Source organism: Triplophysa dalaica, chromosome 4 (genome assembly GCF_015846415.1).
Source record: "Triplophysa dalaica isolate WHDGS20190420 chromosome 4, ASM1584641v1, whole genome shotgun sequence".
NCBI lineage: Eukaryota > Metazoa > Chordata > Actinopteri > Cypriniformes > Nemacheilidae > Triplophysa > Triplophysa dalaica.
This window is the reverse complement of record NC_079545.1, coordinates 3,470,220-3,525,332: the sequence shown is the minus strand read 5'-3', so window position 1 is coordinate 3,525,332 and position 55,113 is coordinate 3,470,220. Positions and strand designations below refer to the sequence as shown.

The following is a 55,113-nucleotide window of genomic DNA, read 5'->3' as shown; positions in this document are numbered from 1 at the left end:
CCCCTGGCCGAACGGCGTTCTCACACGTCCAACTTTTAGTCCCACCATTGACAGAAGGGCCAAAAGACAGCCAGCGAGAGAGACAGGTGGCCAGGCCAATCCTTGCGTGCCCTCTGCTCCTTTTAACTTTCTTTCACTATTTCACTCCATTTTGTGCACTGCGGCTCGCACTGACAAGCCGCCCCATTCACTCGCCCATTCTTCTCCCCTCTTCCCTTTTGTTCATCCAGCTCAACTCTGTGCGCCTCTATTCATTCTCCAGACGGCCCACCATTGACGGGTGCCCCTGCCTAAGTCATGCTGCCCGACCCGGACCCCCTCCCTTCGCACGCACACACGCACACAGCTTTGCAGCTGCTATGGTAATGAGAGAGGGCGCAGGCGAGAGAGAAAGGGAGATCCTTCTCATGCAACTCAATAACCAGTGGCCTTGGGTTTTCTTTTTTTACAAATGGAAAATCCACACACCTCCTTTTCTTCTACCCTCCTGTCGGCTTCCCACCCTGTTCCCTTGGTTCCTTCCCTTCGCCTCCGCACCTCCTCTCATGACCTCCGCTTTCTCATTTAAATCCATTTCACACCATGTCCTGAAAAGGGGTGTTCAAAGGTGTGTAAAATAACCCAGATCCAACCCTTCAGGCCTGAGAAAGCTGGGTGTTTATGTGAGGTTACGTGCGTGTTGTGTTATTTCGATTGAACGCGGCAATATTTTTCATGCTGGATGTTTTGGCATTGTATTGAGGAAGGATCGGGGGATCTATGGAGAAAGCTCAAAAAGTCTTCAGATCCAAGAAAGTGGCATTTATAAAATTAAACGTCCATGGACCAGCTGTAATATCACGAAGTTTCCCCTCAAGGTACAAAAAAGTCACCAGGTGTCGATTTGTGTGAACTCTCCATTGGAGTTTCAGACTAGATCTCAACAATGAGCTCAGATTTGACAATTCTGCAAAAAGTAAATATTATTGAATGTCTCAATATGAACATTTCTCATCAAAATGACCCAAATGTTTTACCAATACAATACACATTCATTATAGTCCTCTATACTCTTCATGCAATTGTCTCATTTGTTACAGTTTCTTTCTCCTTAACAATTTTAGGAGAAATGTCTGAGACTAAGTTGATACTAAACTGAAAGACAACCAAGAATACTATAAAATATCCTGAGCTATAAAAGAACATGAGCAATAACGTTTTTCTCGAACCTGTTGTTGTTTATTTCCAAACCTGTCAAATGTAATTTCATCAAATATTTTCTTTGAAACGCATTATTGTAATATCTTTCATCAACATAAATCTACAATTCTTGAGTGTTTTTACAAATTTTCTGTGTGTTTTAAACCCCAAGCATGCATTTTTGGGGCGCTGTTTGTATCAATGCAACTGTATGGCACCAACATCTTGTTTACCTTCTATAGACGGTTTCATCTGTTGAAAAAAGTGCCTGGTTGACTTCCAGTCTGTGTTCAGATTGGCAAGTGTCTAATATTATAAAAATTAAATTAATATTAATTTATACTAATATTGATTTGTATATTACTCGTATTTAAGGACCAGTGTATGAAATTTAGCGGCTTTTTACGAATTGCAACCAACGGCTCACTCCCTCCCTTTCAAAGCGCTACGGTGGCTGTCATGGGACAAATATATCGTCAAGTTTTCGCTTCTTTGCCGCAGGATGTAACGTATTTATGAAACACTCTCTGAGAGCATTTTGTCCGTTTGGGGCAATGTAAGGGGACCCAAATAGCTCATTTTAAGGTAACAAAAACATAACGCTTCAAAGGTCTTCAAACACATCTATAGACATAGTTATGTTATATTGCATTTCAGTCAACACACATTGGACCTTTAAACTAAATTAAGACTGTTATAGATTCTATTGGAAGTAAAGTATGGGGCTCATAAGGTTTTATGAAACCATCAATAGTTGCGACATAAACTAATGCACAGACAATTCAAAATAAAAATCAAACAAGACAACATCAAAAAGCAAGATACCTAAGAATTAGATATAACGTTGCAACATCGTGTTAATACGGGTAAATGTAGAAAACATTTTTGGGAAAAACATGACAAAACTAGCACGCAATGTGTGTGTGTGTGGTGGAGAATATGGGGTGAAGTGGGGGACTTTGCTGGCAGACGGCTGAGGGGCCCCATGTGGTCTGTACTGCACAGCTATTCGTCTTATGTCTGTGCATGGTGACCTGTTAGACCATGTGACATCTGCCTGGCTGCCAGCACAGACAAGAGATGCAGGAGTGCCCATATGGAGCCTCCTTTCTCCAAATACTGACACACAGCTCGGCCCGTGTATATGTGTGTGTGTCTGAGGGTTTCCTTTTGATTAATAAGCGCAGACGCTTTTGGACGGGGTTACACATCTGTGAGATAACAGGCTGGGAGGCCACGAGCCAAGTCGTATTTCGTGAACGACGGCGTGCAGCCAGAAATGTTTCATCCGAGTTTCAGTGTAAAACACACAGGGGTGGACAACCAGGAGATTGTTTGAGAGTGTAAACAAAAGCAAGCATGCAAGATATAAGATTCTTATTCATCAGATACACAGAAATGAGAGGAAGCAAGAAGTGAACTCTCTGTTGACTGTGCAAGAAATAAACTTGATATTGTAATAATGATAATAACAATACTTATTCCTCTCATTATTTTATTTTTTGGGGAGCTTGCACAGTCCTAAAAGCAGGGAAAAGGAATAATAATAATATTTGTTTCATTTTATTTTATTACACACATAACTGAGGTGACTGGTAAGAAAAAAACTTTACAAAATAATGATAATAATAGTAATTATAATACAAATAAGAATGATAATAATTATTTTATCTTTTTTTGGGGGAGCTTGCACAGTCCTAAAAGCAGGGAAAGGAATAATAATAATATTTTTTATTTTATTTATATCATAAGCGAGGTGACTGGAACAGCTCATTGTTGTGGATCCTCTAACAGGTTTTACTGCATGTGCATTTGATTTTGCACACTTTTAGTAACTAGAAAAGTGGAAAAACAGATATTACAATAAACGAACATACATCACACACTTACCGATAGGTTGTGGATGTGTGTATTTGTGTTGTGCAGTGGTAAGTGTGCCGTATGCATGCATGTATACACCAGCGCGTAATTACGGGGGATAAAGACCCAGTTGTACTAAGTGAAACTTCTGGGTTTGGGAGAGCCGAGCTGCTTTTCTGTTTGGCTGGCTCTGCTGAATGGGGCCATTCACAAGCTTCTAACCGCATGCTTTCATTATCTTCATTGTTATCCCCTTCTTCCCTTCACCCACTGCAGCATAATGGCACTCCGTAAAAGGGATGGGGTGGGGGAGCAGTCTGGTGGGGGGGTAATTGGGTGAAAGTGGAGAATGGGGGAGGGGCTTGTAAAAGGGAGGAAAAGTAGAAAAGGATGGAAGACCCCAAAGAGGGTGTATATGGTGACAGACCAAAGGCCTAAAATAAGCGACCCATTTGTTGTTGATGACAAGCAATGATAGTGTAGGAATGCTTTTCAGGCTTTGGTTAATTGATTGATTGATTGACTGATTAATTGATTGAATGATGATGTCACAATAATAGGACCACAGCTGACCAACATTGATATTTTAATTAGAGTATATGAATAAATGCACAGTAAAAATGAATCATGAAACTGAGAAATTTATATTCACAGTATTTATTCATTGTACAGGAATAATCTCTAATAAAAAATGGCAAAAACACAAACTAAGCAAAGTCATGTGCCAGAAAAAATACTTTATAAAAAAAAGGATAAAAATGATGAATAACTGATAAACTGTGGTCAATATTTATTTTTCCTTATTCAATGTTAACTTTTGTCCTGTTTTATTTTGTATATTAAAATAAAAACTATATTCTCTGACATGGTGTAGTTTGCCTTCTTGCCAAATAATTTTGGCCAATAAATATATTAATCAACTTTAGTGTTTTCTCCATTTTGCACCATGAAACATTTTGTCAAGTACCAACAAAGATATATAAACAGATCATAAATACATCAATAAAGAATGATTATGAGCTTCACATGGATTCGTCATTACTTCTTTATTTCTGTATAAACAAAGCATGTGTGCATAAAACCATGTCATTTTATATACAGTAATAATATAACAATAATATAAATGAACCTATTCAACTACGAAATGTGCAGTTATAACCTGTTTTTATATCCATTCAGTTTCATAACGTTACGCATAAAACTCGCAAGTGTTAGACAAATAATAACCTGTGTAGACTTTGTGTATTTTTAGAGCAAACTTTTTAAAGCAACTGATGTTATAATGGTAAAAACAGTAGAGTTTATTGAGCATATGCAATTATAGTGAATATTTACAATAATCACTTGATATAAATGATCTGATGAAGATTGAACAGTATCATATCTCCATTATTAAGTGTCTGTCAAAAAAGTTTCTTCTGGTTGATGGTGTTCCGTTACAATAGCGCCACCTAGTGGTTAATGAATGGTTTGCTGATGTTATATAGTTGCATTTCTTCAATGACGGTTTTCGTTAAAACAAACATTGTTGCCCAAATGTGTAACAAAACTGAGTATATGTAACCAAAGGTCCACAGCTGGCTGAAAGATGGCGAAAGTATAAAGTTAGTTATAAAGTTAACTATTAAAAAACATCAGACAGATCACACATTGGAAACAGTGCCAAAGATTGATTGATTAGTTGTTTGTGCAGATTTCTCCTCTCTGAATTCTGCTGTATTCCTGCAGGTGAGTGAACAGTGGTGTAGATTTTAGATTACATAAAAACTATTTACTATTTGTTCTTATATAAACCCACATTTTCAGCTTTAGGAGAGACCGGGGCTAGTTGTCACACAGAACATTTACATCTAGGAATCTAACTCTGGCTTCAAAATGAGCCAAAAAAGGTTAATTAGACAATTGTAATACTTGTTTAACTTTTCAAAACGTTATAGAAATTAATGTTACTTCCCTATTGAGATATTTCACCTCATATTGCACCTCATTTGCTGTTGGGGGTAAGTTGTCACAAAGGTCAAAGTGTCAAAATAATTCGATCTTTTTATGTGGGCGATAGCAGTGGAAATCTATGTAACCGTTTTTTTTAATTGTTTTTGTAACCAAGACAAGGTATGTGCCTATACAGACAACCAGCTCTTGTCTCCCTTGAACTGTATATGAGGAAGTATAAATCCTTACCTTGTTTCAAGGTTAGGACAGTGATCTGAAAAACATAAATACATTTGTTTACTTTTATAAAATAGTCTTTGTATAATTAGATGCCAAAACCATAAAATTAAGTGACATAGAAGTATGCTTTTTATCTCTCTCTCTCTCTCTCTCTCTCTCTCTCTCTCTCTCTCTCTCTCGTGTGTGCATGCTCCTTTGTTTATTCAGCAAACTTTAGAGGCCTTTTTAAGGTCACCACGTTGCACAGATCATGTAAACATTTGTCTCAAGAGGAGAATATTTCCTTTGATCTTATTTTATTTCTTCCTTTATATCTACAGTTCGTGTTTGTGATATATATATTATGAAAACCTACCAATGTCCGCTGGAACCATTATGGCCTCTTCCGAAAATCCCACTGTCAATGCAAAGGATCTGAATTTCTGAATCACTTCTAGTGTTGGTGTAGCTGATCGTGCTAAAAGTAAAATGAATGATTAATGAGTGTTTTTCTTTAAGTATTCAAAGACAGCGCTGGTGATATATGGCATTACTGACTTACCGTACAGAGCTATCTGAGTGTACTCTTTGTCCATGCTTTTGTATTTAAGGACCAAACTGTAATCGGTGTAATTGGTCTCCACCATGGTGATGTCTTTTATTATTTTGTGTCCTTCATATGACAAAAAAATTAAAATAAATATTAATAATACAAATAATACAAATATGAATCCAAATAAAAACATTAATATAATATTATTTTTATGATTTATTTTATTACAAAGAATTTTATTATTTATTTTAAATCTAATACTATTGTAAAAATGATTACATGTAAAAATCTCTGTACAATAAATATGAAGACAAAATCAATTGACTTTTACATAGAGTATAATTTTTCTAGTACAATTTTAATGTGTATATAACCGATTGTAGGTTCTCTGGTAGAGCGAAGGAATGTGTCCGGAACATTCAAATGAATGTGAATAAATGTCACATATCTGAGTGTATGAGCTAAGCTGCATAATGAAGAGACTGAAAGAACAACTAGAGCTTACTTTTGCTGAAATATGTAAATGCTCCTGGAACGTCTGTCTTCTCATACGAATAAACACTGATAGAACATCCATATGGTCTGGTAGTTCAAAAATACACACAGAGTTAACTTGAGGTTCTGACAGATATCATGTTTTCTCTTAACACTTATGATATCGTTGGAGTAAAGATGTCTACCTCATTGTCCACATGGTGAGATTCACATTTCCACTGGCATCTGCTACCAGCAAACCTTTAGAAACCTTCAAATGGTGTTTTAACATGGCAAATGTGTTTGATTCATCTGCAACTCCAAGTCGGTACCATTCACCTGTGAACTGAGAATAAACAGAGGAAGTTTACAAAAAATCTATCATCGGTTATTTTCCCTCGTGTCATGGAACATGCATGACGCATTCTTCTCAGGAAAATAAAAACACACAAAAGAAGATATTTTGAGGCATGTCTCTGTGGTTTGATTTCCATACAACAGAAGTCAATGGGGTCCAATGCTGTTTGATTACCGACATTCTTCAAAATATCATTTTTTGTGTTCTGCAGAATAAAGTCATACAGGTTTTGAATGCCATGAGGTTGAGTGAATATAGACAGAATTTTTTCCATTTCTTAATGAACTATTTTACTGCAAAGAACAGGAAATCTTTCTCTGTAAACAACATACGCAGAGACTTGAAATCATACTCACTTTCTCCAGATCAAAGTCTGCCTGTGGTTCAATAGAATGTTGTGTGTTGAAACCCTGTGTCCCCAACAACACAGAAAGAAAATATCCTAATGCAAAAATCATGCTGAAAGATCACACAGTCCTTAGAAATGATAAAAGCAACACTAAAGTCATATCAGTGAAGCTTTGAAGAAGCTCCAGGACTTTATATCAGTCAACAGAAGAGAATGTTTGTGAAGCTGTAGAAGCCAGCCCCCAACACACAACATGGCGCTCGAACGGTCCTATAGCGCTTAATAGAAAGTGTTTAGTCAATGCAGCAATGGATATCAATGTAACAGTGTTTGAAGGTTTAATTTTAAGTTATGACAGAATCTGACAACAGAACTAAGCAACAACACGCACTTTACATGTATAATAATGCAGAAATGCATAAAGCCCAACATGTAGATTTTACGTTCAATCTATGCTTTAGGCTTTAGACTTGGCTGTCAGATGGCCCTGGACTTTGACCTTCACCGCCCACCGCACGAAGCCCACTCAATTACCAACACAAAGGTTATAACACCTACAGAGGATTTACAGACCACATACATTTCCTTAAGCCTTCGATTAAACACAGACGTATAATGAATGACATTGAATACAGAAGGTCTGCTTTTCAGACAGGACAAGCTGGCTTTATTTACACAGATCGCACATGTGCTTCCAATGAGACGACACGAGCAAAGATCGGTCGAAATTAAATATCCCAATACACTTGACGAAAATAGATATTGTACTGCTAGAAACATTTGTTCTGAAGAGGAACTTTGTAAAATTATACCCTTAGAAACAAATTCAATAAGAATTACATAAATTCATAGTAATAATGAAAAGAAATTTATAACACATGGAGGTAAGAGTTGTTGAGAACAAAAAAAACCTAGATGAAACCTTTTTTTGCAAAAGCAATTCATTAGGAAAGAACATTGTGTGTCATATTTGTAAATAACTGTTCCTATGGACGTCACGTGACTCATTTTGTTTACACCGCGGGCGGGAACAAATGTGAAAGGAGTTTCAAGGCAACAGAGTTCACTGCGCACTTCAATTCAAAAGACCTGTGCATAGCAAAACTTAAAGGGGTCATATGGCGCGAACACGTGTTTTTCTGTCTTTGGACCTCACATGACTCTGTCAGTTGGCTTGTTGTAAAAGCAAGGGAAGTTTGGTCCGTAGTAACGTAGGATACTGCAGAGATCCTCCGACTGCTCATTTCCTGCATAGCCCCACTACCACCGACCTCGCGCATTAAAATAATTTTATTTTATTTTGCTCTTATGCAATAGATTAACAAAAGTATATTTGTATTTGGATAATATATATTAAGAGGCTATATTGCAGGAATCCCACCATTCTCCCGCAGCTAGCCCCCACACACACGAGTGTACTGCCCAGACCCATCAAATTCCATGCAAAACATTCATTCCCTCGCTCTTATTTTATTTATTAATCACGTAATCATGCGACTTTTATCACATAATATTCGACTGTAAAAAATCTATAGGATTTAAGGTTCAAAAACGCTAGATTTCCTCTTTGCTCCTCCTCTCTGAAACGCACAGATTTTTTACAAAGCTCATCGCTCTAAAAAGCGAGGTGTGCTAAGATTGGCCAGTTAACCAGTGCGTAATGATTGGTCGAATACGGCAAACGTGTGACGGGAATGTAACGCACTTTTACCATATTTGGAACATCAAGTTCCAAAGTATTTGTACTCACAGGTACACCCTTCATACTTGCGTATTCATTTAGGCGGTGTAAGTCATCTCATACCACGAACTGACGTAGATTTGTGGGGGTGTGGTTGCATGAGGCGTTTCAAGCATTCGCTTTTAGATAGAATGCATCTTTTGTTCAGTCACTTGAATTTTTGCAATTTTACGTGTCTAATACATGCATGGTAAACTTATAACACACTAAAGACACAGAAAAACACGTATTCGCGGCATATGACCCCTTTAATATGAGAAACTGACTGTGATACGCGATCTTTAACAAGTAATTAATTATTGGAGAAGCTAGACTATTTTAATAGTAGAGCTACCGCCAAGATACTGAAAAATTTAGTTAAGTTAGTAATGTGTTTTAGCGTCACTACTTATAGTTAGCTACTCCCCAACACTGGTTACATGTACCCAAAGATATTAATATTAAAGGGGTCATATAGTGTGAAAACATGCTTTTCTGTGTCTTTGGTGTGTTATTAGTTGCCCATACATGTATTAGACACGTAAAATATTAAACATTTAAGTGTCGGAACAAAAGATGCATTCTATCTAAAAGCGAACGCTCACCCAGAGCTGCCTGAATCACTTCGTGTAACCACACCCCCACAAATCTACATCAATTCTTGGCAGGATTTGACTAAGACCTCCCAAATGTATACGCAAGTAATGTAGGCGTACCTGTCAGCACAACTGCTTTGGAGCCTGATGTTCGGGGCAAAGAGGAGATACAAACATGCACGGTATGTTAAAAATACAGCGTTTTTAGACCTTAAGTCATGTGAACACAATATTTGTTTTAGCGGTGTCATATGACCCCTTTAATACTGCAGATTAAACATAACAAATCCCTTTCCTGACCTGCAGGATCCTGATATCTACAGCTACCTAATCAACTTTCCCTCGTCCTAGTCCGGAGACTCTTTAAAGGCCCAATAAAGCCTGGAGGGTTACATGTGCTCTCATGTGTCAGCAGTCTTGTTCAGGAATTGGCAGCATAGCTACAGAGAGGAAGAGATAGCGATGACGTGTTGTTTAGCACATTTACTGCAGTGAACCATTTTAGTCGTCTACCGGGATCTTTAGTAATGCGATAAAATGATTAGCCCTTAGCTCAACCCCGGTTTTAAATTATTGTTCGACCACTGTAAATGCCAAAGGTACAGCCGCTCTAGCGCTCTCCTGACAGCCTGCCAAAATGGCGAGTTCAGATTGCGTGACGTCAACCTCTGGAGCTCTATACGCAGAATAAAAAAACTGTGTGTGCCTTTACTTTTGACAGTGCAGTTTTTATTTAGTTTACTCCCCAAATAGTGAAAAAAGTGTTAAGACGCCATAAGTAAATCACTTTTTTTTAATAAACAAATATTCACAGTACACTTTGCATTATGGATGTAGCACACATAAAACTGAGAACTTAACACAGCTCATTTATACATTTATAAAAGTGTACCCACGGCTTGTAAAGATGTTGATTAAACTCCAAACATCTGAAGTTGTGCATCATTCCATGAATGTCATCGTTCTAATTAAAAAAGTTTACTTAACATTGAGAAAGAAAAGCGATTGAGAAAAAAAGCTTATATTACCTCTGGACTTTATCTCACAGTAAACATGTAGCAAATTGTTGGTTATCTGGGCATATATAATTGGCATATAACAACCAGACAAAAATTAAACCTAAAATCAAGTATCAACAGAATGTAACAGTGTGTGAATATTAAAAGTCCAGATCAGACACTTATTTATGTCAATGCAATGTTAAGTTAGTAGCTTTACACCAGAACTGTATTTGATCAAACGTACACGTATTGGATCAGTAAACTTCAACAGGATTGAATGGATTCACTTAATTTGCTAGAATGTTTAGTGTTGGCACTAAAGAAACAATGAGTTTATCATCTTTAAGTTCCCTTGAAATGGGCTTGAATCTCCTCTAAAGTTTTGCCTTTGGTTTCAGGGACAAACACAGCAGTGAAGATGACATTAAGTGCACACAGTGCCGAGAACATCCAGAAGGTTCCTGCGCTGGTTATCAGATCCTGAAAGAGGAATTATTCATCAGAGAATTTAAATCACAATATTAATATTCCCCAGAGTAAAAAATAACCATCAGAGGTTTTTGTATATCGTGATATAGCATTTATTTCTGTTCATTTACATTTTTAGTTTAATTATAAGCAACTGTCATGTTGTTTTGTTCTTTTATTAATTTTTAGCTTTTGCGATACAAGGTTAAGTTATTTATATTCAGCTTCAGTTTTACATTTAAATTAACTTCAGTAAATAATTTTAGTGCCTTTATTTCACTTTATTGCTAATGCAACATTTCAAATAGCGATAAAGTTTTAAGATAAAAATAATTAAAATGTTACCATATCTTAGGACTGGTATAATTATGGCTCTTAAACGGTTATTTGCGATTAATCGCATCCAGAATAAAAGTTTGTGTTTACATAATAATATCTGTCTGTGCATATTTATTTTGTATTTATAAACACATACATGTATATATATTTGGGACATATTTTCATGTATATATTTATATTTGTATATAATTTAAATTATACGTAAACAATTTTTTCTTCAATATTGTTTAAAAAAGCACTTTTATGTTTTTAAAAGCACAAAATTAATTTGCACAGACATAGACTTTAATCTGCATGCAACTAATCGCAAATAATCATTAAACAGCCCTATCTATAATAACCCTGCTCACCATGAGGTCCTGGAAGGTCTTGGTGATGATGAAAGCACAGGTCCAGTTGGTAAGCACACATAAAGCGCTGCCCAATCCCCTTGCTCGTGTGGGGAAGATCTCGGACATTATGAGCCAAGGAGTAGGACCCCAACCGAGAGCGAATCCTGGTCAACAAATCGAATGAAAGTCATTCTCTAAACAAACACTGCTGTGACAGCAACTAAACAGCACAACCACAGATGGCTTACAAGTCATAAATCATTTTCTGTTCATACTGTATATGCAAACAAAAACTCCAATGAGATGTATTCTGAACCTGAAGATGGTACCTAAAAGTGGACCAGACCTTATACTAAAAGTTCTTCTTTGGATAATTTATGGCTAAAATACAGATATTAGTTTATTCAGATCCTCAAGATTATCAATCATCTAGGTAAGAATAAATTTTCTTTAACCTGTAATAAAGAGGCCCATGCTTCCCACGGCAAGCCAGGCCAGATCTGTTTGAGGCGTTTGTGGGGCGTCTGTTACTGCACTCAGTAGTGTGGAGTTATCGTGCTTCATCACAGTCAACTTGAAGTACACACCAAACACCGCCTCACTGATGCACATCGTGACACCTTGCAGGACACATAAAAATAGAGATCAATAATACTTTTCTCTGAATTAAAAAAACAATGGTGGTGTAAATATATTATTCCTAAACAAATGAAGCTTACCAGACAAGATCAGGAGAGCTTTCCGGCCAGCCCTGTCCATGACGAAGGCAGCGACTGCTGTGAAGACCACCTGAGTGGCGGCTACAATCACCGTGGCAACATCGCTGCTCTTAGGAAAGAACAATACACAGGCATTTAGCATCGTTAATATAGAAACTATATGAGGAATTCAAACAGACATACTTTGAAATGAGCTTGCTCAAAGATGGTCTCGGCATAAAACATGATGGCGTTAATGCCGGTGAACTGCTGGAAGACCATCATCATTATGCCCACCCCTAAAGGCTTATAAACACCAGGGTCCTTCAGATCAGACAGACTGAGGCTTTGCTCCTGTAAGCAAACACACATGACTTAGCAACTACAGCGGTTTTATGCACATATTGTTAAAACAAGAAATATTCAAAAATAAAAAACAATTAAATAATAAATCATGTAAATAAATAAAACAAAAATAAGACAACAAATACAGTAATTAATATGAACATATTTGTATATATATATATATATATATATATATATATATATATATATATATTCATAAAATATAAATAAAATACATTTTCACCTTCAACTGTAGTTCCACATGCATGATCAAGAGCAAACAATATTCAATAAATGTACGAAATGCTATATTTATGCCACGAACCTCATTTTTGCATGCTTCTTCTATTCTGGCACACTCCCATTCTGTTGGGGCATCGGGACCCCTGAGGAAGCGCAGTGCCTCCACTGCCTCTCTCCTCTTCCCCTGGGACAACAGGAACCGTGGGGTCTCAGGCATAAAGCACATAAACACCAGCATCAGGGTGGGAGGGATGGAGGACACCACTGCTAACCACCGCCAGTCCAGGAACAAACCTGAAAAGTAAGGCTCGCTAATAAAACATTTCAAATCGATATGTAATTCATCGATTTACCCATTATTTGCTCATGTGGCAGTTAGCCGTGTCATAACTGGGATAATACATCCAGTCTGTTGTTATGCCAAAATAAACCCCGTCCGGGTGATTCAAGACCCATCCTTTTTCCCAATGGTGTTCTGAACACTCTGTCGGGGTATATTGTCTGGATTTACATATCTCTTACTTAATAAATGCTGTTTAAAATATACTTAATGTTAGAGAATTTATGTTGTAAAGGCACTTTGTCTGTCATGATCAGTGCATTAAATACAAGTGTAAAGGGTTATACTTCACCTGTGATATAGGCTCCCATAATGCCCGTCACAACCATCAGCTGTACACAGGACCCGATAGTGCCCCGAACACGCTCATGGGCCATTTCAGAGATGTAAAGCTGATGAGGTATTAAAGAAAACGAGTCAAATGATTCATTGTTGCTCTAAACTCAAAAAACGAGGGATTTCAAAATAAGAGCACAAATCTTTTATTCTGCTCATACAAAATACGACTTTATTGAAGATTAAAAAAAGTAGGGGAATGTCACTTCTCCTGTGAGGAAGTGTGTTTGAATCTGTATCCTTTAAACTGACAGAACTGTAAATTCAGATCTGTAAATATTTATTGCCGTTTAATACATGAATGACCATCACATGAATGATAACTGTTAATGCTTACAGGTACAACAAGGGAAGTGACTCCACTGGCCAGACCAGTGAGAACTCTGCCCACGTATAACATCCAGTGATTCTGAGCAGCGATGATGGAAGTAAAACCAAAGATAAAGGGTATTGCACAGAACATAAGGCTCAGTTTACGTCCAATCTTTCCCACAATCCATCCTCCCAGCAGACCCCCGAGTGCAGCACCAATCGTCACCACAGACTGCAAGACATAAAATACAGGATTTACTTCAACCCAGAGCCATTGAGAGAGTCACGTCAACCCCGTTGAAAAAAAACACAGCAATGGCGGATCATGGAGGCTCTCAATAGTTTGCGGAAGTTACTAGTAATGGAGCATGGAGCTGTGGCTAAACAGATTAACTGTGGTAAACTTTTCACCCATTTAAAGACGCAAGCCTTAATGAACAAAAATATGAAAGAATTAATGCATTTAAAGAGAAAACATAACTTCCTGGAACTACTGAAGGCTCCATGAATCACGTGACACTTTGAACTTACGTTGGCGCAACTCTCTCTATCTAAATGGCTCCTGTTCAACCCTAGAAGTCACACGCTTGATTAACTTAATTCGAGTTCAGTTCGTTGTACTAAGCAACCAAAATAAATGTAATAATCTTAGATTGAGTAAGAAATAACTAACGACGGGCCGTTCAATTATTCGAAAGTCAATGCACACCCCGAGATGGTAATGCCGCCACGACGCGACCGTTACAAATCGGACGTGCATTAACTTTCGAATAATTGAAAGCACCGGAGTCCATTATTCTGCTTATACCACGGTCACCACACCACAGTACATTGTTCAAATGTCTAATATCAATATTTGTCAAGGAACCGTCTTTAATATGGTGTTCATTGTAGGACTACTTTCTTGCGCATCTCATTTCAATTGTAGTGAACGGACTCGGAAGCTTGAGCCACGCCCACGTGGTGGGTGGGGAGCGGCGATATCGCGCACACCTGCGTGTTTACAGTAATATGACTTATTAATATGAATTCCTCGTATAGTATCTATCTTCAGTAGTGAAAAAAAACACGCAAACTTTTGAAAGAGTATGTCTATCAAATTATATGTGTTATCAATAGGCCATTAGTGTTTATTAATGCATTCGGTATTCATTTGAGTTATTTTACTTATTCGATTTCAGTACATGCATTTCTTGTTTTTTGCGTATTGAAACGAAACTGCATACGTTTCCATTAACAATAAAGCTTGACATTATAAACGTCAGATCAAGAGCAGGGTGCTGTCTGCGGTGATGGCCTCTAGGTTACACTATAACCTTTCTGTTGTTTAAACTTGGCGAAGTGATATGGAACTGTAATGCGGTCAGCATTTTACTGAAAGTTAATGCATGCATACCCATATAACTTTGTCAACCAATCAGATTGAAGCATTCAACAGCCCCGTGGTATAACTGTAGATATTAATTATAAATAGAAAACAGAGCTAAGTGGTCACGTACCCCGAACCATGACGCCTCGTCTGTGCTGAGCTGTAGTTTGGGGTCCTGGATCCTGGTGAGTTCTGGGATGGCGGGAGAACTGTAGCCTAACACGAACCCGAAACTCAGGGGTCCCAGAACTGCAGCAAATGTGGCCATGTATAACTTTCCATTTTTAACTTTACTGGTGAAGAAAAGATTAAGAATACTCATTAGTTATTACAAGTTCAGATCACAACAATATACAGTATTGAGTGATTTCTAAGCAACTAATTACTGTAATCAATTATCTGATTACCCTTTTTTATTTATTGCTACTTACAGTTCGATATTTGCGTTAAATATTGTATACACTTTTAACAATTCCGTGTTAAACAATTTTGGATTGATATTGTAAATAAAATTAAGGGGAGGTTAAATAAATGAGAAAGTATTTTGGTGTAGGAATACACCCCAAAAGTGAAGACACTTACTTGAGATAAGAGTCCTGCTCTAATCTGTCTTCTGATATTTCTTCATCGTTAACCAAAAGTGGTCTCGTCTCCTCGTCATATTCCATCCTGTCTTCACTTGCAAAATTTCGTTAGATAATAACTAAAATGTCACGCCATTATTCATTATAATTGGCAAAAACATAAGGTTCTTTAAAAAAAACTTGCAACGATACGTACAAACTGAATTCGGTGAAATACTTTAAGTGCGATCAGCTGATGGGCATGCTGACAATAATAAACACACTTCCTCGATTGAGTTTAAAATAAGAGCACAGAGCTTTTATTTTGCTGACACATTCAAACACACGTCCTTCGTTGATTTCAAAATAAGAGTACAGATAGTTGTCTCGCTCAAAATAAGTTCCATAATGCAACATAAATCGGATTTAGTTATGCTTATAAACACCTATCACAAATCTTCTTTAATTCATCGCATTTTTTTATTGTAATTATCACTTTTAAACAAAAAATAGAGGGAGTTTTCTACGTGACTCAATTGTTCCCATAGTTACTAAATGTTGTCAGAAGTTTTCCATTGTAGGGAACTATTGCGCGACTTGTTTTTGTTGAGGTGTGTTTAGTTTGACAAAAAAATCTTAAATATTTACTGTTGCCACTTTTGACAGTTTGAGTAAATCCTGAGGTTTGCAAGAAATTAAATCAGATTTTTGTGCAATGGTTTATGCTTTCAGTTCATATCTGAAGCGCCCTTTCAGTGAGAGGAGACATGAGTGGGGAACTCCTCATCAAAAAGAAAGCAGATCATCAGTAAGCAGAGAGTAATTCAACTGAATATCTAACATCTGCTCTATAATGAAGTCTTACTGCAAAATTTGTTTATATTTATAGTGACCAGGCAGGTGTCAATGCTATGTCACAGTTTCAGTTTGAGAAGGCTGTGTCCTGTTTCTCAAAGGCCATACTGCTCCAGCCTCAACAGGTATGCAGGAATATATGAATATTTATTATTTGATACTGCCTTATTATTTGAAGCTCTAAATATATCTAATATGTTTTTCATGTTGAACCCATCTGCAGACACAGTTCTATGTACAGCGAGCAGAAGCTTACCTTCAACTGTGTGATTTTCAGTCTGCAGCACTGGATTACAAACTCACCTGTATGCTGGAACCACAAAATGAGGTCTATTCACAGAAACTGGCCTTCATTTACTACCTGCAGGTACAGACATTCATTTACAGCTGGATATTCAGTAACAACAATGTAGTCTAAATATCAGTATTTCATAATATTCAGCATGGTTATGGTTTGTGTGTGTGTTAATTGTTCTTGCAGGGTCAGTGTCTCTATGATTTGGGGATGTCTGTGGAGGCTTTGGAGTCTTTCACAAAAGCATCGGAAATCAATCCCGCTTTCCGGCCTTATCACATGAGGAGGTCAGTGCAAGTTTTAGCAGATATTTAAGAGCTCTTAAAGTAACAGTTCACCCAAAAAGGAAAAGTCTGTCTTCGTTTACGCACATTGCTCCTAATCTGTATCAATTTCTTTGTTCTGATGAACACAGAGAAAGATATTTGGTAGAATGCTTGTAACCAAACAGTTCTTGGCCAAACGTTCTTGGAAAAATTGCCTTTGTTCTGTTGAACACAAAAGAAGATATTTTGAAGAATGTAGGAAGGCAACAGTTCTGGGGCACATTGTAATTTTTCCAATTATGGTAGTCAATGGTGGCCATGAACTGTTTGGTTACAAGGATTCTTCCAAATATCTTTCTCTGTTTTCATCATAACAAAGACATTTATACAGATTTGGAACAACTAAAGGGTGAGTAAATGATGAATTTTTATTTTTGGCTGAACTATCCCTTCACGTGCCAGAAGTGACACTTCAGGTTTAAATGAGTGCAGGGAATCTGACTCCCATCAGTGGTCGAATTGTTAAAAAAACATTTTAAGGGGAATGGTGTGGTGAAGTATTTTGTCCTCCCACAAAAAATGTGTCTAACTTAAAACATTTATATGACCAAACCATAAGATTTATTCAACAAAAGCTACCAAAGCACAATAGATGCAATTGTAAAAGAAGCTCACTAAGCGTGCATTTGTTTAATACAAAATAATTGTTTTCTATTTTAATAATGGATAATATTATATACATAATATTTTAAGAATATATTCCTGCTGTGGAAGAGCTGAATTTTCAGGCATTAAAATTGCCAACAGGTGGCGCTCCATCCTAACTTCATTCAACCTTTATGATCATTGACCAAAAATCACCTTGACATATGATTTACAAGACATTGTAAGCTGGCTTAGAGCAGTTAATAAAATGAGTAATAAGGAAAGGTCTAAGCAGATTTTTGCAGATGATAATTTAACAGGTGGGTTTATTAGTTCGATGGTTTGATAACTAATGCAATGCCAGTTTAAATGCACACATACCAAATATCAGAACCCTTTTTTAATATATACATTCATAGCTTGGCCTGTCTGACTGCTCTGGGCCGATTCTCGGACTGTCTTCGTCTGGTCAGTAACTGGTTGGAGACAGGTGACCCTTCAGCTGACCTCTTTACTTTAAGAGCCCGCCTACACCAGCAGCTCAATCAGGTCAGTTCATCAATCTCAGCCTTGAGAAGATGATTTTCATTTAAGAGTCTATCATGTGTATCATAAGTATGAGGTCAATATGTGTCCCCAGATGACTTTGTGCTATCATGACGTGAGATCCGCGCTTAGACTGAAACCAGGTTGTCAGGAGGCGAATGCTCTGTTGAAGAAACTGCAGGAAACGGCGGAACGTTCTCATCATGCAGCCGTTGAAAAAGCGCTGATGGGAGAGCTTTCAGATGCACTGGGGAAAATAAACACAGCTCTGGAGTATAACCCCAGTAAAGCACGCTACTATCTCTTTAGGTAATGCTGGGTGAGCTGGGGATTTTAAGCAGTTTCAAATGATCTGTTCAGATCTGTTTTTTGTGGGTTGAATAAAAATGATATTATGGCATGTAGCCATTAATTCATTACTTGTTATAAAATGTCTTTCCATTTAAGAACAGTACTCAAATATAGGGTTCATTTGATTAATTAAACTTAAATTAAGATTAAATATATTTTTAAGTGTACTTTATAAAGTAAGTTGTACGTTAATAGAAAGCGGCAAGTATAGCAATATTAATTTGCTAGCAGTATGCTTTAGTGTACTATTTCAATTCTACTTGGTCCAAAAAAGTGCAAGTATTTTTTTAAACGGTAGTAACTCTGAGTATGTGACTAGCTTACAACTGCCTTTTTTGTTTATACTGAGACTATAGTACAAGTGAACATATAGATGTAATGATAGTGTAAAAGATTAAAACTAATAATGTAATACATAAGTGGTTAGTATAAACATATACACTTCTGAGAAGTATACAAAAAGTAGGTTGAAAGTATACTTTCTTACTTTTAATCCAAAAGAAATATACTTATTGCAAACTTTAATACATTTTTAAGCGTTTACACCCTAGTTTCACTGTTTTTTATACCTATGCTATTTTTTAAGAGTAATAGGAAAGTCATCAAAGCCTTAAAATAACACAAAGATGCAGATTATGTAGTGACCATGAAGTTAAAATGACCTTTAGTTCACAGAAGAAACTAGATCACTGCTCTGCACAACTCATTTTTGAACAAACTAATATATTTTTTGCAAAAGCTGCAACAAGTAAACACCACGTGTCCATTATATTGAACAGAGAAGTTGAACTGTGTTCTCAGAACAAGGATTTTTTGTTATATGTGCCATTGGGGCAAGTTATCACATGTGCTTTATATGTCATAGATGTATAACTTTTTTAATTACAATAGTTATTGACCATAAACAAACATTTTCTTCTGATTAATTATTGAGATTAATTGTTGTTTAGCTGTTTATATTTTATTGAATGGCAGCCTGCGTCCATCGTAACCATTTACACCATACAGTGTGACATCTATTAAGCTATGTTGTCATAAAAGTTACAAATACATTCATTGATCTATATTTTATTTAATCTCATAGTTTTGTATGTGTCTGTTCAGTAAAATATTTACTGGAATTGATGTGTGACAATTAGCCCCGGTCTCTCGAACAATGCAACAGCAACAAAGTGCACATATCTGCGTTCTTCCAGGGGGATTCTGTATCGTCGTCTTAAAGACTTCACTGCTGCCATCGATGACTTTGTTCTTGCGGTTGAGTTATGTGGGATTGGAGAAGAACCACCTGAGGGTGAGGAGCAGGAGATCTCAGGGGCTTTAGAAGAGGATACTCAAACCCAACTGGTGCTCACGTACAATGATTTTGCAGTTCAGTGCTTCTCCAAGGGTTTGTATAGGGAAGCTGTCGTGCTGCTAAACAAGGCCATCGAGAAAAAGAGAGACGAGAGTGCGCTGTTCATCAACAGAGGAGGTGCGTTGGGTTGAGACTTTTGAACGGCATTGAGACTGAGATACAGTATTTCTCCCAATATTAACCCGAGAGGAGTTTATTAAATTAAAACAAGAATTCTTGAAATGTCTAGTTCGGTTCTTTTGAGCATAGCTTCAAGTAACGGGCCAAAATGTGTATCATCCAGAGCAAATCTCTCTGTGTGTCCCCCGTCTCTTTTTCCCTCAGATTGTTTTTATAAGCAGTGCGAGTGGATGTTTGCATTGGCGGATTATCAGCTAGGAGAGGAGATGGATCCCGACAACACGGCTATCCGTCTACGACTCGCTGTCATTCACAACACGCTGGGCCTGCACAGATTCAACAAGAAGTAACTTAACTTAATACATCTGAAAACATATTTTTAAATCTGCATGCAACTACGTTTTATTCATTTTTATAAAATGGGTCTATTATAGGAAGTACCAAGAGGCTGCGGACATGTTTTCAGTAGCTATAAAGCACAACCCTGCCGTGGTTCAGTACTACGAAAATCGAGCCAAAGCTTATAGCAAAGCAGGCAAACTGGAAGAAGCAAAGCAGGATGCCATCAGAGTTCTTATCTTAAATCCCACAAATGAGCAGGCAAGAATCACATCACATGACCACAATGTTTGTACATGTTACTACATTGATGAATAAAAAGCAATTCTATGATGATTATATTATATTATATTTATGATAATATAAAAAATATGAACGGCAATTAAAAAATCATGTTAATTTTTAATGGCCTGTATGAACAGCTTCTAGATGAAAGTCTTTGGTCTTCAGATTTACCTGATGTTTGTATATTGGGTTAGATGGTGGCTTTGCTGTTGCGTCTGCTCCCAGGATGCTCTCTGTCTGACATCATGTCGTGTGCTACTGCGCAGTCTGTCAAGAGGCAGATGATGGCAAAGATTGAAGCATTTAAACAAGCTGCCTCCAAAGTGTCAAGGTTTGTTCAAACATCATAATAATGTATTAATTATATATCAAATGTTAAACTCATGTGGTTGTCAGTTTGATAGTGTTGCATCAGTGTCATTAGTTTCAATGGTGTAAGGTCTTCTCATATTCTCCAAAAATGTGCAAAGATGCATTTTCATGTTATAAATCAAGAATGTAACTGTAAAATATTCAAAGAAATGAAAATAAACCATTTTTTTATTTAGAATTGGTAAGATGGGCCTTGTTGAAGATGACAGCCAAACTCACGCTTCACTGACTGATGATGATCCAAAGCAGAAGGTGCAGACAGCACAGGTGGACAGAAAACTAGTCCAGAGCAAACAACAGGTATGGCTGCTGAGACATTTGATTGTATTTGATGGTTGGAATCACTGACAATTTTATGTTCACCCAAAAATAAAAATTCTGTCGTCATTTACTCACCTTAGAGTTGTTCCAAATCTGTATAAATTTATTTGTTTTGTTGAACACAAAGAAAGATATTTGGAAGAATGCTTCTTGTAAGGAAACAGTTCTTGGCCACCATTGACTACCATAGTAGGAACATTAAGTTTATCATTTTTTGTTGTGTTGAACACAAAAGAAGATATTTTGAAGTATGTAGGGAAGCAAACAGTTCTGGGGCACTTTTGACTACCATTGTAATTTTTCCTACTATGGTAGTCAATGGTGGCCAATAACTGTTTGGTTACAAGCATTCTTCCAAATATCTTTGTCTGTGTTCATCCGAACATTTATACACACTTGGAAAAACTCGAAGGTGAGTAAATCATGACAGAAATTTATTTTTTTCGTGAACTATCCCTTTAAAGAAATTCATACATTATTATTATAATCGACAACAATTGTATATCATGAAGTGTGAAGAGAGAAAAAGTCTGTTGTTCTTGTGAGGCATGATACCCACTATTCCATCTGTGACTGAACTGAACTGCAGTAACCAATCAATTTCTTTAAACAACTATAAAAAACGTCCACATTTTGGAATGGTAGTTTGGAATACATTTTGAAGCTAATTTAGTATTTGAGACAAATTTTACAAAATACGATTGTGAAAGCTGCAATAAATAATAGATTACTCTAGCTGCTCCGGTCATAGATCTTTCTAGTTTCTTATGATAGTACAGGTTAATGTGTGTACATTCCTAGTGAGGTTAAGTCTGACTTGAAGTTGAATCTCTTCTGTTCATGCTGTCAGTTGAATCAAGCAGTGAAGAAAGCTTTACACCAGAGGCGTCCCCTGCGCTGTGACAGGCCACGTCTGGCCCCTACGCCCCGTGAACGTGAAGAGACTGAAACTCAGGAACGACCGTATGTGTGGAGGAAATTTAGGGGTCTTGGGCTCAACTGTTGAAAGTCTGATGGAACATGGAATCCCATTGACTTCCATTGTATTGATACAAAACCATTTCTCAAAATATCTTCTTTAGTGTTTAAAAAGGAAAGAGTCATATAGATGTTTGAACAACTTTGGAATTAAAAAGTGACAGATTTTCTTTGGGTGAACTATCCCTTTAAAGTGTATGAAATTTAGCGGCATCTAGTGGTGAGGTTGCGAATAGCAACCAGTGGCTCACTCCATTCTGCTCTACAGAAGCACTACGGTGGCTGACACAGAACTAAGATGCTGTCACGTTTTCGCTTCTTTGCCGAAGGAGATACCGTATTTACAAAATGCGCTGTGCAGGGCAGTTTGTCCGTTTAAAGCTACTGTAGAAACAACATTTTGAATTCCATGTCAGGGGACCCACGGTGTGTGTCGATAGAAATACACATTATAGGTAATAAAAACATAACGCTTCATTATGTAAGATCTTCAAAAACCTCTGAAGACATAGTTATGTTATATTGCATTTCTCTCCATTGATCCTTTCAAAAAAACTAACACTAGACCTTTAAGCAAAATAATAACATGTAAAAAATACTATTTGTAAGAAGTTATGCATGACATTAGCTTCATGATGAGGGAGATTATTTTGGGATTAACATTTGATTGGGTCAATTCCTTGTTGTTTTGCTCATAGCAGCTGTCGGCGCTCAGAGGTCCCTGGCAGCTGAGGAAACAGCTGAGAGCGAGAAGAAAGCAGAGAGACTGAGAACAACAGCACTGGCAGCTGATGCCAGACTTTTATCAGAACCTTACACTCCCTTGCTTATAGTGAAACACATGTTTCGACCACAGAGGAGGCGAACAATCAGACATCATTCGACTTATATTTCCCTGTCCAAATCAAAAAGATACACAATACTTTAATTTCTGTAAGTGACCATCAAGGACATTTTACTAAAAGAAAAAGAAGACAGGTCTCGGTTACCAGCATTCTTTCAAATTTCTTCCCATGTTTTCACCCAAACAAAGAAATGATACAGATTTGGAGAAATTTATTCACCTTCGAGTTGTTCCAAATCTGTATAAATTTCTTTGATCTGATAACCTCAAAGATATTTGGAAGAATGCTTATAACCAAACAGATTTTGCCCCCCATTGACTCCCATAGTTAGAATAAAAATGTATCAGTTTTGTTATTGGTTGAAGACAAAAGAAGCTATTTAGAAAAATGTAGGACAGCAAACAGTTCTGGGGCACTTTTGACTGCCATTGTATTTTTTCTTTTTCTGTGGTAGTGTAACGGGGCGAGAGACACGACACAGACAGGAGGGGTGATAACAACAACCCCACTGGGGCATTTATTGCACAAATCCACAATAAACAAAATAAAAGGTTTCACCCAGGGTGCTCGTAACATAAAGTCCGCGCTCGTGCAGTTAGGTCGTTCACGCTCGTGTCTCCCTCGCTGTCCTCTCACTCTCTCGCGCTGGGGGTCAAACGAGGACAGCGGTGGGTGCGACTAACCAAGGACCCTTAGTGGTGTGAGCACGCTTCTTTTATGCCCGGCAGCTAATCAGCGTCAGCTGGACGCAATTAGCGTTAGCTGCCGGGCCGTTTCCAGGGCGACGCTGATCCTCGGTCGGCGCCTCGCCACATTTCCCCCCCCAAGCGTCGACCTGGTAACCGGGCAGCTCCTACAGGAACCTCGGGACGATAGTAGGGGTGGGAGGGAAAATATCGCCTTATAGTCCGACCCATACCGACTGGAAGACGGACTGGAAAGGCCGGCTGGAGGACGGAACTGGATCGCCGGCTGGCACACTCCTGGTACACTTTGCCGGCTGGCATCCGAACGGGACTCCCACCTGTGCAGCGCTCCATGACGGCTGGGCCGCATCTCCTGTCGGCTGAGTAGCTCGGTCGGGCGGCTGAGTAGCGGTCTCTGGCGGCTGGGTAGCTCTGTCGGGCAGCTGGGCGGCACTATCTGGTACCTGGACCGCGCTCTCGGTCGGCTCCACAGCATCTTCTGCTGGCTGGGATTGTCCCTCCGCTTGGCGCCATCGATACCTTTGTCACTCTCTCTTCGTCGTCCTCGGTTTCCTCCGGGTTGGACGCTGATGAGGAGAGCGTGTCCGTCCCTCGATGGACCCAGGAAACACGTACCACACGAACGCCTGCCGAGTCGGTCTCTCTTTGCCTGCATTCTCCACCAGTGTAACGGGGTGAGAGACACGACACAGACAGGAGGGGTGATAACAACAACCCCACTGGGGCATTTATTGCACAAATCCACAATAAACAAAATAAAAGGTTTCACCCAGGGTGCTCGTAACATAAAGTCCGCGCTCGTGCAGTTAGGTCGTTCACGCTCGTGTCTCCCTCGCTGTCCTCTCACTCTCTCGCGCTGGGGGTCAAACGAGGACAGCGGTGGGTGCGACTAACCAAGGACCCTTAGTGGTGTGAGCACGCTTCTTTTATGCCCGGCAGCTAATCAGCGTCAGCTGGACGCAATTAGCGTTAGCTGCCGGGCCGTTTCCAGGGCGACGCTGATCCTCGGTCGGCGCCTCGCCACAGGTAGTCAATGGGGGGCGAGATATGTTTGGTTATAAGCATTCTTCCAAACATCTCCCTCTTAAAGATATTTAGACAGATTTGGAACAAGTGAGTAAACGATAACAGAACTTTCATTTTTGGGTGAAGTCCTCTGTATATATATATTTTATTTATCCTGAAAAAGTTTGAAGAGTTTTGATCAAATTCTCAGATGTTTCATTTAGGTACCACATGAACTTTGAGATGTTGCTCCTAAAATTGCTCATAAGAAATAAAAACAGAAATAAATGTTAAAGTACATGAAGAGTATGGATTATCTGGATTTGATGAGGAATGTTTGAGTTCATATTGAAATCTTCATTAATATTGACTTTTGATTGCAGACAGCTAAGTTTGTAATGTTTGAAAGGCATTTGTCAGATTTCTGCCTCTTTTCTAGGATAAATATCTGAGATGCAAAAGACTGGAGTCTCGTTTCCCTCCATTTAATCTTGTCGATGTCGAGGATAAATATTTGAGATATTTAATGGGGTCCCATCTTTCATTTTTCTTTTATATGGATGCACCAGATAGAGAGAATCAACTGTCCATCTTTGTTTAAATCCAAACAAGCGAGACTGAAAAGTAGAAGAGAGGTATGAGGAGACTGCGGTGCAAAATTCAGTCATGATGCCAACCAGCATTGCAGATATGTTTGCTTTCTTACAACCATTGCGGTGGTTTGGTGGAGTTTCCTCAGACGGTGTGTGTGTGTGGGGGGGGCCGAGACCACAAACAAAGTGGTTTTAAACAGACAGTGGTCATAAAGAAGCCCAAAGTGCTTCACACCGGTGTAATAAAAGTGTAAAGTTTCTCTCTTTGGCAGATTAGTACAGACGGCCAAGAGGCGAAAGTTGCCAACTTCCCACCCAGACAAAAACACCTTTCTCTGGGCACAGGAGCTGGTGGCCTGGCCTCGTGTCAAAGCAGTCTCAGCGAGCCAACGTTTCATTCACGTTTGATGGGAGACTGTTTTGTCTAAAACATGCCGCATGCTTTGTCGTTTTTGGACAGTTTGCGTGGCTGATGGACCAAGTGAAATGTCAAATTTAAGAATGAGAATTTGAGAAAGCCATGATTAATGTTCCTTTAACTTTATCTAAACCACTTAATAATCCTTAAAGGAATAGTTCACTCAAAAGAAGACAAAAATCTGTCATCATTTATTCACCCTCATGTTGTTTAAAACCTGCATGACTTCAGTTTTTCTGTGAAACACAAGAGAAAATATTCTAATAAAATGTCTCTGTGGTTTTGTGTGCAATGGAAGTCAATAGAGTCCAATGTTGTTTGGTTACTAACGTTCTTCAAAATATCTTCTATTGTGTTCTACAGAAAAAAGAAAGTCATACAGGTTTGGAATGACGTGTGGATGAATAAATAATTTTTCATTTTTGTATGAATAGTCCATTAAAGTGTACTCACTCAGAGCTTACAGAAGGGAAACAAAGAGACGAATCAATTTCAGGTTTTTATGTCATTAAATAAAAAACACACACATACACCGAAACAAAAGAACTAAATCATGGGCTCTGCAATAAATAGATATATTTACAAGAAAGAAACAAGATGACAATAATGAATCATTTTTACTTCTCTCAATGTACTACACGGTATATCAAAACCGTTTGATAGGTTTAGCTACGAGTTTAGTTGTACCCAGATGATGTCTGACCTGTCTGGCACAAATGCTTGAATATAAGAATTAAATAGCCTTTTTTACAATCATTTTAACGTGCATAGACAAGTGGTCCCTTCTGAGGAACCTTTGATAGACAGTTTATTCATTTTGGACTGATAATACGTCTGCTGTTTTTACTGACTCATAAACTTTCCAGCTGGAGCGTTACGGTATGGTGGAGCTTCGCAGCAGTCCTTTCTTCTCTGGTCCCGAATACCATCTTCACAACCTTCCCGACTGTTTTTCAGGACGTACACCTTCTCGGTCATTTTTTGACATGCAGGGCATCATTCTATCCTTACGAATAAGTTGTCCAAAGCATTCTTGGCCTGCTGGGAGGTCGTATAACTGTCCTCGCTTTCAGGGTGCCTTCAGCAGATGCCGTTTCTTGCGTTACGTGGTGCGTGGCTGGGATTTGTGAAATGGCAAGCCAGGACCACCGGTCCGCGTCCAGGGTTTTTGGGGAGTGGTCCAGATGGTCCGTGCTTTCTCCTTTATCGGTGGTTTTGATTTCTGCCATTAAACAAATAGGGGTGTAATTAATATGGCGGAAAATGTTTGGCAAATTGAAGGAATGCTTCAGCGAAAAATGAAAATAATTTACACGCCTTCATGGCGTTCCAAACCCATGACTTTCTTCTGTGGAAAATGGTGAAGAATGTACTGGTCACTTTTTTATACACAGGATAAATATATGAAAAAAAAAGGATTAAATGGAAAGTATTTCAAGTAAAGCTTCAAGAAGGACACAAAAGTATGTTAGAAATAATGTAAAAGTAGTCCATTAAAGTTGTGTGCTACATTACAGGTCTTCATAAAGTCTTCATCGCAATCTCTGTTTGACAACATAAAATTGCATGTTACTTTACGTAGCCTTTATTGAAGTGAAATGACATCAAACTGTCATTTTCTGTGAAAAAATGATTATTATTATAATTACAGGAAATTTTAAGAGTGATTTTGTAAATCAGGATTTGTTTAGCACAGTTTCTTCTATTTTTAACCAAAAAATAGTTACAGATTGCCGTTTTACGTCATGCAATGTTAGTGCACAACTCTTTTATGATACTTTTCGGTGTATTTGGAGAGTTTGGCTCCAAAATGAGATAACAGTTTTTTTTATTGTGCATACCAATTAATATCAATCAGAATGCAGTTGGTTTGTTTTGATTTAAGCCATAATACCTAAAAAAATACAGCTTACTAACACAATAAAACATGATTCTTGAAAAAGTTTTAAAGTCTAATTCCTCAAACTCTTCATTTGTTTCTTTCCTGAAACATGAAAGCTCCAATTGTCATTCATTTAATCCACCAGTACATTCTTTCAAACATTGCTGTTCCATAGAAGAAAGAAAACGATACATGTTCGAAATGGAGTAAATATGACAGCTTTTTCATTTTTGTGGTGAACTGTCACTTTAAAAGCTCACAGTTTGTCAATTTAAAGATCACCTCTACAGCTCGGCTGAGATAAAAAGATGCATCATACACAGCAGCAGAGGGTGTAACAGTTGAGTTTGGCTGCGTTGCGTCCCGTCCCAGCGTAACGGTTCTTCTTGGGCAGTAGCAGGATAAAAGACACCGCCAGCGACACGTGATAGAAACTGTGGACGTAAGCGTATTCCCACTCCTGCAGGAGGAAATGAAGGAGTCATTACCACAGCTTTACACAAACACGCTTGTGTAACTATTGTGTCATGCATTCTTCCAGTTGCAGTAACTGTTGGAGCCGCACACAAAATACCTCAAAATAGAACCGAAGCATTAAAGCAAGAGCGCCGAAACAGCATCCCGGTCCAACTTGTTGAGTGTAAACGCTTTTGTCTGGATAAAGTCCCTTCTTTTCCTTCATTTTTTGTAACTTGGATGAAAGAAAAACAACAATTTAGTGAGGCCTCGTGGTTGCATTTGCGTCACCTACTGTAGTAAAATCTTGTTTTTGTCAGAAGAAATAAGCAAACAAGCAAAATACAATCCCACATTGAGCTTGTTAACTAGCTAACAGGGAATGTTATCAGAACGTTGGGTGACGTTCTCTGAAAGTTTTCAAAACATGTTCCCACCAGAACATTTAATCAGCATTATGTCATTTCTAAACGTTGTGAAAACGCTTTAGAAATGTTATTTTTCCATTATTAGTGGAATGCTTAAAACACTTAATTTATTGTATAGCAAATGTACTGAAGACATGTTTTGGTTAGCTGGGTTTATCTTTCCGCATCATCGAACACATGTCACACGGCTTGACCATATGATCCAATCAGCTGCTGTTTTTCTCCGACTCACCCATTTGACTGTTATCATGAAGACAGCTGTTCCGATGGGTCCGGAGTAGATGCCGTAGCCCCATCGGTCTTGGTAGATCCTCACAGCCGAAGTCAGCACCCCAAACATAGTGAGTGATGAGCGTTTGGGTTCATCGAAATCTCCCAGCGCTGGATTAGTGTTAGAAAACATGAGTACACATTCTTGACACGGTAGAACGTATGATATAAACACCCGTCGTACGGTTAACACCACTCTCAGAAAATTATGATTTTAATCACTTTGCTGACTGTCTGACCCATGTGGGAGTACAGCATGGAGTATTGAATTATTATAGTGATTACCATTGAAAACGTGATTAACTAAAAGGCACAGTTCATGCAAAAATTGTAATTCTGTACGTCCTTCCAAACATGTGTGAGTTTCTTCTGCAGAACATAAAAGATGATATTTTGAAGAACATTGGTGACCAAACAACATTGACTTTTGTTGACTTCCATTGTATGGACACAAAACTACAGAGACATTTCTCAAAATATTGTCTTTTGTGTTCCACACGAATGACATGTTTGAATGCTGTCAGAATTATAACTTTGGCCGAACTATCCATTTAAGAATAAAAAACATTAAAGATTTTCTCACCTAGCAATGTGACCCACATGGAGATGGCTGTTCCATACACGCTGAAGTACTCCAGAATCTCATACTTCATGAAACAGAGTATAGACAGCCCCGGTCCATCACATGCGTGATAAATCTGAACATATGTGGAGAGAACGTTTGGATTTATGTTTATGTTTCACATCATTACCAGGCCTTCTAGATATATGATGATAACTTTTCCTTTTGAAAAAAGACATTTACATAGATACTGCCTAAGATTTAGCACAATTTTTATTACAAACAAAAAGAAACTAGAAAAAAGTTTACATTAACAATACAAATGGAATAATATATGAAGATATATCTTCACGCATTTCTACAGTCATTTAGATAGATGCACTTTAAAAACGATTTGTTGAAAAATCAAAAAAGGAAGTTACCCGGCATTTAGTTAATTCAACTTAAAATCTTTAGTTAATTCAATGTAACAAAAAATATTGCATGAAAATGATGCACAATTTTTTAAGGAAGCCAGGTAACCTTTTTTTTTAAGTTGAAACAAGAAAAAAAAGTTTTACAGTAAACAAAGTCGTTCTCTTACCGCTATGAAGAACATGGTGAAGAAATAGACCATGGCCTCCATGTGAAAGCCTCTCTTGGCGGCCACGCTGGCTGCGGGCAAGAACACCAGACTGCTGATTGTGGGCAACAACATCTTGGCGATAAACGCTCCCATTCTGACCCAAATAATAGACCTCTGGATTATTGGAAATTGCACTTTGTTAATGACCGGCGTGTTGCGTTCAGCCAAATCGTTGAAAATGAAAGTGAACAGTGACCCTCACACACTCTCAGTCTCTTTAACACTCGCACACAGCTGGTTCTCTGATGGACCTTTAAAGTTTAAAGGGCTCGGAGGGGTCCGTATGTGCACAGTCATCAGGGAGCAGCTGTCTGCGTGGAGCTTGGGGAGAGGTCCTGCCCTCACATGGCAATGTCACACATTTTTGCCATTCTAAAACAACAACAGTTAGACAAAGAGCGAAGCCATTTATGGTGAACTTTACGTTCTGGTGTCACGTTCAAGGCAGCAGGATCACACCTCGCATCTGAATTCCCTGATATACAAGTATGCAAAAAAGTGACAGTATGTCAAATGTTTAGGGTGTCTGAAAATTTGTGATGTGGTCGGTGGACAATATTTGGCTACAAGGAATTCAGTACATATATTCCTACTTAATGTACCGCACATTTGGCCGTACAGAGAATTCTTTGAATGTATTCTTTATAAAGTGGTCAGTCTGGATGACAGGGAATCGATCCGTAAAAGTGGCTATAGAAAGTTCTAAAGTCTCTTTTGGGTTATTGACATTGGCCTGGTAAAAGCACCTGGATGCGTCACTGTGAATCTGCGTTTGACGTGAATGTGGTTCTGAGGGTTTAAAAGCAATGAATGCATGCAGTAGGGTGCAGGGTTGAGATGTAGTTTTAGAGACCTGCGAGTCTTGAGAAGTGCAGATGTACTGATATACTAGGAGTCTATTAACTGTGTGCGCCAAGAATACATTTGTACTGCTCATATTTTTATGTGAAATTGTTTATTCGTTTTTTTGCGTGATTTATGCAGCTGAAACATTTTAATATTAATCCAGTCTGTGTAAACTGTGTTGTCAATTAACGCAGCCCATTAAGTGCCAGACATGTGGATATTTGACATGTTCGCTTTTAATAGGTCTGAAAAAATGATATTTTAAATACTATTAAATAATATAATTATATTAAAATATATAATATTATTGATGTTATATTAATAAGATATTATTATATAAATATTATATATTCATTTATTTTAAATTATTAACATAACATGGTATTTGTTTAGAATAATAATAACAAAGTGCACACTTTAGAATTGGCTGGTGAACGACATCACAGTATTGTGATACAATAACATAATTAAACAGTTCACTCAACAACAACAATTTGTTTGTTGTCAAACAACATATTTGATTTTAGCACTGTATTGGGTTTGTTTTGGTTTCAATGTCACTAAATAAACTCAAACATAACATTTTCTACATGCACCTACTGTATAATAATTTGCATTAGAGTTGTTTATATATTTATTTATTTTATATATAAAAAATGCATTTAGTTTAAGAAAGGAAGTCATATCCGTGATGGCATGAGGGCCAGTAAATTATAAAATTTAATTAGATTTTTTTCGGTAAAATATTCCACAGTTACATTTGATGATATATTCAATGTGTCTTCAAAAAGTAAATATCTGTTAAATATCAGAAAATAATCCTTAAAAATATATATTAAAAGTTTCAATTATAATCCAAATCTAAATAAATTCCAAATTAATTTTGTTCATATTTCTTTATGTGCATAATTTATTCTGCAAAAACCTCTCTGAAACAACAAGTAATCTACATTTAATTCTGAGTATATTCTTAAATATAAACCCAGATGTCAGCGACAAATTAAGCAACATCAAAATGAAACACATGGGACTCACTTTGCTCTAATTGACACAAGTCTTTCTGAAACGTAGCACAGTAAAAGACTGCAAGAAGGCCTGTTTCTCTGTAAGTCAAATGATGATTTCAACCTACACAACACAACGACATGTCCGTCTCATTTCTGTATTCTGCGGCTTATTTGATGTGGCTTCAACAACTCCCTAAATAACACTTCACACAGTCCACAACAGTTAGGAAAGCGCTTGTTTAGTTATTTTGAGCGAGAGGGAGAGTCTTGCTATGGACTTTGTGGCTTTCGACTCGCAGCTGCGCTCAGCTGTTGCACCTGTGCAGGGAACACAAAGGCTGCAGTGTGCTGTGCGAGCAAGAGAACGAGAGAGAGAGAGAGAGAGAGAGAGAGAGTTCCTCACGCCACACATTCTCTGAGTGACTGTAACGTGAGTCTTGAGGAAACCATCCTCATCGCATACAGAGATGAGTGTCTTGAGCTGTCAGTGAGGATTGGAATGAAGAGTTGCTTTGAGTTCAGATACTGAAAGTAAAAAATTATACTTTCACTGGGATGTTTTGCTGTGGTCACATTCTTTGTCATCAAATAGGGTTCTGTCAAAATAAGTTCAGCATTTGTTTGATGGAAAATAATTTTTCCAGCTCACAGTTTTACTGTATTTAATTGATTAACTATATTAATATGGTTTGCTCCTCAGCTCCCATGGCCTTATGGGATAAAAATTTAGCATTTGATGAATAATGAAATATTCTGGCAGAGGCAGTGTGTACTTGTGGTTACGGACACGGACAATTCATAAGCTTCACACTGATTTTTAAATACTATGCAGTATAGAAGTGGGCAATTTCACATGCAGGGTTGGTCCTAAGAAGTACTTGAAAAAATCGAAGACACAATTTCAAAAAGGATGTGCCAAATAAACCTAGACACAGAGATATGTTAAGAAATAACACAGATTGTGTTGTTTTTAACACAACAGTGCAGAGTGCAGCTGTGTTTTAATTAGATGTGGAGCAACAATTTATTAATAAAAATTAAATATATCATTTGAAGAGTTTGTTTCCAAAATGAGATTACGTTTTTAATTTCTTTTAAAAATCAGGTTTTTATTGTGCATTCCAATTCATATCAATCAAACTACAGTTGGTTTGTTTTGATATAAGCCACAATAACTTTTTACAGCTACCCAACACAATAAAACACAATTGAAACATGATCACATAATAAAATTTAAGATGTATTTTGGAACAAAATTCTTCTTAAATGTATAAATTAAACATATATTTATAAATAAGAATATATATATATATATATATATATAAAACATTTTAGATTTTTTTCTTATTTGATATCATGTATTGTTTTCCATTATATTACATTTATAAAATTCAAGGCATAGGAGACCAAGCTAAAGTTTTCTTTGGAGGGAAGGCCTGTATGGTTTTTTAAAAGAAATCCTCCTACTTAATGTAAAGAACATTCTGTGGAAATATATGCTTGATGTCTTCAGAGTAAGGCATGTCAAAGATAGAATATTTGGATTTATTCTTTTTTGTGCGAAATAAAACGTGTCAATAGTATCATTTCAGTATTTAGGATATTATAAATGATAAGATATCATAATTTTTACGCTTTACAGTTTTTATGACTTCTTTGATGCTCTTATGCGACTTTAGTCTACATTTCATGGGATTAAAATACAAGGTTTTGGTAGCGGTCACTGTGCCAGTAACAACATGTTTTAGAAGGTTTCAACTGCTGGAAAACAGTCATAGATCAGTCAGCATTTCAGAGTTTATTCATTGTTCCAGATCAGATGCTGTAGAATGAGACACGCCTCTCGTGTGAGAACAACAGTTGTTTGGATTGTGAATATAGTGAAATGTGTGTTACATTACACAGGATAAGAATGGCCAGTCAGAGCCACTACATTATTTTGTCCCTCCACCAGTTTTTCCTACAATACACATTTTTATGGGACTTCACCGACACACAAAGAGTGTTTCAGCAGTTTAGACTGAAAGGAAAAAAACGTTTTCCTATTTTCTCTATTTATAACAACCAATACGCATTTTTCCAACACAGCAATTCACCTTAAGTACTAAAGGCTCTGCGTCTCACACACACACAAACAGTCTTTTATGCTTTCAAAACGCGAGCGTTCCTCCAGACTTCCAGACTGTGCAAATCTCCTGAAGTATGTCTATCGGTGATCTGGGGTGAGAGGAGTGTCTGATTGAGCTTTAAGTGTAGCGAAGCGTCTCTAATGTACAGAGCAGACAGACGGGCAGCCCAGAGAACATGTGGTCTATAAATGCGCACGTCACACGCAGGCATGGTGGTCTCGACCCAAAACATTTCTCTCCATCCATCTTCACTTCCTCTCTCACCCGTGAGCATTCGAAGAAATCTATTCTAATCAAAAATATCTACACTGAAGTGACATGTCTTAAGATATCAAAACTCTATTTTGATTCCAATTTATTTGTCCTACAATGTTTGTCTATTGGTTATACCACTTTGCATCTCGCAGTAAATATAATCCGGTTTTCAATAGGTTTACTGTATATGTTTAGATATAAAAGCAGCCAAAAATAAATATTCTGTCATCGTTTATTCATCCTCATGTCATTCAAAACCTGTATATGACTTTCTTACATAAAAGAAAAAGGAGATATTTTGAGAAATGTCTCTGTGGTTTTGTGTCCGTACAATGCAGTCTATGAGGTCCGATATTGTTTGGTAACCAACATTCTTGAAAATATTTTCTTTTGCGTTCCACAGAAGAAAGAAAGTCATTGAGGTTTGCAATGACATGAGGGTGAGTAAACGATGAAAGAATTCAGATTTTTGGGTGAACAGTCCCTTTAAGAAATCAAACTTTTTTACATTCTCGCCCAGTTGAGTTTCTAATCTCTATCTTCTAATTACATCTTATTTTCTGGAGTGCTGTGTTTCTGGAAAAGTGTGCAATGTATAACAGTCTTACTGTACAGCGGGAAGCGTAAAAGATGATGATCTAGGACAGACAGACAGCGTGTGTGCGTGGGTTTCTTATGGAGAGGGGGGTTCAGACCGAACGGGCTGTTGTGATGAGGAGGGGTATGGGGAGGGGGGGGGTGCTGCTCTGTGGGAAACAGTAACTTCCTCCCTGTCTGTCTCTGAGCGGAGACCAGCAGACAGCAGCTTGGCTGAGTTTGTGCCACTGTGGCTCGATTCCACACAGCAGCAGCAGAAGCCCGTGAGCTTGGCACCAGCTGGCAAAGCGTTTCTCACGTGGGCGTTCCCGAGCACTGCTACTCTCTTCCTGAAGCAAGGGGGAGGGAGAGGAGGGATGCGGGAGCACACCTTACCCTCTTTACAAGCACATCCTCAGAGCGCACCGTTTCAAACCACCATCACCACCCACACTGTCCAGCCGGCACTCAAAACTGCGCCTGGACTGCAGGTAAGAGAACAAACATTTACTCTCTCTCTCTGTCTGTGTGTGTGTGTGTGACCAGCTGTTAACAGTGCAGAATGTTTTGAAAGAGACCGGACAAGCCAAGCAGACTAGACACTTGTTCCACAGTAAAGAAAACCCAAACAGACCTGACTGCTGATGTCAAGAGCTGCATGAAACTCAAATGCCTTAAAGTCATGGTCATTTAGTAAAGATCCTGTAGGACTGTGGTTAAGTTGAAGTTTCCTGCTATAATCTAAATTCAGCCAAAATGTTCATTTTGAAAGTGTAGATAAGTAAAGTAACATATTGCAGTCTCATTCCATCTGAAAACTTTAAAGGCTCCATTTGAAAGAAGAATATTAATGTGTGGCTTTGATAATGTGTAAATCAAGAGGAAAATTAATTTGCTATTAGGCTCAGAAACAGCTACTGAAATGAATCCCGCTCGATGATGAATGGAGGAGAGAAACCACAAGAAGTCAGAAAGCAGCTCATGCTCATGCATAACGTCCAATGCAATCAAAAGAGAAAAATGTGTTTGATATACAGCTATTAAGCTTGAAAACAATTCACAAGTTTTCCTACTTGTTCCTACTTGCAAGGACTTAAATCAAATATAAAAAACAAAATCAGTATCATAGTTCCTCTCACCGGTCCACAAGGGTAAACTTGTAATAATGATTTATAATTTGAGCTGCCAAGTTTAATTTCGCAGCAAATCCGCCCGCGGTAAGAAAGTAACCTGCAATTCAACGTTTCAAATGGAGATGGCGACAGTGAGTTCAGATTTCAGCCTTAACTATTTACTAAAACTAAGTTGGCTATCTAAACTATTCAGAAGTTTCAAACTTGTTGACCACTAACCTTTCCAGATAACAGGGCTAGCTAAGTTTCATACCCATAGAACATGAACTTTAGAATTGCCTACTAATGTCCAGACCATTACAAAGTTTCGGCCTCTTGAAGACTATGCACATGTAAATCATGCAAGACACTTTTTGCTATGCTTTTCTAGCCAAATCATATGAAATCCTATGATGCGAAAATTACAAAAAGTAGGGTTATTAGAAAATAATAAATACTGAAGCCCCTTCCGTAGCCCCACCCCTAAACCTTATGTCAAAGGCGCTGAAGCGAATCATACCAAAAGATACAAATATGATCGTACGAATTCAAACAAATGAATCACCTCGTAAAATAGTTAATTATCGTTTCATTGTGTTGGAGACACACTGACAGAATCTCACATGAATTCGTAACTATTTTACAAGGTGGCTCAATAATATGAATTAGTACGTTGTGAATCGTACAAAAACGTACGATTAGTAGAATATAAGTAGCCCCATCCCGAACACCGCCCCTAAACCTGACATCAATGGCGAGAAAGCATTTAGTACCAAAACGAACAAATATGATCGCACAAATTCATACAAATTAATCTCCTCGTAAAATAGTTAATTAATAATTATTGTTACATTGTGTTGGAGACACATTGACATGATCTAACGGGAATTCGTAACTATTTTACTAGGTGGCTAATTCATACGAATTTGTACGTTGTGAATCATACAAAAACGTACGATTAGTAGAATATTAGTAGCCCCACCCCTAACCCCGCACCTAAACCTAACATCAATGGCGAGAAAGCATTTAAGATCAAAACGTACAAATAAGATCGTATGAATTTATATGAATAAAATTAAGCACCTCGTAAAATAGGTATGAATTACCATGACATTGTGCTGAAGACACCTGAGCACACCGACCTGATCTCACGGGAATTCCTAACTATTTTATGTGGTGGCTAATTCGTATAAATTTGTACGTTATAAATCGTACAAAAACGTACAATTACTTGAAACCAAATGAACCCCCTGAACAAAATTTCACTGCTGCGAGGCAAATTGTACCAAATTGTTGAAAAAGATTGATTATGAAATTCATACAAATTTGCCAAAATTTGCCACCTCGTAAAATAGTTCAGATTTTCCCTGAGATTGTGTTGGAGGCTCACACTTGTTCTGAAGTGAAGAACCCTTTTGGTCCCTCAGTTTCAGGGCCGGTTTCATCAGCCATGTTCAAGTTACACGTAGCCTCTACTGTAGGTAAGTTACAACCTAAGCAGTAGTAAAAAAAATTACTACTTTAGACATTGTTTAAACATATCTTAAGCATAAATTTTTATATATTTTAAATTCAAGATTCATTATTGTCACTATACAAAGCACAGCGAAATTAGAACAGTCCTATCCATCACATATAACTTTGTGCAAGCTAAAAATACAATTTTAAGAATTGAAATAAATATATGAAATCAATATTTAATGCACATATTTGATACAGCTCCTCAATTCTCAAGAATGACATATTTGAAGTTGAATTAAGATTTGAATGAATGATTTTATGTATGTGTAACTCAAACCTTGTGTATTAAAGTATAATATATTTACCCATATAATATATTTCTATAAAATTCCAAAAACAAATAGCACCTTCTTCATAAATGCGATTGTGAATAAAAAACATTAACCATACGGTTGATGTTGCTTGTAACAGGGATAAACTAAATGCAGTATACAAAGCGTAAAAATGATTGGTACAACCCGCCCCAGAATCCCTTTTGGACAACGATGAATGTGCTTCCAGCTCAGACAGAGCTTGGAACTGCTGTCTGACTCCTGCCAGGGAAAGAAAAACACCTCCTTTCCCTGGCAGCAGATTTTCCCTTGAGCGGAGGCCCCAGGGGAGGGGGGGAGTGGGGGTTAGACTGTGTTTACTCTCTCTCGTGGCCCGGGAAGCTCAGGAGAGGAAGGTCTGTCTCGGCCTGGCCGCGTTGTCTGTGGGAGACGGGTGTTTGGCGAGCTGGCAGCGCTCCAGATGTGTCTGGGACGGATAATGAACTCCAGGTGTTCCTGCGGGTAGTTTAAGACACCTGTCACCAATATTTAGTGCCAGAAAAAGCCAGACTGCAAACAGAATGAGACGATCTGTTTGCTTACTTTAAGGAGTCTACCTAATTGGACGTGCAGGTCTGATGAGGAGACGTGAGGCCTGGAAAAGCGCCTGAATGTGATTAATGCCGTTCCTGCGCGGTTTTATTGTACTGCTGTCTCCCTAACACATGCCTGAATGCAGAGATGTGCAAAGACGTTTTGTCACGTCATGGAACACTTAAGCTGTGTCAAGACCTCCTTTACTGTGTGTGTCTATATATTTTACAGTAAGATCTTAAAAATGGAGAAACTGCAATATTACCAAATATATTATTGACTTTTTAAAATATGCAGATATAAGCATTAACCCAGGGATGACAATTAACCCGTGGACCCTGTGTGAAGAAGTGTGAAAAGGCCACTACTATTATTCATGCAAACGTGTCCTTGAAATGTTTATTAAATGTCTGGAGCGACTCCTTCGTGGTAACTGTGTACTGTACGTTTTATGGAACCTAAATTCTCTTTTGAGAAAATATTACCTTCCTCTAAATATTCTATCCTTTCAGGATGAGGACCTGGTTCAGGGCCCAGTACGGGGAGAGCAGTCTGGTGCTGCTTGGTCTGGTAACACTGGCTCTGTCTCTGGGCAATCTCTCGAGCAGAGGACAGGTTTGTAATGTTCTTGCAACGAGTAGTTCACTTTCAAAATACATTTTCATGATAATTTACTCACCCCCATGTCATCCAAGATGTTTATGAATTTGTTTCTTTATTCGAAAAGAAATTAAGGTTTTTGATGAAAACATTCCAGGAAAATTACAGTTTCATTGCCGATCCAAAGTGATTTAAACGATACCGTGGGGATGAATCATGGTCTTATCTGGTGAAACGATCGGTCATTTAAAAAAAAAGTATATGCTTTCTAAACAGAAATGCTTGCATTGATCTGGTTTGCGAAGCGCATTCATGACTTCACAAAATACGTTATTACGTTGAAAAGGTCACGGTGGACGTAGGCAGAAGTACCTAGTCAGTGTTTACAAGTTGAATGTGTAGGTTTTCAATGTACTACGTATTTCGTGCGTCGCAGAACAGAGCAAGGCAAGCATTTGTGTTCATAAAGCATTTTTTTAAGAACATGACCGATTGTTTTGCCAAATAAGACCTTTATTCATTGTCTGGTATCGTTTAAAGCCCTTTTAAGCTGCACTGAAACTGTCATTTTGACCTTCAACCATTTAACGTAAACATCTGGGGATGAGTAAATTATCATAAAAATGTATTTTGAAAGTGATCTACTCCTTTAAAACATTTCTTAAAGTTGCAACCCGTAGCCTAAAAATAAACAAAGATCAGTTATTGTGCAAAGGTCAGTGTTCAAGAGTGTTTCCTTACCTTAAGCCACCGTAAGCTTAAATAATGTTAAATAAACTGAGCTGTCAGCTACGATTTCAGGGGAAATGTCAATTCGACGTCATTTGACTTTGATCCACATAAAGATATGTACGTAAAATAATCTGTAATTTTTTAAATATGGAGGCAAACAGACTGTAGAGACAATTCGTACACCGTTGTTGGATATTTTGCCAAAATGATGATTAAATGCTGAAATCAGAGCACTGCATTGTATCAGTATATCATCATAACATTAAAAATAAAAATACTGTAACACAGATCTCAGTCTACTCTGTTTATATCTATGTGAACACATGCTAACAGTTAACCGATGATCGATTAATCGACCGTTCTATAATCAGACATACTGTATGCCTTCAGATCAAAATATATTTTTATCATTGAAAGGATTCAATGGTTTATGAATTAAAATGGTCATTTATATCATTGACAATCTTAGACATTTATTTTATGTGGACTTGGCACCATGGAGCTCTCCATATTTTGTCCAACTTACTTTTAAATAAATAACCTTGCTTAAATTATTTCAACATAACTTTTGGAAAATTTGGTCAAACCATGACAAAATGAAGGTTTTTCCTGATTATTGTAAAAAAAATGGATAAAATCAAAAAATATATTTGAATGCCTTCATTGAATAACCTAATCGATTAAAATTGGGTGTTATTATATTGGTTTAGTGTAAAATATTCATTTTTGCATAGTTGAACTTCATCAAGTTAATCATTTAAAACAAAAATTCAAAAAAGATTCAACTAAACATCTTTGCATTCAATTTATGTAAGTATATCTTAAGTTTACAGAAATCGATAATGTTACTTAAATTCAACGTAATCAAGTCATGTGAAACCTGTTGGCATAAAAAGTGAATTAAGTTGAACATATCATTTTTTTGAGTGTGGTCAATAATTGTAATGATAATCAATTAATAAAAATTGACATCCCTACATAGGAGGATGGTGTAGCATCCAACAGTCTGGAGGAAAGGCTGGAAGTGATCACGTACTGGTGGGGAGAATGGACCAAATGGACGGCATGCACGCGTACCTGCGGAGGAGGAGTCATGTCTCAAGAGAGACACTGTCTTAAGCAAAGGTCAATGGTTTTTCTTAAACAGAATTTCACTCCGTCAAAGCAAGCCAGAAGAAAATAATTTCTTCTTGTGATGTCTTCAATCACGATTGGGAACCAGAAAAAGAGATAGAAACAGATGGCATTAGGTTAAACTGTTGCTAAACTAAAACAATGCAAATATTTCTTCCCAAGAAAGAAAACAGCGACCGCTAAGGACAACATGACGTGCACGGGCAGCGCAAAAAAGTATCATCTCTGCAATGCGAAGGTCAGCTCACAGTATCTCACGCTCAAACGCACAATACACAATGCTGAGTCCAATAGAAATCCATCCCAGATGCCAGACTCCACAGCAAGCCTCAAGTTCCACTTCCACTTGGGTCTTACTGTAAATGCATAATTACCGCTCGTTTTACTCAGTTGAGGCAAAACGCAAAGCGGTTAAGTTCTGTTTTACAATAGACAAAGGAAACCAAAGAGACTCAACAGATTGTTGTCTACGAATTACAGGAATGTCCTGCTACAGGAAGAAGCTTTAGAGAAGAGCAATGCTGGTCGTTCAACTCTCAGGTGTACAATGGAAAGAACTACCACTGGAAACCGTTATATCCCGGTATATTATCCAACTAATGAAATTATGTTTTAAGAACGTTGCCATTATGTTATGGAAGCACTATGCTATGCGTTAACAATTGAGCTTTACATCTATTGACATAAAACCAATACTCTCTGTTCATTTTCCTGTAGATGACTATGTTCACATCTCCAGTAATCCGTGTGACCTGCACTGCACCACCTCTGATGGGCAGAGACAGCTGATGGTGCCTGCACGTGACGGGACGTCCTGCAAGTATAGCAACTACAGGGGAGTTTGTGTGGATGGGAGATGTGAGGTGAGGTTACTGTAGGTTCAAAGCCCTGCTTGAAAGATGGTCAACCAGGTCCATTTTAGGTTTTGGAGTGTGAACACCATGTCTTAGCTTGTGAAGCTAGTTCAGTGCCAAACCAGCAAATATGTAAACATTAAACTTTATACACCAGGATGAATGCATTATAAAATAAAATAACGTCATATTATTTGTCAGCCCATCGGATGTGACGGCGTCCTCTTCTCACCCAACACTCTGGATAAGTGTGGTGTATGTCAGGGGGACGGCAGCAGCTGCAGTCGTGTTACCGGGAACTTCCGTCGAGCGGCTACTCTGGGTAATGTCAGGTATTTCATAGAAAGTGGCACTATTATTTATAGATACAGATTATATATGCAGATTAAAAATCCAAATTAAATGACCTCTTTTTTTGAAGGGTATTCTTTCATAGCTCAGATCCCAGAAGGATCTTGGGACATCCAGATCATTGAGAGGAAGAAGTCTGCAGATATACTGGGTAAGCCACTGAAACTAGAAAGAAATAGATTTTTATCATTTTTATTATTTTTTAACAGACTTATTATAGTTTGGTTTTATTAATATTTTATACTAGCTTTTATTTTTAGACGTTTTCGTTTTCATGTTCATTTTATTTTAAATGTAAAGTTTTAGCAATTTTTGTTATATACTTTCGTCATTATATATTTTTTTATTTAAGACTTCTACATTAAATTAAATTATTTTATTTTAGTTTTTTTTATTATTATAATTTTAACTTAAACTTATTTCGGTTAATTGTTTCTGCACCATTTAAATTTTTCATTAAGTACATTTTATTTGATTGCAATAAACAGTTTTAGTAAACTAAAATAAGCTTTCTGCACAGATATCTAAAGATTCTTAAATCAAGATACATTTACATGTGGCATATAACTATTTGTTTCTAAAAGAAAATAAAGTTTATACTTAAAACAAGAAATAGAATCTACCAGTGGGGTATGAAAAAAAAGATTACATTTCTCTTAACCCGTTTGTGTTTTCTAAGCATAAACAAAATTTTGCTAATTAAAAGTTAATTTTCTTACCCAATTAAACATATTTGTTTTATTTTATAAGCATAACCTCAACTAAATTCGCTAATTTCTTAGTATCATTATTTTTCTTTAATAAACTGAACTGATATTTTACAAATTTGTAATAAAAAATGACAAAAATACTATCAATTACATCAATATAATATAACAGGCAACATTTCTAAATAAACAGCTGTGACTGACCAAGCGGGGAACTTCTTCTTCAACGGTGCCTATAAAGTGGACACCCCGCAGAACTTCCACGCAGCAGGGACAGTTTTCAAATACCGACGGCCCACAGACGTGTACGAGACGGGGATCGAGTACATCGTGTCGAAAGGGCCCATCGATCAGCCCATCAATGTTCTGGTACTGTAGCTGTGGTCCTCCCTTCGCCGCCAAGGGCTCATGGGTAATCTCACTGGCTGGCTAACCATGGCTTTGACATAGTGCAGCCCAAATGGTAATATTGTGATGCATCGCCCAATGGGGAATGACTTTCATACTTTCCTTTAAATCTGGTACAGATGACCGTGGGACAACCGATTATTTCAGGAAAAAAGGAAATGTTTTGGATATTTCAGCAACAGCGCACCTTTATTGTCAGAGCTTCATGAACGAATGTAAACAGACATGTTGGGAAATGTTTACATGTTGTTATCTGTTAATTTACTTTCTATCAAAACATATTTCTCTTAAATATTCTGTTTTTGTGTCCTTTAAGGTCTGGAACCAAAATGGGCAAAATCCCTACATCACCTACGAATACACAATGATGCGTGACTCTCTCACTTCGGTCCCCCAGCCCCCCGTTTACAAGGGCCCTCACGATGGATCCAGTCTGCTCTCTGTGGAAGTTGGGAGTGTTTTACAGCACAATGAAAGTGTGCACGATAAAGCACGGCCTGAAATGGAAGGCAACCAGGTACAGATGCAGGACACAGGGCCAAGAGCTATGGAGGGACAGAAGCCTGGCCAGGAGACTAATGAAGTGTACGAGACAGCTGTCATTGACTGTGAGCAGGTTGACCAAACACCAGTCCAGTACACAGGTAAACATCTTTATATGCTCTGTTTTCAGAGACACTGTTGAAAGATTACTGTGATTACAGCGGACCAGGAAACATCAAAACTTCACATAGCTCGCCTAACACCTTATATCTTTAAAAATGAAATATCTTTAAGAGCAGCTTCAGTTCTAAAAGCATCATGTTCATGCACAGGAGAGATGCTTTTGCTATATCTGGAGGGGCGGTGGGGAGAGAAGAGAGATAAAGTGCATGGTTCACTGGACAATCGTCACTGAGTTTTTAAAAATGCCTCTTTCCACCGTCCCTTTGAAATCCTTTATAATGCATATGACACAAAGATTAGCCACAGCGGATGAAAAATTCAGAGAGGTCTGTCTTTTCCTCCGCTGAACTCTAGATTACAGTCATTTGCTGCCCTAACCCTAAATCTGATACCGATTATAATGAGATGTTGTTATGGAGGATTTATTTACAAAATATCATTGCCTTAAAAGTGCAGTTTGTATCAAACCACTAGGGTAGTGTTATACATTTCGTTCAGCTGAGTACTTACAATATCTCAAATGTTTCCAACTACTTGTAAATCGTGAGAGAATCGGCAATCTAAAGAGTGACAAGGGGATGTGTGCAGTCGCCTGTCAATGGCGTCATATCCGTGTTATCCTTTGTAACCGCCTATTTATTGACGTAGAAACCGCATGACAACAGTTTCGTGGACAAATGGGGAAGTAGTGTCTAGTGTCTACCAAGGCACTAGCATTTTTCCAGCAGTCACTAATTTAAGGACCACAATAATACTTTACCCCATCCACTAACATGATTTCTCGTTCCCGTCTGATTGATGGCCATCAGCAGTGGAGTCGAAGACAACAGATCTTATCATTCCACGCTCGTTCACAGCGTCATCAAGCTACGGCATTGTTGTTGTTTTGATTGTGCGCCCGCTATCTACGGTTTTACAAACTGCACCTTTAAGGCTGTGATTCTGTTTCCCCCCTTAAAAAAAATGCATATGCAGTTTTGTGGGGCATTAAATGACACATACACCATCATTGTTTTAAAAAGTAACAAAGCTTCATTTATTTACCATTGTTTACTATAATTAACAGTGATGACCATGTGCTGAATAGATAATAGTAGTACAAGTTAATAGAAGGTATTTAAGGTATAGTTAACAAAGTTCCTCACTGCTTTAATTTCAAACTAACCAGTTAAATAACTTAAATTTAACCGAATGAGAACTGATTCTCACTCATTCTCTAGGAAAAATTATTTTAAAATAATGAAAAAGTCATGTTTGCATATGTCCACTTCAGAAAACGTAAACAATGCTGATCCAATGCTGGTCCAGAAGAACTTCCTGTATCAGTTTTTTTAAGGGACAGTTCACCCATTAACGACCATTTTGTCATCATTTACTCACCCTCTTGTCACTTCAAACCTGTATGTCTTACTTTCTTTAGCAGAACACAGAAAAATATATTTTGAATAATGTTTGTAAGAAAGAACACCGTTGGTCCACATTGACATATTGTATTGGCACACAAAAGTCAACGGAACATTTATAACTGAATCAAAATGTCAAACGAACATATATATGTATGATTAAAAAAGAAATAAGCTGATTTTACCATTATGTTTGGTTTTTAAAGAGGGAAACTGCAGCTGGCGCAATGGAGAGGCGGCTGCTGATGTTGGGGCGGTCAACAGACCCGCCGAAGACTCCAAAAACCTCATCTGGAGGGTGCTGCTGGCAGAGCGACCTGGCTCTGACGGTGTTCTCGCTAACATCTCAACCAATCAGCTTCATACTTTTAAAGATGGCTCATCCACTGAAGCAGGGCCGCTGGAACTAGACTACAGCAGTTCTGAGCAAACAGGCTTTCTGAATGGCTCGCTGCTTGAGTTCACCCTGGCCCAACAGCGAAATGACACGGGGGATGTCCTGCTCCTGAACAGAAGCATTGCTACCAGTTTACGGAACAACGGGCGTGGAAATCGTACCAGGTAACGTCGAAAGCCATTTGAATCTACTCAATGTTACACACTGTTCTAAAATATCAAGATATCAAAGTCAGAGATTTCAAACATTTCTCATCAAATTCTTTCAAGTCCAACCATTTTTCTGGACTAGTAGATATCCTCATCAGTTAATGTGATGACCTGAGTTGGGGTACGACAGGCGTGCTCGTGGGAAAACACAATGTGCTTAAGACTCTTCTCTGGCTCTGCGTTTTCCTCAGCGCTGCCTGAGACATTCAAAGAGCGCAGAGACAGCCAAGCGAAAGCTGGCGGGATTGCATTCCATCACATTTATAATTCATTCTGGGTTCCCTCAGCTGCGTCCAAATCCCACTGCCAGAGATCGTAAAGAACCTCTCATGAAACGCCCTTCCTCGCTTCCGAAAGGTTCCAGGTGGATAAAGAGAAAGGGCCAACGTTAGGAAGAACGACTCTCAGAGAAACATAATTCAAGTTGTTTTGTTTTTTGGGGGAAGCGTTCCATAGATCACTCTGGCTCATCGCGTCAGGAATTTATCAGGAGGAACAAGTTTTATTCGCTTCTGTCGAGTTGACGGGATGCGCCGTTTTCCAATCTTTAACAGCACTGTGGTAACAAGTGTGACCAGGAATGGTGAAAATGTTAACGGTTTTACGACTTTAAGACGGGAGTGTCACTCTCGGCATCAACAAACGTGAACGTTCTGCTTAATATACAGCACAGGTGGTTGAACCATGGCCTAGTCTGACTGGTTTCATATTTCTTCTTTCAGGAATAACCAAAGGCTTCTTCAGAAGAACAGACCGAGTGCCGCTGACATGTATCGGTGGAAGTTGTCCTCACAAGAGCCCTGCAGTATGACATGCTCAATAGGTACGGGTCCAGACATTAGAGCTTCGAGCGTGCACGTTTCTGTTTCAAGCATTGCTCTTTTCTGAATAGGTGTGTCGAAATCACTGGCCATGTGCGTGCGGTACGACGGCATTGAGGTGGATGACGTTTACTGTGATGCTGTGACCCGTCCAGAGCCTGTTCATGATTTCTGCATCGGGAGGGAATGCCAGCCCAGGTGAACTGTAAAAGAAATTCAATTTCTAGCTTTAAGAAACAAGTTCACGCTTTCTCTTTTAAGATGAAATATGAAGAAAAGATAGACTGGGAACAGTGCAACTACTCCTAAAACTACTCCTAAAACATTACAACTGTCCTTATCTCGAAACACCTCTGCGATGTCATGCGAAGAGGTCTATAGCAGTATAGCGAAGTGGTCTTGACACACTAATAGGCTAATAGTAGTTTATGGCAAAAAAAATCACGAAGGACAGCAGCGGTGTTTTAAAAAGATGTGTGAATGTCTGTTGTCTGAATGTACCCCTTCCTCAACCACAAACTTGCATGCCTATATATTAAATATACTGTACAAGTTAACCTTGTTATCCCACTGAACAAAACAACTGAATGATGCAATTGGTGTAGGATTTTTTACTGACCACCAGATGGCGATGTAAAGCATTGTGTGTGCCAAAAGTATTTTGTTGCAGCATCCTCTCTGCTTAAATTCGTCTTTTGACACATTTTGGGGTTCATTCTTGGGATGTACACAATTTTTAGTTGTTTCCGCGGGATCGTTTAGACAACGTTGTCGTCTGTATGTGTGACTTTTCAAAGTCGCAAAAGAGAACCTTCAATTGGTTTGTACACAGGTGGGAGGCCAGTAGCTGGAGCGAGTGCTCGCGCACCTGTGGAGAAGGTTTTCAGTTCCGCCTCGTGCGCTGCTGGAAGATGTTGGCTCCTGGATTGGACAGCTCCGTGTACAGTGACCTGTGCAAAGAGGCGCAGTTAGAGCGCCCCCCAGAGAGCCGGGCCTGTAAGAGCCCCACCTGTGGCCCTCAGTGGGAGGTGGCCGAGTGGTCAGAGGTGAGATACAAAACTTGTGATAATATTTATTTTACGGGAAATGCTTACGTATATGTCATCTTGTTTGTTGTACAGTGTCCGGCTAAATGTGGCAGCAGAAGTGGGGTTACCCGTGAGGTCCGGTGCTCAGATGAGACCCACGCATGTGATGAGGCAACACGCCCACCATCAGCTAAAAACTGCACTGGCCCTCCGTGTGAACGCCAGTGGACGATGTCGGAGTGGGGACCGGTGAGAAAGGACAATAAAGCACATATATAGCATTTTCTATCCAACCTGAAAAATTTTATGTTCTGTATAGATGTAAGATTATTAAAAATGTAAACATTTTAATGAGCACATTTTATGCAGTAACAATGTGATAAGAAGATCTAAAACAAAGTGTTAAATGTTGATATTTTTACACATTTCTTCATTTCCACTCAGTGCTCGGGCGTTTGTGGGCACGGGAAAACAGTGCGGCACGTATACTGCAAGACCCCAGAGGGCCGGGTGGTCCCCGAGTCTCAGTGCTCACACGAGACCAAGCCTCTGGCCACTCACCCCTGCGGAGACAACGAATGTCCTCCACACTGGCTGGCCCAAGACTGGGAGAGGGTGAGGATCATGAGAGTTTGTGTGAAAAGCATTTGACTAGTATGGCTTTATACAGTAACCATTCTCATCTGTGTTAGTGTAACACAACATGCGGGCGAGGGGTGAAGAGAAGGACCGTGTCGTGCATGGGCATCACGGGCGGGAAGGTCCAGATTCACAGTGACGAGGAATGTGATGTCAGCAGGAGACCGGCAGATGAGGACACTTGCTTTGAAAGACCTTGCTTCAAGTGGTACACGACACCCTGGTCTGAGGTAAACAATTAGATTTCAGTGTAAGAATCATCAATTCAATACGCAAGGTTTACATCGATGCTTTTTCAAAAAGTGCACCAAGAGCTGCGGTGTCGGCGTGAGAATGAGAGACGTGAAGTGCTACGAGGGAAGAGAGATCGTTCGCGGGTGCGACCCTCTCACCAAGCCGGTTTACAAGCAGACGTGCGCACTCCAGCCTTGCCCCACCGAACCTCCAGGTGGGACTTTGCAAACTAAACATTAAAGCAGTACAGCAAGCTATGTATTATTGTAAATATGTTCTATAAGATGAAATGTAACTGACACGTTGCTTCTCCAGATGAAAACTGTCAGGATCGGTCCTCCACGAACTGCTCGCTGGCTCTGAAGGTCAATCTCTGCAGTCACTGGTATTACAGCAAAGCCTGTTGCCATTCCTGCCGTAATCTACGTGCTTCCTAGTGCCTGACCAAGACATCAGTTGGGTGCCACCCTGCAGCACTCAAATGCCAAAGAGTTAAGAATTAAAGCAAAGGAGTTGACTGAAAGAGTATTTGAATGCATTAATGGCAGTATTATGTTACATATTTTATGACTATATCCTGGTATTGCGGGATACATTAAGGAAATATTAAGTTATTTGGTTATTGCTCAGAGGATTATAATTCATGTGATAAAGTATTCATTATTGATCAGATTTATTTTCTGGCAGGGGTGGAGGTCAATACTGAATATTACCTCTGACAAAAGATGGCTGATTTTAGTACTGTACATCAAACACAGAATGAGCCTCGACCCGTTGCAGATCTTACTCTCTACTGTTTACTTTTAGCCTGTTTTAGTAGATCGCCAAAGCTAGGCTAATGTTTATTTATTGGTTAGAGCAGACGTTCTGTATTCATTCATGTTCGTGTCATCTGATTTTGCTGGAGAGTGGGTTTATCAGAACCTGACATAACTAAGTCATTCCGTACTTGAAAAACAAAATTGTATCCACTATATATATTGCTTGACTGAGACTCAATAAACCTAATATATTGTATTAACTCCAACACAAAAATGAGTTTTTTGTCCTGTACATAAGTGTGCCTCTAAAATGATAGATAAGTTAGATTAATGAGTTCATTCTTTATATATTTGAGCTGAACGTTTCAGAAACAAATTCACAAAGCATTTTTTTCACATGCACACACTGTGCATGTTTATCACATGAAACTATTAAGACATGTCTGTTAATTGAAATAAAAAATAGGCCTACATGCTATCTGAAAATAGAATAGTAAATGAAGATGATAAATGTTTAGTAAATTAATATTGTTTATGAGAAATTTAATAGTTTTAACTGAAACTAAATAAAATTAAACCTGTATAGCCATATTAAACATAATTACATAATAAATTACAAAAGCGCATAACAAAATTGTTTAAAACAACATTTAAAAATATTTATTAATAATAGAAAAATACAATCAAACTAATAAACTACAATAACACTGTTTCTTGTTGAATTGTTTTAATTTTACATAGCCCTGGATTTAATCCTGCTCTTCATAAGAGCTGACGCCACTTGTTGGCCTCATAAGAACTCAAACCTGCCAAACAAGCATAAAAGAACCATCACCACATAGCAAACGTTTTGTGTAAACAAATCTCAAAAGAGTTAATAAATGAAACACTTAATAATACACTAAAGATTTAAGTCATTTAGTATTATAAATAATCTTTCAGAATGTGTCTTGTTTTCCGAATAAAACAATGGAAATCCAAGTGGCACTAAACACAAATTGAAATGCAGAGAATTACTGTATAAAACATGTCAATCAACAGATTAAAGAAACACACAAATTCACAATCCTAAACGTAAAACACGTCATACGCACGCATGTCTTTTTTTCTACAATTTAATCAATAGTTTACTACAGCAGTAAATATCCAGTGATCCAGAAAAATGTGATAGATAATCCCAAAAAAATCTATTCTCATGCCATTTAAAGCCCTATAAATTACACATAAGAGGTGCAAACATTTATATAAAAGCAGATGCCCTTGCAATCAAGTGAGTTTTCATTGATCACCTTAACTGAAAGCATCCCACACGTTACATGAATTAAACCAATAAAATCAGTGTGACTGGCATGATACTTCAGGTGAATAAGAGGTGCTACACATCAGTGCTGATGCTGGGATGGGTCAGAATGTCCTGCATGGTAAGTGAGCGGAAGAGGTTGAGTTTGGTTAAGCTGGCCGTGTCCATGGGCAGGTCCAATTCCTCCTGAGTCCTGTAGGAGATCCTGCCGCCTCCATTACGCAGGCCCTCCTGAGGGCTCACGTAAAGCGGCTGATATCCAGAGCAAGACGGGCAGAAAGTGTAAGAGCGGCTGGGCCTGTAGGGCATCCGTGGGGTGTATTGAGGATAGCTGAGTGGTCCATTGGATTCGAAAGGCTCGGCTGTCATTAGAAGCTGATTGGAGGAGGCGTATTCGGGGAAGGGATGAAGGCTCAGCGGACTCTCGGGTGGGCTCGATTGTCGCGGTGGACTCAGAGATGCCTTGGTGACGTCAGCCTCCTCCTCCTCCCCCCCCTCCGATTCTTCCCGTCTACAGCAGTAATACTAATAGGCAAAATGACAATGTAAAGAGCAAGGAAAAAGAACATGCTTTTCATTTTTTGATCACAGCTTGACCCTGGTTTATATGATGTAATCTTTTTGGTGAGGGTAGTTAAAGGGATAGTTCAGCCAAAAGTAAAAATTAAAAGAAGATATAACGAAGAACGTTGGTAATCAAACAACATTGGTACCCTATTGATATTCACTGTATGGACACAAAACCACACAGACATTTCTCAAAATATCTTCTTTTGTTTTCCGCAGAAGAAGTAAAGTCATTCAGGTTTCGAATGACTTAAGAAGCATGGTGAAGACAGACACACCAGCCTGCTGGTGATGCTTAAATTTGATCTCATTTATCTAAAATTTTAAATATACGTGTCAGTACAGAAATGTCAAAGCAGAATTACCTGCAGCCTACAGTAACACAGGAACGTAACAATAGTCAGCAAGATGAGGGCAGCTAAGATTCCACCTGTGATGACCACTGTTCCAGCTGACATTCGAAATCCTCTCCATCAACAAACTGTGCACTGTAAAAAGCTGGAGTGACAGAAATATACCGTAAAATAATATATTTGTCCTGTAAAATTACATGATAAAATAATCTGTATAATAGATGTTTTCCCTGTTTTTCTTTACATTTTCTGTCTCTTTCTCTAATTTTAGAGTTTTTGACTGTTTTTTCAGAAATAAACTGAAAAATATTAAAATCTTGTTAAAAAACAAAGATTTGCAGCTGGGGCAACAGAATTCAACAGTAAAATAACAGTTTATCCCTGTATTAACATGGTTTTCCCGGTTTCTTATAAATTTGCTGTCTCTCCTGATTTTTTTTACTGTATTTAAAAAATGCATACAAAAATCTGTAAATTTTGTTGACGGTTTGCTTGCAAATCTGTAAAAAATGACAAAGAAATTCTGTAAAATTACAAAAGGCCATCAAATAAAGCCAACCAATATTGGAAACAATGACATGCACAAATAAACTGAAGGAACTGTTGACTGGATATGTGTCTGTGAGACATCCAAGATGCTCAATTGCAGTAGATACTTATAATAACACAGATAATAACATGTAATAACACAGAACTTTCCCCATTTACTCACCCTCATGTCATTTCAAACCTGTATGTCTTTCTTCCTTCTGCAGAACACAAAAGAAGACATTTTGAAGAATGTTTGTAACCAAACAACACAGACCCCCATGTACTTCCATTATGGAGACAAATCCTTGAAACATTTCTCAAAGTCATGTAGATTTTAAATGACATAAAGGTGAATATTTTTTTTTTAACTCTCGTTTCAGTTATTTTTCAAAATCGTCAATAAGGTGTCTTACTAAAGGAAATCAGTAATGAGCCAATGAAGCAATTAAAAACATTCATAAATTATTTAACTCACAATTAGTCAAACTAACAATACACCTGGTTAATCTTACAAATCTCTGTCATATGAAATGTTAATGAAGGACATAGACAAATGTGATTATGTGCAAGTAACCACGAGTGAACCAGAAAGACTTGCTTAATATGAATTTCAGAATTTGTGATGACAGTATTTGGACCTTCCTCAGGCCACAGAGTCATCAAGCCCACATAAACTAGTCACCCAGATGCACAAATCACTTATATAACCAAATATAAAGGCCATCGTGCAGTCAACCGTGAGAAACACAATGTCTGAGGTAAAATAACTTCTAAACAATGCAATCCAAAAGATTATTTCACAAACTCAGACATTTGTCCTGAAAGCCCCTTGCAACAAATATGCATGTTGAAAATTTCTGCATGAAACATGTTACATGTAATGCATGTAATTAAATGCATCTTGGAAAAATGTACAATTGTTTCACTACTTTCAAACAAATTGAATTAACCATTTTTTACACATAACCATTGATCACTGCCCTGAAATAATTATTCATTAAGCATGCATTAACTCAACGAAATATCATCATCCTCCACAGGGTATAATTTTACTTTACTAAATGATGAGGATGTGAACATATGCAAAGCAATACATAAAAATGTGGTGTTACATTACATTCATCAAAAAAGTGACAAAAGTCCCCAAATCTGCGTCTAATCTGCTAATTCATTCAATTATTTTATATTTAAATAATTCATGTACTCTAAAACATGCTAATGCATCTACTTAGTGTAAAAATATACAAGTTATTTTGAACTATATTTTTGTAGAATTATTGATCTATATAGTTATTTTCTATATACGTTAGACATCATCACTTACAAAAGCTACAAAAAACAGTTCAAAAAACTGTTTTTTTTTGTTGAAATTTATACAGCAATATGAGTGAAAAAATACAGTTTAAGGACGTATCTGATCAATCTAATAATGTTCTATCATGTGTTGAATGAACTTGGTCGAACCAATAAAATGCTAATTTCATTCATTCAGAAGACGTTTATACTTACATTATACAGAACACACCGCCCTTATCCAATGCATTCGCCACACTTAAAAACGCTTTTATGGCAAACATCTTCAGACGAAATAAAATGTCAATTTTAATGCGATAAAAATAAGTCGATTATAGAGCTGAAGTTTTCTCAGTGAGCGGTATCTTCACATCACTGGAGACCTGAGATGCGCGTCCGCGACAGACGTGCGCGCTCCACGAACTCCAATGAGGTGACGTTCGTTTATACAGTCAGTCCACCTGAAGTGATTTCTTACATTCTATTAATATAAACGTATTTCTTATTTAAAGTAAATCAATTACTGTTATCTCCACGATCTGCATTCTACACACATTTATCAGAATTACAAATGATGGAGCATTCTGTCTTTAGCATTCACAAAGCTACCTTTAGTGCACAAGTCACATGATATGCAGATAAAAGTGGGTTTACAGACAAGATTACAGATAAAGTTTTATTAAAGCTGCAGGTGACCTCAAAACAGTTTATTAGATTAGACATTGTGCGCACGGGCACACATACAAACGCACACACACTTCACTTTTAGTCCCATTTCGAGCTCTTCACCAGCCAACCTCCTGTTGTACCACTTTGAGTGCTACTAAGAGGAGATATTTGGTGAAAACCACATTTTATCATATCAATTATTTAACTTTCAAATATGAAAGGAGGCTGAGATTCCAGTGTATTGTACGGACATGGTCATGATAAATTCATAAGTAAAGATGCAGTGTAAGGGAAGGTTATTTTTCTCTTCCTCTCAAAAAACGGCTCTCTCAGAACTCCCATATGAGCATCCGTGCCTTCACATTCACTGGAATATTTGGGTTGAAACACTGAACAAAACTGATTGCATGAGGACACACAAAGGAAGTTTGAGACATGTGGAAAAACGAAAAAAAAAGCTTTTGTGTTGTTGAGCACTGTTGTTTTATACTACAATTGCTGTTTCTAATACTGTGATCCTATCCAGTAGCTTTGAAAAACATTCAAATAGTGTAAATGTAAAACAGAGTTGAAAAAGGCCTTCTATTTGAGGGCAAACCTTTGCAAATTCACTTTTGACGACAGTCATCTCCATTATATATATTTTCTGAATGAACAACTTTTTAATTTTTAATTAAGAACAACTTTTTTAATTTTACAGATTTACAAACCCATTACTAATCACAAATTATATTAAGATCTTCTGTATAGTTGTTTTCAACATATTATTCATTTTTTATTGAATTGGCAAAAATATGAGTAGATCAATAGGTTACTATTACCATTGTACCATTGTGACTGTGTTGGGAGTCTTAATGTATTCAGAAGAGTTTGTTCATCAGTACATGACGATCTGATTTAATAAAGAGTTGACACATGTGTTACATACAACAGATCATAGATGATGCACGAGGTCAATTACACTGAACATGTCTTAGAGATACATATGTTTATAATATACCGTATATATTGCTGTGTCATTCTGATGATGATAATTCTGTAATATGTCCTAATCCAAT

General features: G+C 37.9%; 6 protein-coding genes across 10 annotated transcripts; 2 read left to right on the top strand and 4 right to left on the bottom strand.

The window, feature by feature from the left end:
* Nucleotides 1-4,066: 4,066 nt before the first annotated feature.
* lcn15 (lipocalin 15) lies at nt 4,067-7,159 on the bottom strand. 2 transcript variants are annotated; one of them, XM_056744882.1, is made up of 7 exons: nt 6,932-7,159; nt 6,424-6,563; nt 6,249-6,325; nt 5,753-5,863; nt 5,567-5,668; nt 5,221-5,245; nt 4,067-4,620 (listed from the first exon to the last, which is right to left on the bottom strand). In XM_056744882.1, exons 1-7 carry the CDS (start codon nt 7,031-7,033, stop codon nt 4,491-4,493), a joined length of 687 nt encoding a protein of 228 aa, XP_056600860.1. In that variant the 5' UTR covers nt 7,034-7,159; the 3' UTR covers nt 4,067-4,490. The 2 variants fall into 2 exon arrangements, with proteins under 2 accessions (XP_056600860.1, XP_056600861.1); XM_056744883.1 differs by having other exon boundaries at nt 4,067-4,761; nt 6,932-7,157.
* Nucleotides 7,160-10,019: 2,860 nt separating this feature from the next.
* On the bottom strand, nt 10,020-15,868 carry slc2a8 (solute carrier family 2 member 8). The gene is made up of 10 exons (XM_056746102.1): nt 15,606-15,868; nt 15,154-15,316; nt 13,680-13,886; nt 13,299-13,398; nt 12,749-12,960; nt 12,283-12,432; nt 12,100-12,208; nt 11,836-12,000; nt 11,399-11,544; nt 10,020-10,721 (listed from the first exon to the last, which is right to left on the bottom strand). The coding sequence occupies exons 1-10, from the start codon at nt 15,689-15,691 to the stop codon at nt 10,584-10,586; spliced, it is 1,476 nt and encodes a 491-aa protein (XP_056602080.1). The 5' UTR covers nt 15,692-15,868; the 3' UTR covers nt 10,020-10,583.
* Nucleotides 15,869-15,986: 118 nt separating this feature from the next.
* Nucleotides 15,987-22,484, top strand: LOC130419475 (tetratricopeptide repeat protein 16). Of its 2 annotated transcripts, none has more exons than XM_056746256.1 (13): nt 15,987-16,197; nt 16,319-16,394; nt 16,476-16,566; nt 16,719-16,808; nt 16,923-17,023; nt 18,067-18,196; nt 18,288-18,502; nt 19,741-20,018; nt 20,226-20,367; nt 20,456-20,621; nt 20,840-20,976; nt 21,194-21,317; nt 22,189-22,484. In XM_056746256.1, exons 2-13 carry the CDS (start codon nt 16,354-16,356, stop codon nt 22,342-22,344), a joined length of 1,671 nt encoding a protein of 556 aa, XP_056602234.1. In that variant the 5' UTR covers nt 15,987-16,197; nt 16,319-16,353; the 3' UTR covers nt 22,345-22,484. The 2 variants fall into 2 exon arrangements, with proteins under 2 accessions (XP_056602234.1, XP_056602233.1); XM_056746255.1 differs by having other exon boundaries at nt 16,665-16,808.
* A 3,978-nt stretch (nt 22,485-26,462) lies between these two features.
* On the bottom strand, nt 26,463-31,104 carry mymk (myomaker, myoblast fusion factor). The gene is made up of 6 exons (XM_056744980.1): nt 30,066-31,104; nt 29,504-29,618; nt 28,883-29,031; nt 28,341-28,457; nt 28,086-28,226; nt 26,463-27,106 (listed from the first exon to the last, which is right to left on the bottom strand). Exons 1-6 carry the CDS (start codon nt 30,198-30,200, stop codon nt 26,987-26,989), a joined length of 777 nt encoding a protein of 258 aa, XP_056600958.1. The 5' UTR covers nt 30,201-31,104; the 3' UTR covers nt 26,463-26,986.
* Nucleotides 31,105-35,106: 4,002 nt separating this feature from the next.
* Nucleotides 35,107-49,568, top strand: adamtsl2 (ADAMTS-like 2). 3 transcript variants are annotated; one of them, XM_056744860.1, is made up of 19 exons: nt 35,107-35,411; nt 38,911-39,013; nt 40,713-40,855; nt 41,027-41,102; nt 41,345-41,447; nt 41,582-41,727; nt 41,920-42,040; nt 42,140-42,220; nt 42,970-43,145; nt 43,501-43,828; nt 45,460-45,814; nt 46,582-46,682; nt 46,752-46,878; nt 47,513-47,726; nt 47,802-47,957; nt 48,153-48,323; nt 48,401-48,577; nt 48,651-48,795; nt 48,897-49,568. In XM_056744860.1, exons 2-19 carry the CDS (start codon nt 38,912-38,914, stop codon nt 49,016-49,018), a joined length of 2,844 nt encoding a protein of 947 aa, XP_056600838.1. In that variant the 5' UTR covers nt 35,107-35,411; nt 38,911; the 3' UTR covers nt 49,019-49,568. The 3 variants fall into 3 exon arrangements, with proteins under 3 accessions (XP_056600838.1, XP_056600840.1, XP_056600839.1); XM_056744862.1 differs by lacking the exons at nt 35,107-35,411; nt 38,911-39,013; nt 40,713-40,855; nt 41,027-41,102; nt 41,345-41,447 and having other exon boundaries at nt 41,587-41,727; nt 41,920-42,050; nt 42,155-42,220; XM_056744861.1 differs by lacking the exons at nt 35,107-35,411; nt 38,911-39,013; nt 40,713-40,855; nt 41,027-41,102; nt 41,345-41,447 and having other exon boundaries at nt 41,587-41,727; nt 41,920-42,050.
* Nucleotides 49,569-50,717: 1,149 nt separating this feature from the next.
* Nucleotides 50,718-51,667, bottom strand: LOC130419973 (protein FAM163B). Its single transcript, XM_056747009.1, has 2 exons — nt 51,575-51,667; nt 50,718-51,167 (listed from the first exon to the last, which is right to left on the bottom strand). Exons 1-2 carry the CDS (start codon nt 51,665-51,667, stop codon nt 50,718-50,720), a joined length of 543 nt encoding a protein of 180 aa, XP_056602987.1.
* Nucleotides 51,668-55,113: the final 3,446 nt, after the last annotated feature.

Bases quoted from the DNA above. Each gene is read 5' to 3' on its own strand.
- lcn15 (XM_056744882.1), bottom strand. From the start codon at position 7,033: ATGATTTTTGCATTAGGATATTTTCTTTCTGTGTTGTTGGGGACACAG. The intron at 5,864-6,248 runs GTAAGCTCTAGT...TGTCATATGAAG, and splicing joins ATTTACATATTTCAGCAAAA to GACACAAAATAATAAAAGAC. The intron at 5,669-5,752 runs GTAAGTCAGTAA...TTTTACTTTTAG, and splicing joins CACTCAGATAGCTCTGTACG to CACGATCAGCTACACCAACA.
- slc2a8 (XM_056746102.1), bottom strand. From the start codon at position 15,691: ATGGAATATGACGAGGAGACGAGACCACTTTTGGTTAACGATGAAGAA. The intron at 12,001-12,099 runs GTAAGCTTCATT...GTGTCCTGCAAG, and splicing joins AGCTCTCCTGATCTTGTCTG to GTGTCACGATGTGCATCAGT. The intron at 10,722-11,398 runs GTGAGCAGGGTT...TTCCTCTTTCAG, and splicing joins AGACCTTCCAGGACCTCATG to GATCTGATAACCAGCGCAGG.
- LOC130419475 (XM_056746255.1), top strand. From the start codon at position 16,354: ATGAGTGGGGAACTCCTCATCAAAAAGAAAGCAGATCATCA. The intron at 16,395-16,475 runs GTAAGCAGAGAG...TTATATTTATAG, and splicing joins AAAAAGAAAGCAGATCATCA to TGACCAGGCAGGTGTCAATG. The intron at 16,567-16,664 runs GTATGCAGGAAT...ACCCATCTGCAG, and splicing joins TACTGCTCCAGCCTCAACAG to ACACAGTTCTATGTACAGCG.
- mymk (XM_056744980.1), bottom strand. From the start codon at position 30,200: ATGGGAGCGTTTATCGCCAAGATGTTGTTGCCCACAATCAGCAGTCTG. The intron at 29,032-29,503 runs GTGAGAAAATCT...ACACTAATCCAG, and splicing joins CATGTGGGTCACATTGCTAG to CGCTGGGAGATTTCGATGAA. The intron at 28,458-28,882 runs GTGAGTCGGAGA...CTTTCATCCAAG, and splicing joins TCATGATAACAGTCAAATGG to TTACAAAAAATGAAGGAAAA.
- adamtsl2 (XM_056744860.1), top strand. From the start codon at position 38,912: ATGAGGACCTGGTTCAGGGCCCAGTACGGGGAGAGCAGTCTGGTGCTG. The intron at 39,014-40,712 runs GTTTGTAATGTT...ATCCCTACATAG, and splicing joins ATCTCTCGAGCAGAGGACAG to GAGGATGGTGTAGCATCCAA. The intron at 46,683-46,751 runs GTACGGGTCCAG...TTTTCTGAATAG, and splicing joins CAGTATGACATGCTCAATAG to GTGTGTCGAAATCACTGGCC.
- LOC130419973 (XM_056747009.1), bottom strand. From the start codon at position 51,667: ATGTCAGCTGGAACAGTGGTCATCACAGGTGGAATCTTAGCTGCCCTC. The intron at 51,168-51,574 runs GTAATTCTGCTT...TTTGCCTATTAG, and splicing joins TGTGTTACTGTAGGCTGCAG to TATTACTGCTGTAGACGGGA.